Here is a 72,089-nt window from a genome sequence, read left to right as displayed (position 1 = left end):
AGGATTCCATTTGCAGCTTAGTGCTCTCGCCCTCAAGAGAGAGAAGGATGCGCTCAACGGGCAGTTCCAGCTCCCTGCTGCCATTCATTTCCTGAGATACCTGGTTTGCAGCATCCTCGGTTTCTGATGTTGGTGCTAATTCATCCTTTCCATCTGATAACTTCAGAGAAGCATTCCCAATTCCAGTATCATACTGCTCCTTGTAAACATGTTTCTCATAATCTCTTGCCTCAATTAATTTGTTGCTCTTTTCAGCTTGCAATTCAGGAGTACCAGCATTATCATTACGGCTAATACTCGACAAGGATGCATCATCGGAACTATCAAGATATCGATGCTTTCGTGGATCTTGATAGCGTCTTGGCATGTACGGCTGTAGTCTGAAATCACGATGGAGGAACCGACAAGATGCTCCACGAAAACATCTGCCACGATTGAAGTTCAAACATTCAGGAAGCTGGTCTCGACCGCGCCTTGCAGACATATTAGTCCTGAATGATGGGGGAGACTTGCTTCTCCCTCTTTTGGGGGACCAGCTGAAAAAGGCATGCAAACGGCTTATTATAGTAATTAACACACCTATCATTAACTATCTCCCAATCCAAAAGTGAGTTTATAGCAACAAAAGATAAAAACTTCAGCGAGTAATAAAATAATATATATTGAAGGCGACTATAAAATAAACATCAGTTAACCTGTGCGAATGACTTCGCGTATCTCTTCTCCTTAGACTGCGGCTCCTATGCTTCCTCCTACCACCCTGTGGTGACCTGCTGAGGCTCCGACTCCTACTCCTACCTCTTTTAATGTGCTTCTTACTATATTGACTCTCATCAGAGTCACTACCACTCACACCTTTTCTTATCAAACGCCCAAATTCGTCTACATCATGTGAAGCCTGCTTCTCCATTAAACTCTCTTTTGAATGAAACTCCAAAGTTTCCTGATCAGCATCCATTTTTCTTCCTTCCAATGCATCATATTCAGGAGAAGGCCTGGATGTTTCTCTTCCATCGTTAGACAAATTTTCAACTGGATGATTATCAGGATCTATGGTTTTGCTCATTGTATCAAAGTGGCTGATGCTGTTCGATGGTGATGATTTGTCTGGAGATCTACCAGCTCCTTGTGGTATTGAAGGCAAAAGCTCACACAAAGTAGTGTTGTCTACAGATTCAATTGCAACTGCAGCAGAACCTTGACCACCAAAATTTGAACATAACTCAGATAGCCTGTCTTGCTGCAAACTTGAAGTGCCTGTTGTAGGGGCTAGAGAAGGACTAATAGGGTTGAAGTCTTCATCATTATCACTTCTAACATTTTCATCACTTTCATCTGAAGCATAATCCTGTATCAAACGGAAAGGGCTTCCATATTTAAGAAACATCCCTGACGTCTCCTGAGATTTAACATCTTCAGTATTCAACAGAACCTTCCCTTCAATTGAATCTTCAGTAGGGAACCTGCTTGATGCGTGTGTTCTGTCATCTAGGCCAGCAATATCAGGCGAGCCCCTCTCTGGACTAACATCTTCAAAAACTGAGGACTCTTTCTCATCTGAAAATACTTCTCGTTAGTTGTTGAGATAAAAAAAAAAGGTTAAATAGTTTCTTCTGCTCTGGTAAGAGAGCATAAATGTCTAAAACCGATGCACATTTTACAAGTCAGATATATGAGAAAACCAATATAATCACAAAGGTTCAAAGCATATGACAGTTGCATATAAAAGGATACGCAAATTTGGCATAACCACCTAGTAAATATCAACGTACACTTAACACGAATCTTCATTAGCCATATCACAACTTTTTTGGGTGTTTATATGCTAGCTTTGAAATATATTCTTTATAGATGACATAATTATAATTAAAGAGACATGCATTAAAATAAATGAAAAATTAGAACAATAGATGAAATGTTTAGAAGATAAAGGCCTAAAAATTACTAAAATAAAACTAAGTAAATTAGATGAAAACTTGGAGTGGCATCTATGTAAGATAAGGACTGAGAACAGATTTGGGTAGTTTGGATTTGTATAATGAAGGGAAAAAATGCGCCCACCAGACGAGCTGAAAAAAATAACATTAGAGGATTATGACTAATGAAAGTGGTAGGGCCTATTAATACAAGGATATCTCTTAAGAAAAAGTTTTTTATTGGAAGAGATTTAAAAGACATGTTGGTAAAGTGGTAGAAAATTATAAAGCATTCATGTGGGTTATATGTTTGGAGCGACTAATGAAAGTAATAGGGCCATATTAGATTTTGAACAAGCTTATATTTTTATAATTGCAAATATCTTATTTAAGAAAAGAGAGAGTATTTCATCACTTATAAGAATAAACATGATAAAACTCAGATTGATTATTTTATTATAAGAAAAACTATCATTTATATTGCAAAAACTATAAAATTATTTCAAATGAAAGATTATGTATCCAACATCACTTATTAATTTTGGACTTCAATATGAAAGGGTGAAATATAAAAAAATAAAATAAAATATTATTTCTGGAATTAGATGGGGGCATTTACAAAAAATGATAATTAAATATTTTTAGAATAAGATTCAAGTTCTCAACATTTGGGTTATTCATGAGGAAGCTAATGTTATATGGGAAAAAAAAACGAGTGATATTAAAAATGTTGAAAAGTAAGTAATTTGAAAATAAATAAGAAAAGCTCCAAACAACAAATCTAATTGATGGTGAAATCAAAATGTGCTAGAAAAGATAAAAAAATAAAAAGCTTTGTTATAAAATTTGATTTAGATGTAAAAGCTCAAAAAATCGGGAAATATATAAAGGTGCATGTAGGAAGTCTAAAAAAGTCATTTGCGATGCAAAAAATTTAGCTTTTAGTGATTTATATAATATATTAGATACTTGGAAGAATGAAAGATGTATGTATAAATTTGTCAAACAAATATATAAGATAAGTAAAGATCTAGTGCATAAAAATGAAGATAAAAAGTACTTTTCTTAGAAAAGGATATTCAACATAGGTGATGAGATATTTAGATAAGTTTTTCAATGAAGATTGTGAGATTATGATTGACTTTAGTGATCTCAGCACCTTAAATAAAAATAGAGATTTTTATTTTTATAGTCGTTTTAATAAAACCGAAGTTGGAGAGGCTTGGAAGAAGATGATGTGTGAAAAAGTAGTGGGCCCTGATGATATTCCAATAAAGATGAGCAAATGCTCAGGATATCAAGGAATTTCTAGGCTTACTAAACTTTTTAATATTCTTTTGACGACTAAAAAGAAGCCAAATGAGTGGAGTGTGTTAATTCCTATTTTTAAGAATAAAAGTAACTCGTAAGAGTGTGCAAATTATAGAGGAATTAAGTTAGTGTGACATACATTAAAATTGTGGGAGAGAGTAATTAGGCATAGGTTACGATGTGATACTAATGTTTCTCAAAATCAAAATGGATTTATGTTAGGTAGGTCTACTATGGAAGTTATACATTTGTTGAGTAATTTGACGGAGAAGTATAGAGAGAGTAAGGAGGATCTACATATAATATTTATTGATTTAGAGAAAGCATATGATAAAATTTCAAGAGAAGTGTTTTGGAGAGTTCTAGAAATTAAAAGAGTTAATAATGCATATATTTAAATCATTGAGGATATGTATATAGGAATTATTATTTGTGTTCAAACATAAGTTGGTTTGACCAAGTATTTTCCTATTTCACTTGAATTACATCAAGGATCAGCTTTAAGAACGTATCTTTTTTCTTTGGTCATGGATGTTCTTACAAGATAATTTGCAAGAGTTTATGATAATAATTTTCTTATTGATAAGACTAGAGAGGGAGTTGAAGGAAAACTTGAATTATAAAGGCCAATGTTAGAGTTTAAAGGTTTTAATTTGAGTAGATTTAAAACTGAATACATAGAGTATAATTTTAATAATAATAAATCTAGTGATGGGAAAAATTTATAAAAAGATGGTGAAACCTGCAATGCTTTATGGTGCAAAATATTGACTATTAAAAGAGAAGCATAAAATTAAATTAAGAGTTGCGGAGATGAGAATGCTCAGGTGGATGAGTGGCTTTACACTTATGGATAGAATGTTAAACAAGTAAATACGTAAAAAGGCGGAGAATCTCCACTAGCACATAATTTTAAAGAGAGTCGTCTTAGATGGTTTGGTCACATAAAATGTCGGCCTTTCAATGACCCAATCAAGAGAGTAAATATATTAGATCCTGTTTATGTTAAGAAAGGTAGAGATAGATCTAAAAAGAGTTGGTTAGAATGTATTCAAAATGACCTTTTTCTTATTAGATTTAGGCGAGAATTTGACTCCTAATAGAACACCATGGATAAAAAAATTCATGTAACCAATCCCATATAGTGGAATAAAGGTTTGATTTTGTTTTTTTTTGTTTGTATAGGAGAATCCCTGGTCTCTGCATAAACAGCAGGATCTAACACAAAAGTAGCAAGTCTTTAGAATATACGGAACTATATTGTATATTTTATTTCTTTACATAACAACTACTTTCCAACATGGATAATATTAAACCATTCAAATATTTAAGGACCTAAAAACAGACCTACTAGAAAAAAGAAAATAATAACCTAACCGATATACGAAACACAATTGTAGACTCATCTTATAGTTATAGAAAAGTTTTTAAATGGTACCTTCAGCATCCATAAGAGATAAAGTAGGAGAAGATGCCCCACTGGCCACTGGAATCATAGCATGGATTTGCTTTTCTACATTCTCAGATGCATAAGAACCCTCATGAGTAGAAACAGCAGATTCTTCATTCGTATTGCTGATACCTTTACCTATGTCAGCTAGAGTAATGTCATCTAGCCAAAGTAAATGGAAAAAGTAGAAGGTTTAGTTGTTCTCATGGTCAAAAGTACATGGAGATAAGTTTATTTGAAATCAAAAGCTATAATACGTGAATTTTGATGGATTAAACATCCAAACAATATAGGGGGATTCACACACAACACTTAAATATATTTATTTCACATATTTACCACATAAACTTTACTATTTACTCATATAACACTTAAAACTTCAAACAACAATATGAATACCAACAACCCTAACTTCCATAAACATCGTCGTTGTATCTCCCGTCAATTAACAGAACAATGGATAATTCATACCCCATAGAATCCCATTCAAATCAGACCCACAATGCATGCTTCCTTCATATACTCTGCATCATTGCATCATCTACTCTCTAAGACAACTAAGATTGATTGAATTTGAAAAAAAATTGCCAAAATGACAGTCACACCCAATGCTAGAGTTGACCTTGGGCTCGCCCGATCCCCTTTCTTTTCTCCCTTCAAGAAGACATCTCCCAATCAAAACCCCTTTCTTCCAAGAAAAGCACATAGAGCGAAACCTGGCCTTGACGATGATGGAAGTTAGGATATGCAGCATTTTTTGCATTAAAGCATTATGTGAGTAAATAACAAATTTGGGTGTTAAATATGCAAAATAAATAATTTTATGCGTCATGTAAGTAAATCCCCCAAAACCATATATGCATATAAATATATGTTAAATGAATAATCTTCAAAGCATATATGAAAAAAAAATGACTTTGCATGTCTCTGCATAACACTTTTTCCTACATTACAATTCATTTTTCAGATGCCAGATTACCTTGACAGCAACAATTTAACAAATGCTAATGAATAAGAAAATTAATAACAATTTATTATGGAAAAGAAACTCCGATGATAACTCTCTATCCTTTTAACTCAATGATATGTGGTTATAGTGATTGGATGCTCCTAATCAATGTTAAATCTTATGTGTCTACGGTAAAGGATAGAATCTATCCATTAACTTACATGAAAACATAAGGGCACATAAAATGACTAAGAACAAAATAGAACAACAAAAGCAAAACCTTGTTTGTTTTAAAAAGAGTAATTAAACGGAAGTAAACACTGATATAGACCCACGTAGTAATGAAAAGCAAAGAATGGTTCAGAAATCCTATAACAGAAAGTCAAGATAAGATAGAACGTGCACAGATAGTCGATATAAGATTGAAGGTCATCAAGATAAACATACTCATTGGCATCAAAATGTTTAAAACCATGTGTTTTTACAAAAACAATATCTAATGAGAAATTATTAGTTATAGACAGTAATAGTAGATGGAATACTCACCAAAGAATTCTTGCCTGAGAAGCCTTCCAAATACCACAAGAAAATTAAAAGCAAAAAAAGTATATATATATATATATATATATATACATATATTTATTTATTTATTTATTTATTTTCTCATATGTACCTTGTGCAGATTTTCAAGAGGACCTACAAATACTAAAATAAGTACCTCAAATCAACACAAGAAACTATGCCTCCCAATTCTGGTAGGCTGTGCAACAGCACAACGCTAGAACAGTAAAAAAGTTTAGATTGTACTATTTTTTTATAACAAAAATAGCACAAACCATAGGATTCAAAGCTGGGTTCTATAAAAAATACAAACTTAGTGGTTCACAATTTAGGCGTACCAAGCACCATGTTCCTCACAACATCAGCAAAAAATTGGCATCTTATTGGACTGCAGGCTAAGGGCTGAAAGTTGATGGCTTAACGTAGTGACATAGGCTTTTTGCGGAGGCTTTCTTACTACTTATTTAAGCACTTTTTTAGTACAAAAGTTAATTTTTTTTTACTAAAAAACTGCTTTAAGAATCAATCAAAAAGCTGTCCCAAACGAAACCATAGTTGCACTGTGTGGACAGAGACTTGAGAAAAGCAAGTGTACAAGTGCGTGCAACCAGTATCAACTTGGCATGTATAACATGGCGTGGGTGGGGGTTATTGTGGTGTTGTATACTGAATGTTGGGAGATTCACCAAAACTAGAAAAAGCAAGAGATCAGAGAACTTTACTCACCCTCCATCTCCATGTCTGATGTCGCAGGTGAATGTACCCCATCAACACAATCCAAGTTTCCAGATTGGGAAGAATCATCAGCGGTCAAAGTACTTATAGGTAAAACCTTGGGCTTGAGACCCTTAGGAGACTCCATTACCGCAAGATATTTCTTTTTCACCCACTGAAAATATTCATGCCCGATGGCAGCTGCACTGCCAGGTTCACCACCGAACAAGAAGGTAAAATGTGGATTTCCAGCCTCCTTTGATCGAGCAATGTTCTCAAAATCAGGCCCAACCTTCGCAATGAACTGACACAAGACCTCGATGCTTCGAACGACACCTTCATCTGGCCTAGGTGGAGGCAATGCAAGATTCTCAGAAGCTTCTCCATCAACCAAAGGACCCTTGTTCCCTTCTCTAGAACCTTCACTAACATCAGCAAGATGAACTGGAGCATTATCAAGCTCAAGTGCACTTGAATCAGCCTTAGAATTTGTAGCAAGAACTTGCAGGGAATCATTCTGAAAGACATCTAATGCAGGGATTGGGGCAGGAGGTGACGGTGGAAGTGGTGGAGGAGATGATGGTGGTGGGGGAGGTGGAGGTGGTGGCGGGGGTGGAATTGCAGGTGGATGGGCATCTATTACAGAATTCTTCCCTGTGAAAGGTGTGGGGATTGTCAATTCAAAATTAGGATGTGGAGGAGGTGGGTTTGGCGCATTAGTAGGCCATGGAGGCTGGGTAGAAGCATTAACAATCCCGGGAAGGGGTGGATGAAGGGTGTGGTAAAACACTTGTCCTTGGGGCTGCGAGTTAGGCACTGATGTGGGCTGCAGCATCCTAGGAGGCGGTGGTAATGGCATGGGTAGAGGGAGCCCAGCCAGTGGATAAGGAGGGACTCCAGGTGTACTTCCATTTGCATGAGTTTGGAGTGGTGGTGGCGGCGGTGGTGGTGGTAACGGCGGTGGTGGTGGCAGCTGCATATAAGTCTGTGTGGAACTCACAGGAGGAGGGTGGGGGAATTGGGCAGGCTGTGCCTGAGAAGCCACCACTCGGTTAAAATACGTGGGTGCTTGAGGAACTGGTTGAAGTATAGGGCCAGGAGGAGCTTGCAGGAAAGGGAGAGCTGGACCAGAATAAGCTTGCTGGTAACTCGGAGGAGGTTGCGGTGGTGGTGGCGGCGGCGGCAAAGGCTGCCTGAACTGTGGAGCATAGTTCCCTTGCCCACCATACATCTTTCAGTAACTCCTTCCTGCTATAAAACAATCTCCTAAACATCAAATTGAGTTAACCCTCGGCCTGAAAAAAATACATAGCAGATCAAGTCAATCAAACATCAAATACCTCGTTTTTAATCTTCAATCAAATCCACCCAAAATTATTCCGTCTGCACCAATTAGATTACGCCTGTGTTAACCCGCATAATCAGAAAAAAGATGAATTTTATCCAAATTCAGAACCATTACTCTACGCAAAGTTAAAACATTGTATCCCAATGGGAGTTACCAAATTCAAGATTTACTTGCGTGTTGCCGCGGAGGAAGAAGAGTAATCCGATTGAGCTAACTTCTCTCCACCACTGCACCACAAGTAAGGGGCTAAACCCTAACCCTAACCCTAGGAGCAAAATTGAGGATGCTGAGAATAAGTGCTCAGAAGGATTGGAATGCGAAAGAGACGGTTAGCGGGATGAACCCTAGACGAGCTTTTTCTGTTTCGTTTTTAACGTTTTATGCATCGATTCAGTTTTATCGCCCGAAATAAATGTAGATTTTTTTTTTTAATTGACTGGTTTTAGTTATTTCTTTTCTTTTCATATAAAATTCTGAGTATAAATTCTGATGGAGAAATTAATGTATAAATGTATTTATTATTTTTAATTAAATTTTATATATAATAGTGTTTTTTAATTGAATAATTTTTAAGAAAATTTATAATAATTTACTAAGTAATATTTTGATTATTTATGAGTAATAAAATTAAAATGTTAATGTACTATTATAATTGTTTGTTAAATATTTTTATTATTGAATATTATTTTTTAAATATATTTTAAACCTATTCTAGGAATTTTCAAAATAAAAAAAATTTATACCAGGGGAGTTAAAATGGGTTAATGGGTTGAGTTTAGATTTGATTCGAAATTGATTTGTCATGAATCTAATTAAGTTGAATCTGATCTGTTCAATAAATGGGTCAAAAAAATAGACTTAAACCCAATCTACTACTAACCTGAATGATTTGAACACGACCTAATAATAAGTTTTGAGAAAAAAAAAAGACTTATGAAACTATAAAGTTTAATTTAATTGATGAAAATAAGAAGATCAAACCACCAAACAAAAGAATTTTAGAAAAATATATTAAAATAGCAACTTTTTGGGTCAAAAGTATCTATTTAATAAACGTGTCAAAATTTTAGACCTTAATTCGGCCTGTTTATTAAATGGGTCAACTCAAATTTAAATTTCTTTTATTCAGGTCCAAATTGGATATGAAGGTAGGATGATTTTTTAACACCGTAATTTAATCATATAATATTTGTTTAATATTGTATTACCATAGATGAATAAAAATTTAATTTTTATATGTTGATTTATCATTTGCTTAATAATTTTATTTTTTCTCAAAACATATAAATAATTTTTAAATGCGCCAATTATAAATAATTTATATGATAATATTTAATAAGTTATTATAAATATCTAAATAATTATTAACTTTATATTTTATTTAACCACTAATAAGTAACTTGTAAAAAATTAGTATATTCATAAATTTAAATAAAATAGATGATTTAATATTTACTTTTTATTTATATATAATTTAAATAAATTTATTAAAATATAAAAAAACTATTCAAATTTGGAAATAAATAAATATAAATGAGCTAATATAAAATTATTTATCAAATTTACTCAAAGCTTTATACTTTATGCACTTTTTTTTTATCAGCATAGCCAGAAGAATATATATTTTATTATATAAAATTATATAAAAATATTTGATATATATCAAAACAATTTAATTCAATCAGACTCAAAATTATTGAATATGCTTTAAAATTAATATAATATAAAAATATTTAATATTCATACTTTTTAAAATAAATTTAAGAAATTAAATTATATCGTGATAATAATTTGCAGGTTGAGTGATGTCCACCGTCGGATGAGGATCATGCGGTCATCACTGATTTTAAGTAGACAGAATAAAGATGAGAAGGCATCATCCGCTTTGGTGGTTAGTGCAGCACTACTCTGTATGATTCTTTTTAATATGAAAACAATTAGCTTGGTAAAGGAAGAAGGTATCTTTCAAGAAAAAAAAAAGCAGCTCATAATATTCTCATATAATATTTTATTAGAATTAATAGACATTAAAATAAAAATATTTTCCATCAAAATTATAGGAAAAATAATATCTCGATGAGATGAACCGTCAATGTTAAAAGTTATTTGATATGAATTCAAATATATCAAAATCAAGTATTTTGAGCAAAAAATTTTGAGATATTTAATAAGAGAAACGGCATGCTGTATTTTCTTTAGGATATATTTGTAATTATTATATGGCTTCTCTGTCCTATCTCTCTATATATACCATCTTGTACACATTACTTTAATATACACAGAACTATATTTTTCTATTATAAGCTCTGGTCCGTATTCTCCTCATTCTTCTTCTTTACTGTCATGGTATCAGAGCCAAGTTGGCTCCATGGCTGATCAAGAATCAGCTCTTTCTCCCGCCTCCGCCCCTGGTTCTCACTCCAGCGACACCTCCGACTACGCCGCACCGGCGCCCTTGAAGTTTTTGATCTCCAACCTCAAAACTCTCGTTCCCAATTCTTTGTCATCAGAGAACTATCATATATGGCGTATCCAGATCTTACAGCACTTTTCGGCGAATGGGTTCGCTGGCTTTCTTACAGGAGCGACTTCTTGTCCCTCTGACCAATCCAGCGAAGCATTCTTCAAATGGAGCTTGATCGACCGAAACCTGATCTCGGCGCTCTTCTCTACCATTTCTCACGCCATTCTCCCATATATTCTGACCGCCTCCACTGCCCACGATGTCTGGCAGATTCTTGAAAGGCTAATGCAGCCTAACATTCGTTCCCGAGTCATACAACTCAAGAACGAACTACATAACATCAAGATGAAAAATTCCACTATGCAGCAATATCTAATGCAGATCAAGAACCTGGTAGATAATATTGTTGTATCTGGCTCTCAAATTGACACCGAAGACATCCTCATCTACATCCTGAATGGACTTCCCTCCTCCTATAACTCCTTCAAAACCTCTATTCGCACATCCCTGCATCCTATAGATCTCGACACTCTCTACTCGTTGCTATGTAGCGAATAAATTGCAATGCAAAGAGAACATCAGAAAGAAGTTGGAGCAAATCTTGACAATCCAGCCTTCCACACGTCTCGAACAGGCTCAAACAGAGGAACTGGTGCAAATCGCAGCTTCAAGAATCGGAAATACGACAGTCGTTCAACTTCTGATTACTCCTCTTCCTCCCAACCGAACCAGCCCACATCCAAGACAGGCCGCCCCACATGTCAAATCTGTGGCAAACTAGGCCACATCGCGCTGAATTGTTGCCACAGAAACAATCCTAAATACGCTCCTACCACTTCATCCAATTAGCGGGCTCTTCTTTCTCAGCAAACTCCGGTCTCTACAAAGGATTGGATTCTTGATTCCGGTGCATCAAGCCACTTGACACTGGATTTTAGCAATTTCCATCACAGATCTAGCTACCAAGGTCCGGACACCATCTCCACTGCGAACGGAGCTTCTCTTCCTATTCAGCATTCCGGTCAAGGCCTTCTTCCCCTCCCCGACTCGGCTCGTAAGCTTTACTTACGCAACTTACTTCACGTTCCTGCGCTTACTCATAATATTATCACTATTTCAAAACTAACCAAAGACAATAAAGTCTCAATTTCTTTTGACAAAAATGGCTTTGTCATTAAGGATGGTCAGGATCACCGCCCGCTTCTTCTTGGACAAGTACATAATGGCCTATACTACCTACGGAACATCCCTCCGGCTCGTCCCACTGCACTTCTTGCTCGGCAGTCATCTACTCGTCTCTGGCACGCAAGACTTGGTCACCCCCACACCGGAGCACTCACGCGGCTTCATCATCTGATTCTGTCTCTAGAACTTGATACTACTAAGTTTTATTGTAACTCTTGTAGCATGGCTAAATGCCATAAACTTCCTTTTAATAAACGGACCACTAACTCATCGCATGTTTTTCAATTGATTCACTCGAACGTTTGGGGTCCGGCTCTTATACAATCGTTAAACGGATTTAATTACTATGTCATTTTTGTTGATGACTTCTCCAAGTTTACATGGCTATATCTGATGCACTCCAAGTGTGAAACATTTTCCAAATTTACTCATTTTTGTGCCCTTGTTAAAAACATTTTTAATACTACACCTAAAGTGTTCAGATCCGATGGCGGAGGAGAATTTTGCAGTACTCAGTTTAAAACATTCCTCTCCTCACACGGCATTCTTCATCAAACCAGCTGTCCGCACACTCCAGAATAGAATGCACTCACTGAATGGAAACTTCGCCATCTTCTGGAACTCACGCGTACTCTCTTGCACGACGCCTACCTGCCCAAACAATTTTGGTCTGAAGCTGTCACCACGGCAACCTATTTAATCAATATGCTACCGTCAAAAGCCATCTCAAACCAAATTCCCTATCAAATTATCCATGGCACTGCACCGACCTACGATCACCTTCGTATCTTCGGTTTCCTTTGCTATCCGTGGCTTAGACCGTATGCCACAGACAAACTATCACCCCGTTCTCAACCGTGCGTCTTCCTCGGCTACTCGTCACACCAAAAAGGCTATAAGTGTTTTAATACAAGCACTAACAAAAATCAGATTTCCCGTCATGTAACATTTCAGGAACACATTTTTCCTTATTTGCAGTCTACCTCTAATCCCATTTCCCCTTTGGAAGCTCCGCCTCAGTTTATTTCACCGCTTCTTACAACACCTGCGTCTGTCTTTCACACCACTGACCAGGATGATCCAAGGCCAATCCAGCCAACCTGTCAAGCTCCCGTATATACTCCAGACGCTAACACTAATACTCGGACCACAGAGGCTGATTCCCCGTTGCCTGATCCACCGCCTGCCCAATCACATCCAATGCAGACACGAGCCAAATCGGGAATTTACAAGCCCAAACAGATATATGATCTACTGGCCACAACTTCTACACCGTCTAATCCTACCACTTACACTCAGGCGTCCAAAATCCCGCATTGGCAGTCAGCTATGGAAGAGGAATTCTCAGCTCTGCAGCGTCAAGGTACGTGGACTCTTGTTCCACCAACTGCTCAAGATCCGATCCTCGGGTGCAAATGGATATTCAAAACAAAACTTCTACCAAATGGAAAGATCGATCGCTACAATGCTCGCTTAGTCGCCCAGGGCTTCAATCAAACACTCGGCGTCAACTATACAGAAACCTTCAGTGATGTCGCCAAGATGCTAACCATCCGGGTTCTCCTAACTCTTGCACTTCACCGGCAATGGTCCATACTTCAACTTGACATCTCAAATGCATTTCTCCATGGCGATCTCACGGACACAGTGTACATGCGTCAACCCGCCGGGTTCATTGACGAAAAGCATCCGCATTATGTGTGTCAACTTCATAAATCTCTCTACGGCCTTAAACAGGCACCGAGACAGTGGTTTCACAAACTCACGTCTCTCCTCTTACAGTTTGGATTCAGGTTTAGTCGTTCCAATCTATCACTCCTCATTTTTCACCTTAACGATATTCAATTATACTTTTTTAATCTATATTGATGACATTCTCTTAACAGGAAACGATCACTCCAAAATTCAAACTCTTCTTCAATTTCTCCGGTCTCACTTTCCTCTAAAACAACTAGGCAACGTTTCCTTGTTCCTAGGCATTCAAATTCTCAAAACATCCGTCGGATACATGCTGAATCAACGGCACTATGCTCTCAAGATTCTTCAAGATGCTGGACTACAAGACTGCAGCATCACTCCCACTCCGATCACGCCTTCTCGCTCTAATCCCGATCCAGACGACAAACCATTTGTCGACCCACACCTATACCGCAAGATAGCCGGGTCTTTACAATACCTTTCCATTACTCGCCCGGATATCGCATTTGCTGCCAACTGCATATGTCAACATATACATGCCCCCACCGACCGACACTTTCAGATGCTCAAGAGATTGCTCCGATACATTAAAGGATCACTCAACTCCGGTCTACCGATCTCACCAGGCACTTTGACTCTTCGTACATACGTCGATGCCGACTGGGCATCCGACAGCTCCGATCGAAAATCTGTCTCAGGATTTTGCACCTATCTTGGCAACACCCTTATTTCCTGGCAGCACCCTTATTTCCTGGTCTGTCAAGAAGCAAGTAACTGTCGCAAAGTCGTCGACTGAGGCAGAGTACCAATCTCTTTCCGCTGCCGCCTCCGATGTTATATGGCTCCGACGGTTAGTAGAGGAACTACTTCTGCCTCAAGAAGCTCCTACTACTATCTACTGCGATAACACTTCCGCCATAGCACTCGCAAGGAATCATGTCTTCCACGCTCTCACCAAGCACATCGAACTCGACTACCATTTTCTTCGTCAACACATTGACAACGGTATAATCCACCTAGAACACATCAGCTCCGTCGATCAGATTGCCGACATCTTCACGAAGCCTCTGGCCATTACCAGATTTCAAATTCTCCGTGACAAACTGATCCTTCCAGTACCGAGTGCTCAGTTTGCGGGGGGATAATTAGAGAAACGACATGCTGTACTTTCTTTAGGATATATTTGTAATTATTATCTGGCTTCTCTGTCCTATCTCTCTATATATACCATCTTGTACATATTACTTTAATATACACAGAACTATATTTTTCTATTATAAGCTCTGGTCCGTATTCTCCTCCTTCTTCTTCTTTACTGTCAATATTAATTGAAAAATTAAATGATCTATAAATATTGCATAGTTATAATCAAATAAAGCGTTTTTATAAAATAAATTAAATAACCCCCTGAGTTTAGTGAATTATAACATCATTAAGATACTTATACTTAAGGCTGAAAGAACGATTTATGATTATGAGAATTAACAAAAGCTGTTTTATTGCAACTTTTGAATTTTAATTATATTTATGAATAATGTCACCATCAAAAAATATGAAGGAGGCTTTGAATGGGAGATTGGGGAGAGCTAAGAGGTTTGAAGAATTTCAAAGCTCTACTTAAGTATCACTATATTAATGCCATTATCAGATAATTGATGCCCAACCACTATCATCAAATAACCATTATTTGATCACTATTATCATCAGGTTGTTGCCACTAGACTATCATTGTTAGACCTCAATTTGACACATGACCATCATTGTAAGACTATAATCTCCATACCAACATTGCAATAAAACATTATCATCAAAATGTTAATGCTTGACCTCCATTATTGAACTATCGATGTCTGACCACTATTTTCGGACTAACATTCCTTGACTTTTATTGTTAGACTATTATTGTCAGATCACCACAATCAAATATGCATTGGTCGACCAATATTATTGAACTATCATCATTTGATATCTATTATTCAACCACAGTCGTCTAAACGCCTCTCATCCCTTACCACATGAATAGTATTGTTCACCACTCTCACATGAGGACAAGCAAGCAACTCAACTCTTGTATTATTGCCTTCTCTACTTTGGGAATGGTTAATTTTTTTAACAAATGATTACTTAATGGACTAATTCAACTAGGCAAATCCTCTGACTTTTTCCCTTCTTGATTTTTCACAAAAAATATTATGGTGTCGTATATTTTTTCTTATTTTTTGGTATGTGTGTATGATAGATTTTCGTATAAAACTAAGATATTGAAATTTCTCTCTACAACTTTGAGTGCCCTAGCTCGCAATAGTTTGATGTTTGTGTACCATTCTAAGCTTTATGAACATTTTCAATGGACAAAAGGTGTAATGCACACAACAGTCTGATAATACCACTGCCCTTTTCTTCTTCTCCTCCTCTTTCTTCTTCGTCGAATGCAAGCGAACTCTCTTATCTGCCTTTGGCTTCGTTGCACGAGAGAAAACACAATCAAAATAGGAATTAATTGCATGAGGAGTCGCAATTTGTGCTAGTTCTCTTGTCCCTAATTTTGCCCTAATTGCCTAATCGTTGTAACAAGATCGATTCGACTCATATGGTCCAGTTCAAGCGGCTATTACATAATGAGCCAAGATCAAATACTTGAAGCATAGATCAAGCTCTATAAGACCACCACCGTTAAATCATTATCATTGGGCCACAACCATCAAAACCCCTAAAAAGCTACTTAGATAACAAAGTTTGTAGGTTTTGTTGTCAAATTGACTTAGAAAATTACACCATGGTTTCTTAATGATTTTAATAATTTGATCAAGCGAAAGAGGATTTGTTGTGATGATCTAATAATTTTGATGATGTGTACATTTTTTTCCTTTTTAAACTTTGTGAATATATGCTTTATAATGAATTTTAAAGATTTTAGATAATTAGAAAAAAAATCACATATTAATTTTTGCACATATATGATTTAACTATGAGTTTTTTAAAGCTATTTGCACATATTTTAAAATTTTAGGGCTTTTATAATTAAATTGTTATCTAGATAAATGAAATATTTCAACAAAAATATCATAATATAATTAATCTTAAAATATCTGAAAAAAAAAATATTAATTTTGATATTATATAGTAACAGAAAAAAAATATTAACTATGCTAATTTTTATTTTTATTATTTTTCATTTTCACGAGGACACAAATTTAGAATAGTATCACCAATCTTCATCTTTTTTGTCAAAATTACTTAAGAATAAACTATTAGCTCTTCATATTAACTTAATTTATAAACAATTTAATTGCAAAAATTAAATTAAAATCAAATATAAAATGAATTGCAAATTTTTTAGTAATTCCAAAAACAACAACAACAACATCAAGCCTTTATCCCACTACGTGGCTACATGAATCCTTTTTCTCCATTGTGTCCTATTAAAAGTCAAATTCTCATTTAAATCTAATAAAGAAAGGTCATTCCTAATATTTTCGAACCAAGTCTTTTTAGGTCTACCCCTACCTTTCTTAACATAAGTAAAATCTAATACATCTACTCTCCTAACCGTAATCCAGGACTTGGGACCTGACAACGGCAGTGTTAAATTATGTTTGCTCTATTTTAAATTAAAATGACAAAATATCTCTATCAAAGCTCAAAATTAGAAGAAATAAGAACCACTTTCTCACATGAAAAATCAGTAAATACTTATAATTACTAACTAATGATTTCTTTGAGAATCCTATAATTTTTTTATATAGATAGTGTAAAGCTGTTGTAGAAAGCAGATTCATAACACAAAAAATTATTGAAAATAGTAAAGATATAACAATCAAATAAAAATCATATCACGATCCGAAAATACAAAACAATAAGAAATATGTCCCCAACAAAAACCTATAGGGAAAAATTTAAAAATAGTTATGATTAAAAACTTTATAATGTAAAATAAAATTTAAAAATAACCATAATCGCTCCAATTAACCATGATCTTTCTTGTTTTCTCCAAAGATTCAATATTTGAATTCTTCTTCTAATCTGCGTTCTTCATCAATACGGCCATCTCCGCTTCTTCTTCCAGGAGTTGCTGAAAGAGGAGAGTGAAAGAGAGCTTAAAAGGCTTTAATTTGATTCTTCTAAGGTGAAGAGAAAAGTTGGGTTAAGTGATTTATTAGACTGTGAGGATCGAAGCCGTTTATTTATAGAGCTTCGCTGCTGAATCAATATTCTAAATTTTTTTTTAAAAAAAAATAAATTTTGATTATTCTTCTCCTCTACAACCGTCTCGCTCTTCCTCTCTGCAATCTTCAGCTTCTCTTAATTAGCTTTCGGCGGTTGCATTTACAGATCAAGAGCCGGAAAATAGGTCAGTTTTTCTCAAAATTTAAGCAAAAAAATTTTGAGAACGAAGCTAATTGATGCAGTGCAGGTTAACTAAACCAAGCAGGGCGGCCCATCCTATCGCTATAACGGTTGCTGATGGTTCCACTACCTAGTATTGCCTTTTTGCTTTTATCTGACAGCACTTTATAGTTTTATTTTTCAACTTTATGGTAATTAGAAAAATAGTATAGCCAAGGGATACATATAGGAGAAACAGGGGAAGGTAAGACAGCTTTTTGTTATCATCTTATCAGTTATTCTCAGGAAGAATACAGAATATACAGAGGTATTCCTATACCTTTTCCCTGTGTTATTTTGCTTTTGTTTGTGTATTTCTTCCAGGTATCTACCGATCCTGTACAAGGCTATCAGTTGGTATCAGAGCTAAAGCTGGAAGAAGATGACGGACCGAGGCAAAGAACCGGTGAGGGAAGAAACTCGCACCATTGATATGCTATGGGCTAGTCAAGAAAAAGTCAATCAACGGATCGACGAGCTGGAGACAGACATTCAGAGACTGGCTGTCGAGGTTCGCCGTGGGTTCAATCCCAATACGGCGAGAGTTCCGCTGAACTTCCATCGGGAAGAAAGACCTGCAAATAGGCTTCCTCCAAGGAGGCGAAATGCCATCGGCAATCATGGGAGACACATTCAGAGAAATCAAGCGGAACCAGTTGATTCGGAGGAGGAAACGCCTCCTCGTCGTGGGCTTCTGAATCCCGTTTGGTCCAGCGACGGGGAAACAGATGAAGGATGGATGCCTAACGACCAGAGGCGTCGAAGGATGCCCCAGTTCCAACATCCGGCAGGAGATTTTAAGGTTAAGCTGGACATTCCATTCTTTGATGGACATCTGCACATCGAAGATTACCTGGATTGGGAAAGTGCGGTCAAAAATTTCTTCGACTATATGGACATTCCCCCTGAAAAGCAAGTAAAATATGTGGCCTGTAGATTGAAGTGTGGAGCGAGCGCCTGGTGGGAGCAGATTTTACAATCCAGAAAGAGGGAAGGTCGCGGCCGCATAAGCGACTGGGGAAGAATGAAGCAACTGTTAAGAGCTCAATTCCTGCCTACTGATTTTGAACAGATTTTATACATGAGATTCCAACACTGTGTGCAAGGGCCATGCACAGTGAGCGAATATACCGAAGAGTTCAATAGATTGAGCGCCATGAATGATCTACAGGAGTCGGGCACTCAATTGGTTGCTCGATATATTGGAGGCCTCAAAGATAGCATCCAAGATAAATTAGAATTGAATACTGTGTGGACCATGCCGCAGGCAGTGAATTTAGCAATGAAGGTCGAAGTACAACAAAACCGGCACTCAAAAACGACCTTCAACCGGAGGCATTGGCAAGAAGCAAGTTCCGGGAGTGTTAAGGGTAGCGCTCCCGCAGCAGTAAGAAACCATCCAATTGCCACTTCGACGACGCCAGCCAACTCCTCTGCTAGTGCGGGAAATGAAGGCAAAGGCCCCAATAAGCCAAAAACAGCTCCCCAAGCCAACCCGTATGCACGGCCTTCAACGCTGAAGTGCTTCCGTTGTTTTCAACCGGGACACAAGTCTAATGAGTGTCCCCAACGTCAGCAATTGCAATTTGCAGAAGTCGACGAAGGAGAGAATATAGGGGACATTGAGGCAGACCCTGAGGCAGACGTCGAAGAGATACAGGCGGATGAGGGGGAACCTTTTCTAGGAGTGATGGAAAAGTTGTTGTTGGCTCCAAGGAAGTCCAACCCATCTCAGCGGCACGCAATCTTCAAGACCAGGTGTACTATAAATGAGAAAGTATGTGATCTTCTCATTGATAGCGGGTGCACCGAGAATATAGTCTCCCGATCAGTTGTCCAAGGGCTGCAGTTGAAGACGACAAAACACCCGCAACCGTATAAGATAGGATAGGTCAAGAAGGGCATGGAGATCATTGTTTCCGAATCTTGCCGCGTCTCGTTCTCTATAGGCAAACATTACGCATGCAATGTCCTGTGCGACGTCCTAGACATGGACGTGTGCCATCTAATTCTGGGAAGGCCATGGCAATTCGATGTGGATGCTCATTATGAAGGTAGAGCCAATGCGTACTCATTTGAGTGGAAGGGAAGGAAGCTGCGATTACTCCCTGGAACTGGCGAACTCCCCACACCCGCCAACATTACAGTCAAACAAGTTGCAGCTAATCTGGTCTCAGGACCCGTTCTTTTACAGTGTTGGCGAGAACCCTCTCCTATGTTCGGCATACTGATTGCCGAAGTGAATCACACTCCCGACTCCCAAGTCTTAGCTGCCGACATCGCTGCAATTCTTGAGAATTACTCGGAAATTATTCCAGAAGAATTGCCAGCTGAGCTTCCGCCTTTGAGGAGCGTCCAGCATCAGATAGATTTATTACCAGGTGCTACACTGCCTAATTTGGCTCACTATCGCCTCAATCCGAAGGAACAGTCTATTTTAGCTGGAATTGTGGACGAATTGCTAGAGAAGCAGCTGATACAAGTCAGTCTCAGTCCCTGTGCGGTGCTCGCACTCCTGGTACCAAAGAAAGATGGCAAGTGGCAAATGTGCGTAGATAGCAGGGCGATAAACAAAATTACGATCAATTATAGGTTTCCAATGCCCAGGATTGACGAATTATTGGATTCACTTACGGGCTCCTCTATTTTCTCCAAATTGGACTTGCGAAGCGGCTATCATCAGATCCGCATTCGCCTCGATGACGAGTGGAAGACGGCCTTCAAGACACCGCATGGATTGTTTGAATGGAAGGTGATGCCCTTCGGGTTGTGCAACGCGCCGTCTACCTTCATGCGTATGATGAATGAGATCTTAAAACTGTTCCTCAGACGGTTTTGTATTGTTTACTTTAACGACATCTTGGTTTATAGCATCAACCGGGAACAACATTTACAACATTTACAGTCCCTGTTTAAAGTTTTAAGAGCAAATCAGCTGTACTTGAACCGTCCGAAGTTTGAATTTGCTACAAACACAGTCCTATTTCTGGGCTTTATAGTGTCCGCGGATGGTATACATGTGGATCCACTCAAAATCTCTGCAATACAAGATTGGCCGACTCCATCCTCCTCCTTTGACATTCGCAGTTTCCATGGGCTAGCCAATTTCTATAGGCGCTTCATTAAAAATGTCGGCATTCTAATGGCTTCGATCACCGATTGTTTGAAGTCCAAATCCTTCCATTGGGGAGCCGAACAGCAGCAGAGTTTTCAAGACATTAAAACTGCCCTTACCTCGGTGCCCGTCCTGGTCCTTCCTAATTTCGAGCAATTATTCACCGTGGACACGGATGCATCATCGATTGGCATTGGAACAGTTCTATCACAAGGAGGCAAACCAGTTGCGTTTTTTAGTGAGAAATTGGCTCCGGCACGGCAAAATTGGACGGCTTACGAACAAGAGCTATATGCCATTGTTCGTGCTTTAAAACAATGGGAGTCTTACTTGCTCCGCCAAGAGTTTATTTTGTTCAGCGACAATAAGGCCTTACAATATATCAACAACCAAAAAAATGTTAACCGAATGCATGTTCGTTGGCTCTTGTTCTTACAACGCTTCTCCTTTTCCATCAAACACAAGCCAGGAATTGACAACAAGGTCGCCGATGCACTTAGCCGAAAATCGATGCTGCTTACGCAGCTCCAAACCGATCTAGTGGGAATAGAGCATTTGAAGGAACTGTATGCCCATGACGCCGATTTTAGCAAGATCTGGGAACACTGCAATGAAGACACAATTTTCGAAGATTTTTCCCTTCGACGCGGCTTCCTTTTTAAACAAAATCTGCTGTGCATTCCACAATCATCATGGAGACAACACCTTATACGGGAAGTTCATAGTGGCGGGTTGGCTGCACATCTCGGTAAGGATAACACCTTACAACAACTACAAACAAAATTCTACTAGCCGCGGCTACGACGAGATACATTCCGCATTGTGGAGAGTTGTCCAGTATGTTAAGCTTACAAAGGGGGGGCTCAAAACACAGGTTTAAACACACCACTACTAGTTCCTGACTCCATATGGGAAGATTTGAGCATGGACTTTGTCCTTGGGCTGCCGCGGACGAGAAGGGGCAACGACTCGATCATGGTGGTCGTCGACAATTTTCAAAGATGGGCCACTTCATTTCTTGTAAGAAAACTTCCAATGCACTACATATTGCTAACCTTTTCTTTATCGAAGTTGTCCGTTTGCATGGACTACCACGAAGCATCACCTCCGATCGCGATGTCAAGTTTTTAAGCCATTTTTGGCGTGAACTATGGAAACGGCTCGGCACTGAGCTGCGATTTAGCTCGGCTTATCACCCCCAGTCGGACGGCCAAATCGAAGTTGTCAACAGAACATTGGGTAACATGCTTCGATGCTTGGTTCAGGAGCACCCTAAGCAATGGGAGGATGTGCTTAGTAAAGCTGAATTTGCTTATAACGCTATGCCAAATCGTTCCACCGGTAAGGCTCCCTTCACAGTTGTTTATACTAAAGCTCCTAACACTACTGTAGATATCATAGTGATGCCCAAATGCAAGTCCACTGCGGCCACTTCTTTCACAGAGGACTACTCCCAACTCCTCTCTGATGTGCGACAACAACTCATCAACTCGAATCAGCGCTATAAGAGCTAAGCTAACACACACCGCCGGCAGCAACTTTTTCAAGTCGGAGACCTGGTCATGGTTCGTCTTCGCCGCGAACGTTTTGCACCTGGGGAGTATTCCAAGCTAGCTCGCCGCAAAATTGGTCCCGTTCCTATCATTGCTAAGTTCAACGACAATGCATATCGTGTGGAGTTACCACCATGATGCAATACCTCTCCCACCTTCAATGTCTCCGACATATGGCCGTACCATTCTACAGATAAGGCTCCAATACTACTCAGCTCGTCGGAGTCGAGCTCTTCTGAAGCCGGGGAGGATTGATGCAGTGCAGGTTAACTAAACCAAGCAGGGCGGCCCATCCTATCGCTATAACGGTTGCTGATGGTTCCACTACCTAGTATTGCCTTTTTGCTTTTATCTGACAGCACTTTATAGTTTTATTTTGCAACTTTATGGTAATTAGAAAAATAGTATAGCCAAGGGATACATATAGGAGAAACAGGGGAAGGTAAGACAACTTTTTGTTATCATCTTATCAGTTATTCTCAGGAAGAATACAGAATATACAGAGATATTCCTATACCTTTTCCCTGTGTTGTTTTGCTTTTGTTTGTGTATTCAGGTATCTACCGATCCTGTACAAGGCTATCACTAATTCTTCCAAAATGAAAAAAAAGTTTATTTCGGACAATTTTTTTGGTGACTTATTTTTTATACAACAATTGTAATTTTATTTGGTTATAACTTTCTTGTTGTTTTCTAAGTGTTTTTTTTTTTAATTTATATAATGGAAAATAGTTTTTTGCAATTAAAATAGTTAAGTTATTTTTCTCATATAATTTTCCTATCATCTTTAAAAAATGTTGTGGTCATCTCAAACAAGAGAGATTATTATGTGCGGAGTCCAGACCCAGAGAACCGTTTAGTCGTTTTTGTGAACAATAAAAGCACAGCGTAGAAATGAATAGTAAAAGCACAGTGATGAACAATAACTATGCTTTCAGTGCTCACAGTCATAAAAATTGAACGGTTCTCTGAGTCCGGACTCCGCACGCTATAATCTCCCCTCAAACTGACCATATTTGTGTGTTGGTGATGTGGAATTGGCATATTAGGAAATTATGTTTTCTGGGAATTCTTAAGCGGAGACTGCTTTATCTAATGTTAGGGAACTTAATTGGCTAAAACAACTAATTTGAGACGTGAGAACATTCAACATCTTTATTGTTTTAGTTGAGACTCCCTTTATAATGTTAGAGAACTTAACTAATGCCCATATTCATCAATTTAATTGCCTTAAACAATTAAGTTGAGCAATTCAATTGCCTTGGTTAAAATACATGGGTGCTTGAGGAACTGGTTGAAATATAGGGCCAGGAGGAGTTTGCAGGAAAGCAGGAATTGGACCAGAATGAGCTTGCTGGTAACTCGGAGGAGGTTGTGGTGGTGGTGGTGGTGGTGATGGTGGCAAAGGCTGCCTGAAATGTGGAGCATAGTTCTTTTGCCTACCATACATCTTTCAGTAACTCCTTCCTGCTATAAAACAATCTCATAAACATCACAACCTCCTCCTGAAAGATGTATGGTGGGCAAAAGAATTATGCTCCACATTTCAGGCAGCCTTTGCCGCCGCCGCCACCACCACCACCACCACAACCTCCTCCGAGTTACCAGCAAGCTTATTCTGGTCCAACTCCTTTCCTGCAAACTCCTGTGAGTTCCACACAGCCTTATATGCAGCTTCCACCGCCGCCGCCGCTACCACCGCCGCCCCCGCCACCGCCACCGCCACTCCAAACTCATGCAAATGGAAGTACACCTGGAGTCCCTCCTTATCCACTGGCTGGTCTCCCTCTACCCATGCCATTACCACCGCCTCCTAGGATGCTTTAGCCCACATCAATGCCTAACTCGCAGCCCCAAGGACAAGTATTTTACCACACCCTTCATCCACCCCGTCCCGGGATTGTTAATGCTTCTACCCAACCTCCATGGCCTACTAATGCGCCAAATCCACCTCCTCCACATCCTAATTTTGAATTGGCAATCCCCACACCTTTTACAGGGAAGAGTTCTATAATAGATGCCCATCCACCTGCAATTCCACCCCCGTCGCCACCTCCACCTCCACCACCACCATCATTTCCTCCACCGCTTCCACCGTCGCCTCCTGCCCCAATCCCTGCATTAGATGTCTTTCCGAGTGATTCCCTGCAAGTTCTTGCTACATATTCTAAGGCTGATTCAACTGCTCTAGAGCTTGATAATGCTCCAGGTGAAGGTTCTAGAGAAGGGAATAAGGGTCCTCTGGTTGATGGAGAAGCTTCTGAGAATCTTGCATTGCCTCCACCGAGGCCAGATGAAGGTGTTGTTCGAAGCATCGAGGTCTTGTGTCAGTTCATTGCAAAGGTTGGGCCTGATTTTGAGAACATTGCTCGATCAAAGGAGGCTGGAAATCCACATTTTACCTTCTTCTTCGGTGGTGAATCTGGAAGTTCACTGCTGCGATTGTGTAAACTTGGATTATGGGGTACATTCACCTGCGACATCAGACTTGGAGATGGAGGGTGAGTAAAGTTCGCTGCTGAATCAGTATTCTAGCCGATTAGTTCGGGACGGTTAAGGCTAATCCCTTTAAAAAAAAAATTTAAATTTTGATTATTCTCTCAGCTTTCGGCGGTAGCATTTACAGATCAAGTGCCGGAAAATAAACCTCCAGCGGGTCCGGGTGACGTGGCCTCCGGACGAATGCAGAGCTGGAAGTAATATTTTTCTCCCATATTGGGCAAATTATTAGGTCCGGTCACCGGACCTAAAAATTGGTTCGGCCATTCAATTAAAACTTGCCACGTGGACTACACTTTGATTGTGTTTTTTGACTGCTCTTTGAATGCACTTTAGGGCATTTTAAATGCGCTTTGACTATGCTTTATCTGCACTTTACCTGCTCTTTTGACACGTTTGACTTAAAATTATGCGGACACGTGTACATTCCACATATCAGTATTTTATTAGTGTCCGGAGCTATGTCTAAGTCTGGCGACCAGGCCTAATAATTTGCCCCTGCGTTGGCATTGTCAGTTTTTCTCAAAATTTAAGCAAAAAAATAAAATAAAATAAAAATAAAATAAAAAATAAAAAATAAAGAGAGAGAGAGAGAGAGAGAGAGAGAGAGAGAGAGAGAGATGGAAGCTAATTCTTCCAAAATGAAAAAAAGATTATGAATTTATTTAGGACAATTTTTTTGGTGACTTATTTTTCAACTAATAATTATAATTTTATTTGGCTATTATTTTCTTGTTGTTTTCTATGTTTTTTTTTTTCAAAAATTTAGATAATGGAAAATGGCTTTTTGTAATTAAAATAGTTATGTTATTTTTCTCTTACAATTTTACAATCATCTTTATAAAATGTTGTATTCATCTCAAACATGAGAGATTATTACGTGAGAAGTCTAGATCTGGAGAACCGTTCGATTTTGCTACTTTGAATAGTAAAAGCACAACATTGAACAGTAAAAGCGTAGTGACGAACTATAACTGTGCTTTTACTATTCACAGTCACAAAAATCGAACGGTTCTCTACGTCTAGACTCCGCACGTAATAATCTCTCCTCAAATGAACCTTATTTGTGGCTGGGGATGTGAAATTGGCATATTAGGAAACTATGTTTGATGGGGATTGTTAGGACACTAAAGTGGAGACTGCTTTATCTAATGTTAGGGAACTTAATTGTCTTAAACAACTAATTTGAGAAGTGAGAACATTCAACAACTTTATTGTTTTAATTGAACCCCCTTTATAATGTTGGGAACTTAACTGATGCCCATATCATTTCTTCAGTATTTAAGAGTTTTAATGATGTTGAAATAAAGTTATCTTTGGCTAGTTTGATTCATCTCATCAGGCTACTCGATTCTACTATAGACATACTAAAATTGGAGATCATTTGATCCTTGAATTTTGGTTCTCAAGTTTCCAATTACATTTTTGAAACCTTTCCTTGATTTGAGCTCATTTAGGTTATGATTGAACCACTTTCGATTTTGTTAGAATTGTCCCGTCGAGACATTCAATTTGACAATAAATTTCTTAAAATTAAAGTTCACATGATCTCAAATTTAATTTAAATTTTTTTTCAAATCAAACATGCATAGAAATTCATGCCTAATCACAGAATTTTTTTATGATGCATTAATGTTTTTTTTTTCTATTTATATTTGTACATTTTGTTTTATCCCTAACATAAAATCATCGAAAACCTCCCTCCATCGTTTAATTGACAGTTTTGCCATGCCAAGTAACTAACCCGAGCTTATATCCATCAATTTAGACTTCATTTAAGACAATTTTCTTAATGCTTTCTAAAACATCTTGTTAATACAAAATTTCTCAAACTAAAAAGTTTTGCACTTGAAAACAGAGCCCTGCATTGGGTGCCCATACCCACACCCACCCAAGTACCCACCCATACCCAATGGGCATGGGTGGGTATGGGTACGCCCAGGACCTCGTGGTTGGGTATGGGTGGGTACTCAACATCAGAGGACAAACTAATATGATGCATTAATGTTTTTTTTTTCTATTTATATTTGTACATTTTGTTTTATCCCTAACATAAAATCATCGAAAACCTCCCTCCATCGTTTAATTAACAGTTTTGCCATGCCAAGTAACTAACCCGAGCTTATATCCATCAATTTAAACTTCATTTAAGACAATTTTCTTAATGCTTTCTAAAACATCTTGTTAATACAAAATTTCTCAAACTGAAAAGGTTTGCACTTGAAAACTGATTAAGAAATCAACAAAAAAAGCTGTCGCAAAAGATGTGAAGCCAAATTCATTTATTCCACCATTTTGTACATAATTCATCTTATAATCTAAATACACATCCGCCTCTGCCCATTTTCAACAAAAAGATACAAAAATGTAAACCCTAAGCCCATCAGTCTCTCTTGCAACAGCTCCTAACACCACAACACCTCCTTCCTACTACAGAAAAATGTAAGGTTTGATCCTCCTGATTGTGATGCTTATAAGCCACTTGACTACATCTTGATCTTGCTGAAGACCAGGACAAGCACAAGCTCTCTATTGCTTCAGTCGAGAATCCATTCTTGCTTAGATCAAGCAATTGAAGCTGCTTTGCTGCATCTATCCCAACCGATAGCTCCTGAATCAGAGGAAAGCATATCGAAGGATTTTGCTTGCCAGCACCATCCTTTGAAGCCTCCTCGTCTTCGCTGTCGGCAACTTCAAGCTCCCTGTTAGTATTGCAGACGGTCTTTGATGTTGCAGGTGTGTCTGTCTTAGGTTGGTACTCTAAAGCTCTCTCAATGGCAATATCGACGTTTTCGACAAGATGGAGTTCTTCCAAAGATTCATTTCCTGTAAATTACGATTAAGGAAGCGTTAAAAGATAAGATTTGAATGATTTTGAATTTGGAAGAAACCTGTATTTTCTTTGTTTACGACCCAAATCTTGTTATTTCTTAAGGTGTATGCGTTGGACTAGGAAAGAAAAGCAGCGACGGCCGATGCATTTCTGCTTCGACTGATTTTAAATTCAACAATGGGAAAACCAAAGCAGATTGAAAAAAAATTTATTCGGATCTTCTCCAAACGAGGGAAAACATAATTTAAAACTAATCTTCCTCTCCCTAACTCTGGAACTCTTGAGAAATTATTTTGTGCGGACACCGGACCTTCTGGAGGCAAATCAGAGCGGGCCACGTCGCCTGATACACAGTCACGGTATACAACAAAGAGGTGACATGACGCGCTCTGATTGACCTCCGGACGGGATTTGTATCTGCACAGAATAATTTCACTTAACTCTCACCCTTCCAAGCCCAGGCCTGTATAATATTGATCCAAGTTCCAAAAAAATTGATATTCTGGCAGACTTCTAATATCAGCCAAATTCCCATTGCATCTAACCGTAAACGCAACATGCATTAGCACTCATTCATCAATGCTTTTGTGCACAATTGCACAAAACAAAAACATACGTGAATACAAGATAGCCGAGCTTAAGCTGGCTTGGTTTGAGCTTGAGAGAATAATGGTTTGGTCGACCACCATTGCATGGCCCATGCACATGTGGAATCAATTCCTAGCTCACTACTAATACATTGATAAAGTTCACATAATAAAATAATTTATTACTTCCTAAGGTTTCAAATTACCATGATTCATAGAAATTAAAATATTAATATGATGCGCCTTAGAATTCACTTATTTTGTTGCATTAATGCTCTCTTATATTTTTCTGGCATTTTTTGGCAAAATATTTTTCTTTGCTTTTGACAATATTATTGCTCTAATACCCACACTTTCCCCAACAATTGAAATCAAAGCCAAAGGTTTGCCTAAGATCAAGTGGTTCATGTGATTTTTGCTTAATGTTTAAGAGTGCTAACTCTCATGAAGAATCAAATTGAGTCAAAAGAACTAAAATTTTGAGATTTTTTTAATAACTTTCTACTTAAAATCCAAGAATTCAAATGAATTTTAAGTGTATTTTATAAAAAAATTGTTTACATGACTTAGCTTACAAGCCGACAAGGTTGAATTAAGCTAGCTTAAACTTAACTTGTTAACTCATCTTATTCAAGTCACGAGCTATTTATTGAGTCAAATTATAATTAGCTCATAAGTCATCTTGACTTAGTTATACCCCTAAGTTAATCTAATATTTAATAGTTAAAAAATATATGTTGGCGTAGAAGTATCAAGTGCTTGACCCTCACCCATAGACTAAAGTTTTAAGGTTAAAAGGGAATTGACTATTGATATATAACTTCAATCACCATTTGTTCATCCTCTCCAAAAGAAGTGTATTCCTTACCCATCATTTGCCTCACCAAAAGTACCAAACTACCATCCATCCAAACAACAATAAATATCTTATCCTAGGAAAAAGATATGGTCATTCTAAAATCCGCTCTATCTCTGCAAAAGGCTCAGCAAGTTCATTAACACCCATTTCTAAGCTTTTGAACATGATCACTAACTTGAATAGAGTATTGGCGTGTCATCCCAAAAAATTACTCAGAACTGAGTCAACTATGTCTTTAAATGTGTATTGAAGAAGCAAGTAAATTATATATACGACATACCAAAAAAAACTCTTTTGATTTTAGATTATTTTTAGCACACAACGAATACCAAAAAGATATAGCACGCTGCAAACCTTAGATGTTAATACAATAATATAGCCAACACATGAGAAACATATGCTATGATCATCCAAAAAATAAAATTCAATGAGACACTATTGTATTTGTTATTATTCTTTCATGAAAATGGACCTAAGTTGATTTAATAAGTTTTACTAATCTCAAATAAGCAGGTAAAGTAATTGATATCCAGCATTTTATTATCTTAATAAGAGAGCAATGTCTGATTTTGTATTATTCCTTCATGTTCTTGGATAATGAAAGGTTGTGTGTTCTACAGACCTGCTAAAGCAACAATAATTCGAAGTATTCCACCAAGCCCAAGATGGCATCTGTCCAGAATAAGAGATTTGACACTGCATTGTGGATCAGAAAGCATGCATTCCAACGCATAGCAACCCTGTGATACATTTTAACCTCAAAATAAGTATCTGATTAGTTTTAGATGTAATAGAGGAAACAAAATCAGCCTTTGAAATGAGAAAGAGAAAACCTCATCACCAATGGAATTTCCTCCAAGATTCAGCTCTACAATACCATTAATCTGAACAATATGTTCACAAATTTTGCCAATAAAATCAGAGGTAATGCCACAGACAGACAGATCCAACTTCTCCAACTCTTGTGGTCCACAACTTAATGCCTCAGTTAACCTCATTGCCCCGTCCTACATTAACAGAAAAAATATATTTATGTATTTTGATGGCAGAAGTTCCTGAATATGAAGGGCTTGAAAAAGGAAATTCACCCACAGCTCCCATACAGGTTCCTCCAAGAAACAATGCAGAAAAACTGGATGACTTGGCAAGATGGCAAAGCCCGTCTACTACAGGCTTGTTTAACCTTATACCAGTAAGACTTAGTTCTGAGAAACTGCAAAACCAAATAAGTATTTAAGAGTCCCACGTTGTATTAAATGAAAATATGCACCATTATCTATAACGGTCTTTTAGATATATACCATTTCAAAGATGAAAGTTTGGAGAGCAGATTAACCATCGTATTTGCAGATATAGGATTATTCTTTCCTGCAAGACTCGTAGATTGAGGAATAATAATTAGATGAAATGAATTGAAAACAAAAAATACATATATTTCTCAAGAGCAAATTTTAAGGTGCACCTATCGAAAGATGTGAAAGCACAGATCCACCATGCAAGCAGTCTGCGAGCTTCTGAATTGTTCTAGACGTTAAAGAGCATTGTTCTATTTTCAAGTTGTAGAGTGCTACAAAATAATACATGAAACTAATATAAGAAGATATTTTACGGGAAAGATTTTTATGTCAAATGGTTTGCTACAAATCTGATCGAATTTTTAAAAAAGCATTCACAATAATATGATTCATTCGGAGATATAATTTTATTTGGTCTAAATACATTGGTATTCATCTATTAAATACCAGAACTAGCAAAAGTAATCACCATCCGAAAAGATAAAATTGTCAACCACGTTGTCAAAAATTGACATATGAAACCAAACAAACTTGACATATTAGTACGTTGAATGCAAATCAACTTGCACATAATTGAATATTTCAGATCATTTAGAAAGTAAGATTTTATGATGAATGTGAAGAATCACAACACAGTAATATAATGCAGTCTAAATAATGATATATGATATCAATTCCCTAATCCAGATGACAATATCCTGACTTTCTTCAATTTCTTAGTTTTATCATGCAATAAACATTTGAGAAAGAAAGTTCAGCTATTGAAAGTTTACTAGCCAATTATAAGAATCAACATACCTTGCAACCACCAAATTTCATAATAGATTGGCCATTTCAATATAAATCCAAAATTGTTAAAACAAACAACAGCTTGAAAAAATATATTTTTTGAAACCTTGGCAATTTTCAAGGATGGTAGAAAGGTATGAACTGCAAGCATCTGTGAGACGATTCTGAGATAGATTAAGCACTTCAAGACGTTTGAACATGACTGGGCATTCACATATCTGTTCATAAAGACAAATACTTGTCAAGAAAAGGAAAAACAATTTTGAGTTCAAGTAACATAAATTTTAACCTTAGTTGCAGATTTGTTGTGAAAAAGGTATAAAATAAAATAAAATAAAAATTTGACAGCTTATTTAACTTTTTAAAGTTTTTATTTATGAAAACAGCATATATATCGGCATCAGAACATGATAAAATGAATACAACTGTTGAAGCTGGTAACATAAAAACCTGGAATAAAGCAGTTGGACCAAACCGATTGCAATGCAAATCCAGAGTTAGACCACCATATTTTTGGTTTGAAGAGGTAAAAATTTGTTGGATTTTTTCCATTGTCTCGTTTCCTGTAAGGCAACAAAATAATGAACTGTGGCAGCGCAACTTCATAATAAAGATCATGTGCAGTAACATTGTACAAAACCAGTTATGAAATTGTCTACACTAGCAAAGCTATATTAGAGAACATACCTAAGGAATTATGAGAAATGTCTAATAGTGCAACTGTTTTGTGGACCTCAAGTGCATGTAAGAAAGACAGTATTGATCTATCCTGTAAGGCACAATCTGATACAATGACTTCATCTTCTGAAACCTAATGCAAGCTTAAAAAGATAAGCGATCCACCTCATTTGTCATAGTTGTATCAATTAATTCAAAACAAATGTAAAAAACTTAAAAATATTCTTACCAAAGTACTTACCTCCAAATTATACAATTTTTTCAGCAACTTATGACTAGGTGCTTCAGTCGACTTATCACAGAAATCCATATACAACTTCATAAGGCGTTTTGGCACCCATTCTATAAAAGCAAAAGTGAGCATTATCCAAACCGGAAAGCAGATGCTAAGAAAGAATTAAATTATGTAGAATTGCTCCAAAAGGAACATAATGCCTCACAAATGTTCCATATTATTTTTTATTTTTGAAAGACCAACAATTCATATATCCACTGTATAACCCAAAAATATGAAATGTGTTTAAAGAGGTAAATGTTGTAAAAAATTTGAATTTCTGTTTGAACTGGAGCAATGCGGCGCTGTGTTTTGGAGTGTTGCGGTGCTAGGTTTGAGAGCATAATAGTACTAGAAAATGCAATAGCGGCGATTGGATATCTGTTCTACAATAATTCTAAATTTAACATGCAGCATTGCGGCGTTGCGGCTTGTTATAATATAGAAAAGGTGGCAGAATATCTACCTAATAACAACAATTGAACAAATTTGAAAAATATGTATCTTAAAATATCAAATAAAGACAAAAAATCATAAGTATTTATAAAATGAATTCCAAATTTAAGATACCAGATACATGGCATAGATCAATAGATTAAGCGGCGTATCAAAATATAATCTTAGTTAAGTCAAGGATAAAAAATATAGCTATAATAAAACCAATCAAACAGATCACCAAAGACATATTAACTACCTCCATATATATGCCAAGGATCAAGTTAATCTGATGTGAATCTAATAGGAGTTACGTGCGAAATTAAAGGAACAATCGAAGAAAACTTTGCTAATGAAAAATTATTGCTTGCACATAAAAGAAAACAAAGAATCTAAAGTATTCAATTTGCTTAGGCCAAAGAAGTGCAATTGTGATTAACAAAACAATTCAATCAAAGTTCAAGACAAGAGTAAATGTTAAGTACACATAACATAATCCAACATTTAACAACGAGAGGTTCGCCTCGAGGACCTTCTCACTCAATCACTTGTAGGCTTTAGCGGAGAAAGATGAACCACACGAAGAAAAATATCACTAGGAAGACGGCGCCGATGACCTTCGTTGACGGAGCAGTAGCCGGCTGTGGAGGAGGTGGTGGGTGGCCGACGATTACCCAACGGCCTGGTGGAAGATGCTCTTCAATTGACACAGTTGGTACAAGACTCGGTTGATGTAGCCTTCGACCGTTTCGTCGTTGCCTTCGATCGTTTCGTCGTTGCTGAAGAAAACATCAAAGAACGGAGATCCAAGTATGTTCGTCCTCCCTTGATCGTCGAATACAAATCTGTGGTTGATTTCAGGATTGGTCATGCACCAATGACGAGGTGGGGAGGAGATGTTGTCTTCTTCTCTTGGTTTCAAGTGTCATGAGCCAATCACAGTTCCCAAGAGGGCGCAAGGAGGGGGCGGCCAAAGGAGAAAGAGGGGGCGGGTGTTTTAGATGAAGGAGCTTAGGTTAGGTTAGGATGAGGGGGTGGTTTAATCCAAATCTGAAAAATAATTTCAGATTTTGAGTAAATTTGATGGGAACTAATTTGAAATTCGATTTCAAATTAATTAGCAATTAGGGCGTTAATTGAGTATTAATGGGGAGAAGCCCATGAAGGGGCCGGCGGTATGAAGAGAGAGGGGGGAGGGGATTTTGGGGGAATTAAGCTTTTTCCAAACAAGTTTGGACAATTAGGAGGAAAAATAATGAGTCCTTTCTAAATTAAATTCAGATTTGATTCAAAATTGAAAACTTTCCTTATTTAGATTTCACAAATAAGGAAAGTTTTTGAATTTCAAATTTTGAATTTCAATTTTTTCTAATTCCTTCCTTACATGCTAGAGCTAAATTAGGGAGTCATTATGATGATTGAAATCATCATAATGCTTGGATAATGAAGGAGGGGACCGGCAATCAAAGGAGGGGGATTTGGCGTCGGGTTGAGGTGACCAAGGCTAGTCCGGCGGATGGGTTTTTGGAAGAAGAAATAGGTGGTATCAAAGTGAAGGTGTTTTGGTTGTGGGTTGAAGGCGGAAGAGTGAAGAGAGGCCGATTGGTGATAACGAAGATAAACTAGAGAATGTAGAAGAAAACCACGAGCCACGGACTCTTCCGGTGACTGGTAGGTAATGCGCTTGCCCACACGTTGGGCTCTCCCTTTTCTCATGTGCACTCACAAGAAGAAGAAGAAGAAGATCAAGAAAACATCATATCATTCATAAAAAAAAAAATGCAACATATGAGACCCCTATATATAGGTCTCCAATCATGAAAAGGAAAAGTATAACATTGCCCTCTGGGCTACAATAACAAGACAACTCCCCAAAGGGGTAAATGCGGAAAACAATAAATAACTAAATAATCATAACATGGAAAATGTATCAAAAGTAGAGGCGCTGAATCGTAGCCGTAGATCTACGATTCCTTCGTCGATAAACATATCGGTAGCATCTGTCGATGTCCTCGTCATAATCATAACCATTATCATTATTGACGTATATAAATTAATTGGATCCATATGTCAAGGAATAAGTTCATCATCATCATCTTCAATACCATCATAATTAGCCTTAGCCTAACTAGTTAGATGCCTAAGAACAATTTAAAGAATAAAAAAGTAAAAAAAGAAAATCAGAATATTTTAGCTTTATCAAAATAGCATAAAGGTTTAAAGTTCTACTTATTAGATTTTAAAGATAAATGAAGTATTCGATCTCATATTTTATCAAGAGGTGTGTGAAACATGCACCTAATTCAAGTTAAGGAAAAGATGGATTTGAGAAAAAAGATCAAAATGATACTTGGACTATATCTATGAGGTCATTTTAATCCAAAATTACAAATGTGATCAATTTAATCCTTTTACTATTCAAATATGATCTAAAATAATACCTCTGTTGTATAGATTTGAGAGGTCAATGGAATATGTTGGATCAGATTTGAGGAGCCAAGGGAAAAATTGGGCATTTTAGATGGTCTAAGGTTAAAATGGCCTCCCATAAATAACCCAAAGAATAGTTCAATTTTTTTCTCAATGGTCCCTAAACTTAAAGAAGCATAGGCTCTGATTGTTGGGAGCAGGCTGAGAAGCACAAGCATCAACATTAAAAGCATGAAGTTCAAATGCATCTACATCTATCATACAAAGCTGGAAGAGAAAGTGAATATCTGATCTTTCCTAATTAACGCTTCAAACGCATCATAAAACAAGCTTTATCCTATTTGCTTAATGGTTTTTTACTTCAAATACCGAAGTGGAAAGAAGTTTCTTTAATTACCTAGGAGCATTTTAAGTGGCTGTAAACAGCAGAAAATGGTTTAGGGAAAACAAGTGAACTTTTTTGCTTTTTCCTTTTTGTAGTTCTGTCGGGAGAAGTGAAGATTTGAGGGAGAGCGTAACGAGTAAATGTAGGAAGTATCAATATGCAAATGATTAGTTAATGTTATAAATTCTCACCACTTATAACAACTTCAATGCAAACCTTTTGCGAAAGTAGGTTTTTCATATCTTCGGTTGTTTCCTGAGAGCGTAGATCTTTCCCACAGCAGACTAGCTGGTGAATCACAGGAACAAGACCTAAATATTACAGTTCAATTAGTGAAATAAAATAACGTTCTTACAACACCTGAACATTGAAAAAAAATGATAAAACATAAGCTTGAACTCTGAATTCAAAATTTAATTCAATAGAATGAACTTCAACGGAATAATCTGGGAATTAAATATGACATATTCTTCCTACTCCAATTTTCAAATACTCATTCTTTTTCGTGTATTCATTACCTTTAATTCCAGGAATAAAAAAAATGAAATCATAACCTTATATTATATATATATATGACAATCTAAGTTTGCATAATCCCCAATAGCTACGTCTATAAGTTATGAGCAATAGAAAGCACTTTGTTGATTTTACATGTACTTGAAAGATCATTAAGTCCTTTGTTAGGCAAATTTTGCTTTACATGTTGATTTTGGGTTTTCGGGTTAACCCGACCCGATTTTAGAAATGGGTCAGAAAATGAAACCCAAACACGACCCATCTAGCAAGCGGGTCGACATGAACACAATTTTCTAGGTCGGGTTTCAGGTCAGGTCAAATATTAACACCCATAGCTCTAGTGGTAAATAAAACTAGCGAGAGTTGCCTTAGATAGTTTGTTCACATAAAACGTTGACCTTTTGATGACCATGTTAGGAGAGTAGATGTATTAGATCCTGCATATATTAAGAAAGGTAGATGTAGACATAAAAAGACTTGGTTAGAAAGTATTAAAAATTATATTTTTTTATTAAATTTAAATGAGAATTTAACTCTTAATTAGACATAATGGAGAAAAAGGATTAATGTACCCAACCCTACTTAATGGGATAAAGGCTTGTAATTATTGTTGTTGTAGACCTAGAAGGTTTATCGAGCTCGAACAGGCGTTGGACTCGACTCGTCGACTCAACGAGCCGCTTGACTGCGCGGGATTCGTGGGAACGAGCTTGGGAAGACGACGGACGGATGTGCTTGGGACGCGGACGGACGTGTTCGGGACGACACATCTCGACAGCGGCGGAGCGGATCTTGACAGCGAGCCTTGGACGACGACAATTATTGCATCAGCCAAAACATTTCGACGGTGGCGAAGCGGATCTCGACTGCTAAGCTCGGAACAGACACGACAACGACGGACTGTGCTTGACCATGACGAACCTCGGGATGAAAGATAACGCGACCCCAACAGACCTCAGGACGACGAATCACGAGTGTGAGTAAGTAAAAAGTAGGTATGGCAAAATGTGATGAGTCAAGAGCAGCCACAATAAAGTAAGGCACAATAGAGAAAGCCAAAATGCAGGTGTTGTGGGCATAAAGGGAAAGTTAAAGAGGTTTGTAGTCACAGAAAGCATGATGAAGAAAGCTTGTGTCATCATTATCGAGTGGGATAAAGCATGCGAATAGGTAAATTAGCATGCATGAGTTAGTGTATTAGCAGCAAGGGCAAGAAAGATCGACAGTAGGGTTGAGGGTCAAAATGAAGGGCGAGGTCTTATACCATGCAAGAACAAAGAATTATTTATGCATCTTATTCACTAGAGAAACTCCCTATGTATAATAGGAATATGGGGATAACAAGTCAAGATACAATGAAATAAACCTACACTACTCACTATATATGAAGAACCTTCTTAATATGCAAAACTCTACACTAACAATAACAAAGTATTAGATCATTAGCTTCAAATCTTTCCATTATTTAATTTATTTGAGGTCAATAACAAGGTAAGGTTTGCAAAACAGCATTTCATCAAATTTTTAGATTATTCATTCCCTATTAAGATATCTCAGTTCAAATATTTGTATTCTAAAAAGGAGGGGGAAAATGGAACAGATATTTGAGTTTGAAATTCTTCTAACAGCAAGTGCAACATCTCAGACTAACAAGGTAACCGTAATTATTTTCAATCTTTATAGGTCATTACAAGGCCTAAATTTCTAAATCTGTCATTCACTTACAACATGGGAAATGATACCATTTAGGTTGAGAAGATAACGTTTTATTATGCATTAGGTGCTTCCAGCTTATGCTACAGCAATCCCAATCTAAGTAACCTCAGAAAATTAGGTCTACAAATTATACTGATTGGACAAAAAGATTAAAAGAGTGACGAATAATACCTTCAGATCGCTTCTCTTCAAAGAGCCCAAGAAAGAAGGCACAAGCCACCTCAACTTTAAGATGATCAATGTTTAATATGTTCCCCGTCAAGCAACAATTCATATCCACATAAATCGAGTCACGACCAACTTTAAACAGTACAGGCCACTACACAATAACAAATAGTGAGGAATTGATGTAATTCAACAAAATCTCCTAACTTCAACAAACAATTTTTATGGACGAATATAAATAACTACGGAAAAGCAGCAGCAGCATAGGTTTCCATCTGAAAAAGAAAAAAGGCATAAAAGTAGTTTAAGTATTCATGCTACAAAGTATTTTAAAACAAACCATTAACATCATCATCATCAATCTTATCCAAATAACTTATGATCAACTTCAAGAATCCTTATTCCATTCATTCCAAGTTAGAACTAAATGCAGTGGTAATTTAAAAAAAAAAAACTAAAAGCAGTGGTAACTATTTTATGTAACTTCTAGTCATGACACTTTGGTATATCTATTTCACCTTATTAAACCTTTCACATTAAATTTACTTACCTATCTTTTTGGTGCATCCTTTACCTCCATTGTATCTACACAAATCACTAAAATCTATTTTCTATTACCTTATATGTTTAATAGGTGTTATCCCTACCATCTCACTAGTATAATAATTTTCAATTATCTTGCTAATTTTACAAATCCATTTAAATATTCTTATTTCAATCACACTTATTTTGACTATCAGTCATAGCATAGCCAACAATCATATCCTTATAGAATGGACAATCTAATAACAATTTTATAAAATTTTCCTCTAAATCTCTATCATATTTCTCTTATAGAGAGTCTCATGTCCCTTATCGACTCTAATCATCTAATTTTAACCCTAGAATTTATAACATCATAATATCTCAAGGCATTATCATACGCAAATCAAACCAACTAGAATAGAAATAAAATCAAGCAAAGCAACTAAATTTGGCCTACTTTCAACTCGATATTTTCTTTAAGGACAGAACCCATGTAATATAATTGATTTGATTTGGTTCAAATATATTTCATTTTATTAAGACTTGGTTTGGAACTGTTGGGCTTATACACGTCCTAGATGGATGAATAAGGTACATTGGGGCTAATAGAAAATGGCTCAAAATTGATATATACAAGCTTGATTCAATTTTGATCTAGCTTAAACCAAGTTACAAACAGTGAACAGAAATGAATTTTAATAAGTTGGTACTGAACCAAACAACAAAAAAGACCAAACCAAACTAATATGTTTTTCAGTTTAGTTCAGTTTTTACTTTAAACAGTTTTCCCGCACACAACAAAAATCAGTGAATAAGTTGATCGGTAACAGAGTATTTAAGAAAAAACTAATCAAAGAATAAGAAAAGGAACATTGTCAATATATGTTACTTACACCATGATCATCTACTGGGAGAGTACAACCAGCACCACTATTGACCTCTAGACAAGCACTGGGGGTCTGACAAACATGCAGTTTTGATCCACAAGCCGTAGACTTGGATGCATTGGATATTTCCACATTACTAGCAGATCCGAATTCTGTGGCATTATCAGCAATTGATTTGGAGCTTTTTGATTTGAAAGAACAGGCACTCTCTTCAACCTGAGTTGGAGTAGAGGCATCTAATTTATATTTCAAAACATTAAAATTTACTAAACCCTGCTGAAGTTGCATGATATATAATGGAATTATTTCCAACAGGATAAAGAACGTAAAATGGAAAAATGAGAAAAACTGGAACATTCTAATGGACAGTGAAAGTTCAAATAAAAATATGCACTTATCTAGTAATAATACATATACAAAAGGAGACAGAGAGAGAGAATATAAATAAGGCACCGATACTTAAAAATAATTCAAGCACCAATGTTTGTGAATAAAATCACCTGCCCAACACTAAAACCACCTATTTCATCCAGCTTGATATCTGTGAATAACGAGCAAAAAAGGACTATATTATTGGACAGATAAAAGAAGGGAATAAAAACAAACTCCAATGGTAAAATGGTACATTAAAACAAAAGATTCATGAAAGAGCTAAAAAAAAACTCCTTTTTCAACATAAAAACTCAAATAGAAACTGTTTAAGGTAAACCTCCACAAGAAGTAGCCACATCCTCAATAGGTTTCCCATGGTTCATTTTTCTTGGTTGTTGCACCAGCCCAGGTTCTTCATCTTCCCCGTCGGAAATAACCACACGAACACGCTTGCGACCAAGAGACTGGTGGTTGGTTAAATTTCCAGATGAACCCTCACCCAAACTATTTGCTGATTTGGCTTTTGTGTTTAATGAAGACATCTCCATCTTGGATGATTTTTTGCATTTCTGAGCAATCATTCTCAAAGGAACATCATCATCAAGTTCATCATCAGTGACAGCACTTAGCTTAACTTCAAAAGCTGCAGGATTATTAATATCCCAGGAATCACATTCAATAGGTGTAGGATCAGATGCAACAACGCCCTCTGTTTCAGTTTCAGAGCAATAATCCTGATCCACTCTCATCAGTAAATCACCTCCATTCAGTAAACGCCTCACATTTTGAATCTCAATCTGTAATTTCCTGTAAAAGCACAACTCAATATGAGGTTTAGGTAAACAACAGTCTCTTAAGTGCACACAAGAACTTGCACAAACCCATCCACTTAAAGGAGTTCCAAAATATAAGGGCTAATTTCTGAAGTTCTAAACGTCAACAAGCATACCTGGCTTCTTCAACATTGTCAAATCTGATCATATGACTATAATGCATGTTATCAAGTGCTGATAATTGTACAGAAAGTAAGTTCCCTTTGACTGATATTCTGCATGCAGATAAAGTCAACAAAAGCGTCATTTACCATTCAAAAGAAGAATAAACAACATTTTACATTATTCAAGTTATACGCTGCCAATTAAAAAAGTTTTGCACAAATTCCACTAACACAGATATATCACCTATAACCTTCCTCAAATGCCTCCAGTGCTCCAACCCAGTCACCCGAAGAATCCAAAACCTCACCAACATTAATCTTGGCTAACGCTTGCCCCTGAAGTTCTCATAATCATAAAATACGATGCCAGTAAATGAAAAAATCCTGCAAATTATTAGAATAGAAATATTGAAAGATACATGTAGTGCACGATACCATAAAAATGAGCCTTCCAGATTTATGACCACTAAAAGATTGAAACGAGCTTCACAACAAAGAAAAATTCCAAAGGACAATGGTACAGTTACAATAATCCTAAACAATATAGAAGCCAGAGAGGGGCTGATTGGTTAATGTTATTTAGATTGCAGTGTTACAGTGTTAATCAGATAAAAAAGTTGTATGTTTGGTTCAACTAACTCAAAATAATGTAATTATATCTTTAGATGATCAATAAGATCTTTATTTTTTTACCATTTATTTTAACCATTATATTATTTGATATTTAGATGTCAACAAACTTAACCGACACTATAAATAATCAAAATAAAGTTTAAATGCCATTTTTCATAATTACCATTTAAAAGTGTCATCAAACCAAATATTGGCATCGACTACTAATACAACATTAAATTGCAGAGGTAAGCAAGCAAAAGAACAACTTAATGGAAAAATTTAGCCAATAAATATAACATATTATGTTAAGAACTTGATCCACCGGCTACTACGTGGTTCAGGAATGCAAAAGAAATCATAAATGACAAACCTCGAGGTTACCAATAGACCTGTAGACATTCCAACTTTTCATATACCATTTGCGTGCTTTGCCAAAGTTTCTGAGTTTCTGGTAAGACTCTCCTATAACCAGAAAAGAATCACTGAGTTTTTCCTTGTCACACAGCTCAGTTGCTACTCTTTTCTTCCTTTTTGCAAATTCTTGATGCTGATAGTTAAGATAAAAAAAAGAAATTATTTGGAAGAACAAATTGGATAATTGTGGGCACAAGTCACAAAATCAAATTTGGGAGTGTTCTTCAAAGAGATCGCCGGTTCAATTCACACAGAACTATTTATTAATCTTGTATTTTTTAACAAGGTCAAGCTTGAAGAAATAGTTAGATTGTCTCCATTTATTACGTGGAGGTCATTAATTAGATTCACTGAAATAAAATCTCTAAATTGTAGGAGTAGCGTTGTGTATATCAGTCCCTCACCATCCATCCTATATAGAAGGGAATCTCATGCATTGGCTATGCCCTTTTCTTTAAAGATAATGGCATTTTCAATAGTGATTAAATGGTTTCCCTAACTTTCCATGACTACAAATACTTTTATCTAAAAAACTAAATCATAGTACAGCTGGAAGTTTCCAAGGAATCACAGTACGAACATCCAGTTTAATGAATACTAGTGTCTTCGGCTCAATGAAACAAAACTAGGTGTATACTCATTATGACTATGGCAATAAACTCACATATATTTGAATTCATAATACGAAAGAATTCAACTAAGTATTTTCCCTAAAGAAGAATTTGATCATAACCAAGATCAAGAGGTAAATCACCAAAAGAATATGGACTATGGTAACTAACAATATACTTGAATTTCCATCCTCGGACATATACGGGACACAATATAGACAGAGACAACTTCAGATTTTATTTAGCACTTATATTGATCTTATAAGATCGAGACACTTACAGTTCATGCAAAAATATCATAAAACACAACCTGAAGCCTACCATCCGCTGAGGTTCCTTCGAAGTTCAAATTAATTGAGTTTTCTCTTAGAATAGTTTAATCACGGAGCTAGAAAATGATATTAATTGTTTTACTGGTGGTTGATAACATCACTTATTCGTCTCAGAGAAATGTAAGAGTCATTATTTCCACCAAGAGTGGTTCTCGCAATCTTATTAAGGAATAAATAATGACTGTTTGACCATTCCTGGAGAAAAACAATCACAGACAGAAAAGATGAAATGCAAGATAGACATGCCATACAAACCTTTGGCCATGCAAAAATCATGCTGGATTTTTCAATCAGACTATCCAAACAAACGTTTTGCTCTAGCAGGCACTTTCTTTCATTTGCTGTTCCACGAGCATCACTTGTGGCCCTCATCAGTCTTCTGAGTTTTTGCTCATCTTTTTTCAATGACTCGAACACCTTAGATGCTTCTTTTACAGTATTAACATTCTGAGAAATATGATCGACTAAGGAATCCTCATCCTCCATGCTTTTTGCAATATCCATTGCCTTCTGATAGCAAAGAATAGCTTCATCATACTTTTGTACTCGATAATGCAGTTCACCAAGATTGATGAACCCCTTTGCTTCACCTTGGGGATGTCCAATCTGTTTACAAATTAATATGTCTTTCTCTATGTGGTTCCTTGCCTTATTCCATTCCCGCAGTTCCAAATAGACACTTCCAAGATTATGATGAAGCCTGCTGCGCCCATCATCATCTTCATTGACTTCTTCTTCATCACATATCATTAAACCCTCAAGAAGCGTTTTCTTGGCTTCTTCCAGATTGTCCAGGTCCATTTCAAGCATACCAATATTATTGTGTGCATCGATATATTCTTTCATAAAGAAACAATTTGTTTTGGAGGGAGGATTTTCCTTGAGAGACCGTGCCAGTTTCATAGCCAACTTGAAGTATTTCTTGGCACTTCTTACTGCATGGTGATCGCTTTCTGATTTTAAAAACATTTCGTGGTAAGTTCGGCCTAGTTGTGTGCTTGCTCTCTGTTGTTCAATAACGTCATCAGAATCATTGGCAAGCTCCAGATGCTTTTTCTGCAATCCAAGGGAATTATAGCATGAAAATTCATGTTTGAAAGTAATAGGATAAGCCAGAAGCTGGATTAGGAATTTCCCTGAAACCTATGAGATGAATGTATTTAAAAAGACAATATTTTGCAATATAAATGGAACACATAAGAAGGCTAGGCTTCTATTAGGTAACAAGTGCAGAAATTTTTGGCTGAAATTGAAATTTCAGCAATATAAAACCAGAGATAGAGAAGAATCTTGTGGCAAAACACTTAAATAGCGTTTAGACTGAAGAAATACAAAAGAAGACAAACAAGATACAATGGATCTTCTATTGGAGAAGAAGATCCGGCTCTCCCAAATCTCTAGACGCCGCTAGAACCCAAGCAAGAACTAAGAACAAGAAAAAAATCAGCAAAAATAGAGATAAAAAACTAAATCTAGCCACCAAAACATACTTAAGCATACAATAATTAGGTAAATCCTAAAATAGCCCATTCTATTTGAATTTTTCCTCCTAAATCCCCCCTCCCCTTCAAAAGTCCCCCTAATTAAGTCTGTGAACCCCACTAGGATTGAGGTGACAATGATGGGGGCAGAACTCCCCTGTTTCGCCTCCTGTACACATGGATCGTTCATGGTGGATCGGCTGGACCGATCCAGGGATTAGTCAATCAATACTCTCCTCCCAAATAGTCACATTGTCCTCAAGGTGGAAGGAGGAAAAGTGATGTTTTACCTTCTCATATGACTCCCATTTGGCATCATAATCAGGTTGTTCTTCCACTTAATAAACACTTCCTTGGGCTCTCCCTCTACTTGTCGTACCCCTTAAAGCTCTAGTAGTTCTAAAATCACCTCTAGATCCTCTGTCAACGGCCCTGGTAATTATGAACTAGTTTTATGATCCCCACAACTCTCATCAATTGTGATACATGGAACACAGGGTGTATGGAAGCAGTCGAGGGTAACTTTAAGAGATAGGCCACTGCTCAAATCCTCTCCAACACCTCATAAGGGCCAAAGTACCTCGGGGCTAGCTTTTCAATCATTATGTTGGCTACTGTCCTATGTCTGTAGGGTCGAAACTTTAAGAATACTCTATCCCCAATGGAAAACTGGATGTCCTTCATGTGCCCACCCACCTGCTTCATCATAATTTGTTAAGCTCTCAGCATATGTCTTTTTAACTCCTCCAGCACTCTATCATTTTCATTCAGGTACTGCTCTATTAAAGATATTGGTCTGCGGCTCTACCCAAAATGTAGCAAATGTGGAGGGTATCTCCCGTATTGCACATTGAAAGGAGTCATCTGGGAGGTCGAGTGGTAGAAGTGTTGTACCAATATTTTGCTCATGCCAGCCACTTTACCAATGCCCTAGGTGTTTCTGAAGCAAAACACCGCAAGTATGTCACCAAGCTCTTGTTCCCTACTGTCTACCAATATATCTGGGGGTGGTAAGCGGTGCTCATCTTCAGCATTGTCTTATAGGCTAAACAACTCCCTTCAAAAATGACTAAGGAACACCTTATCTATGTTAGATAATATAGACTATGGTATCCCATGTAGCTTGACCACCTCCCTGATGAATGTGGCTGCTACTATAATTGTCGTTTAAGGATTTCATAGGGGGATGAAGTGAGCGTACTTGCTCAATCTGTCAACTATCACAATAATCACAGTAAACCCTTCCGATCGAGGTAACCCATCAATAAAGTCCATGGTGACCTCCTCCCACACCCTATCAGGTAGAGCTATAGGTTGAAGTAACCCCCTACGAGCCACAGTCATGTACTTATTCCGGTGGCACACCTCATATCTAGCTACCATCTCTTCCACATCCTAGTGCATCACCCTCCAATACAGCTCCATTGTCAGTCTCTTGTATGCATTTTGTACACCAGATTGACCTCCAACAATGCTCCCGTGAAACTCTTGTAGCAACTGTGGAATATGAACTGAGGTCCTAAACATCACAAACCTCCCATGATACAATAATCTCTCCCCATCTAGAGAGTAGGTGGGTAACGGTTGTCATCCTTTAAAAGATCTACTCTAATTTTTCCCAACTCCTCATCCAGCACACTCTCCTCCTTTATAGCCCCTAGTCCAACATTAGTGGTATTGACATAACCAACTCCTGGAGCTCCCTCATGCATCTGGACAAGGCATCTGCCGCCTTGTTCTCTAATCCTGACCTATAATGAATCTCAAAATCATAGCCTAATAGCTTTGACAATCATCTCCAATGCTCCTCAACCACCATCCTCTACTCCAACAGGAACTTTAAGCTCATCTGGTTCTCCCTGTCAATAAAATGCTGACCCAACAAGTATGATCGCCACTTCTGAATGGCTAACACAATAGCCATCAATTCCCTCTCATAGACTAACTTCAACCTAGCTCGGGTTGTCAACATTTGTCTTAAGTAGGCTATGGGTCTGTGATTCTGCATAAGCACGACCCCCAACCCATATCCTGATGCATCCGTCTCTACCACAAAAATATGATTGAAATCTGATAGGGCCAAAATCGGTATTGTGGTCATGACTTTCTTCAATCTCTTAAAGGACTATATAGTCGTCTCTCCCCACAAGAATCTATCCTTATTTAGTTGCTCAGTTAATGGACATCTTATAGTGTTGTATCCTCTCACAAATCTCTTGTAGTATCCTGTCAAACTTAGGAAACCCATCAGCTCTCTCAGATTCCTAAGTAGAAGCCATTTCAGCATTGCCTCAATATTAGCCTGATTGGCAGACACCCCCTCCTGAGAGATCACATGCCCCAAGTATTCCACAGTCTTCTGCAAAGCAACACTTCTTCAGGTTGGCCCATAGCAGATGTTCCTGTAATACTTCCAAAACCACCCTCACATGCTCCAAGTGCTCCCCCATCGACCTATTGTAAACTAGTATGTCATCAAAGAAAACCAATACGAACTTCTGGAGATATGGTTTGTACACAGTTCATGAGCTACTAGAAAGTGGCAAGGGCGTTCGTGAATCCAAACGACATCACCAGGAACTCGTAATACCCCTCATATGCCCTGAAAGCAGTTTTCGAGACATCCTCCTCCCTCATCCTGATTTGATAGTATCCTAAATTCAAACCCACCTTGGTGAACACCACTGCTCCACACAGTTCATCTAGTAGCTCATCGATCATCGGTATAGGAAAACTGTCCAGCACTGTCTCTTTATTCAAAGCATGGTAATCAATGAAGAAATTCCAGCTCTGATACTTCTTCTTAACCAGCAAGACTGGGCTAGAAAATGGACTCACACTCAATCTGATGATCCCGCCTCCAGCATCTCTCAGATCTGCTTCTCAATCTCGTCCTTCTAAATTTGAGGGTAATGGTATAGTCGGACACTAATCAGCAACACCACCTCCCTTAAGGTGATGACATGCTCTTGCTCCTTCAATGGTGAAAAGCCTTGAGGTGGCTGAAAGACCTCACTAAACTACTAGATGAGATGTTGTACTGAAAGAAGATTGCCCCCTCTTCCTCTAATATGATCCCTTCTAAGCTCTGCAATTTCACCATAAATCCTCCTCCCACCTTCTATATGGTCCTGACCATAGCATTGAGGGATACCAAGGCCTTGGACAACCCTGCATCTCCCCAGATCATCACTCTTCTTCCTTCCAACACCAGCTTTATCGTTAATATCCCCCAATTGACATTGGTATCTCTTAAGATATATTGTCATTTCATCCCCAAGATGACATTAATGCCCCTTAACTCTAATGGGAGAAAATCCTCTCTCACCTGAACCCCCTGAATAGTCAGCACCACTCCCCTACACACTCCTCTATCCATCTCCACTTTCCAAGTGCTCATAATCACCTCATAGCCCCCGATGTCCACCAATTTCATCCCCAATTAGTCAACAACCTGATTGGAGATAAAGTTGTGAGTAGCCCCACTGTCGATCAGCACCATCAATTCTCTGTCAAATATTTCTCCTATCACATTTATAGTGTGATTCGGGGTGAACCTCGCCACTGAGTTTAAGAAGACTTCGGTCATATCAAGATGCAACTCTTCCTCCTCTTCCACCACTGCCACACTCTCACACCCCTCCTCAACTTCCTCGTCATTACAAATGGTGAGAACTTAAAGAGTTTGGTTCTTACACATATGCCCCGGCGTGTACCTCTCATCACATCTGAAGTACATCCCTTTGCCTGTTTCTAAACTTGAGGGTTTTTCTTCCTAGCTTGAGATCTACCATCTTCCTCTACTTAATTCTTCCTCTAGTCTTCTATCTATTTCATCTCTCCACGGTTTCCCTTCCAATTGTATCATTCTTCTCCAAATATAGCAAGTGTGGTGTGTTGTTTGGTCAGTTTATTGGTATTTGTCGGAGGAGTGTCGATCGGTGTTGAATCAAGATTTCTGTGGCGAACCTCTGGTTTGAATTTTTCCTTGAAACACCAATACCTAATTTTCATATTTGCATGTGAGGTGACCTTTTTGTAAGGTTGTTCTGAGGACAGTTTATTTTATATATTAGTTTATTTTTGCTAAGTTTCCTAGAAGTTCTATTACATCTGTTTCTATTAAGTTTTCTTTCTGTTGTTGTTGGTTTTTGTTTACTAAAAGTGGTGTCCTGTTTATCCTAATATTCTCCTATTTGGTTCTGGAATTTAAGTTACACCAGAGACCAAACATAAAACAAAGCTTAAATCCTACCAAATTGAATCAAGGACTGATATGAGTATGTATAAGGTGGTGTGGTGTTTTGCATAAACCCCTTGTACATGTGATAAGTGGAACATCTTTCAACAAATTTGTAGATGTCACGATGGAGTTTTAACTAGAGGAAATGATTTGCAGTAATATTAGGGTCTTATCCTGGCCAGTATGAGCGTTGAGTTCACCTCCATGGAGCTTTCTAATTAAATGTCATTGGAGTGACATGCCGGCATGTGCAACTAATTTTCCTTGAAGATAAATCTTTTAAGTATGGAGTAGTCTTTATTAAGAAAATGATTGATGCATTTCTACCATGGTAAAAAATTATTTTCTTCTGCATAGATGCTAGTCTAAAGATGTTGCAACGTCTCCATTTTAATGATGCTAGTCTAAAGAGTAACCAGGAGACAAGCATGGTCGCTGAGCAACGCCTATCCATATGATTTCTCCTATTTTATGTTTAAAAACAAAGTTGATTTTATGGAGGAATAAACCATGCATGCATCCGGCTTTAGATTGTGTTGTCTTCAGGAATTGTAGGGACTAATGATAGCTAAAGAGAATAAAAATTCTAATATAGAAGAAAACGCTCTAAATGTTCCAAGGGCTGAACTATCATACACAACTCACGTTTGTACATTGACCACCTTCAACGAGCCGCACATAATTTTTCATTAAAAATTATATAGACTTGCCCTTCTGTGATAACACAACCTCGATACCGATTGTCAAAGCATCTATTTCAACTTAAAATGGGATCTCAAAATCATGAGTTGCAAGCACCGGAGCTTCACATAGTTTGTATTTGATGACTTCAAAACTCAATTGCTAATCAAGATCACAGGAAAATAAACCTTGCTTCAGGCAATTGGTTGTATGTCCCATCATGGAGCTAAAGTGTCATATAAAACAACTACAGAAAATAGCAAGGCAATGGACTTCAACGATTGAGGCATAGGCCACAACGTGATTGCATCAATTTTTGTGTGGGGCAGCTTGTACCCCTTGAGCATTAATGACGAAACCCAAAAATGGACAGGAGCAGCAGCAAAATCACATTTGGTGAGTTTAAGATATAACTTGTTCTCTCATAATAAGGTTAGCACCAGACTCAAATACTTTAAGTAGTTCAACAATGAATGACTAAAAACAAGGACATCTTCAAGTATAGATGTCAATCGCACAAAATAGCAAGCGTTGCATAGTACAGCGCGGCGCACCTATAACGTTATTTCCTCAAGACGGAGCACTAATTCAAAATAGCACATGATATTTATGTCATTCCCAAGAGTCTTGCTACCGTCGGCCATGGATCAATACCCTGATACCAAAGTGGCGCAGAACACGCAATAGATAATGAAAAAGGATAAAAAAATATTAAAATTTCTCTGTAAAAAATCTATAGCAGAACTAATTCAACCCCTTCGTTTCTTGCAATCACCGCCTAAGTATTCACTCGACTAAAACAACGATACAACCAGCCAACCAAAATAAGCAAAAGAAATGAAACAGAAAAAGAAGAAATACTCCAATACAATTAAATGCTAATAGCGGTGTTATAGAATAAGGATATGGTGATATAGTGCAGTGACTGTATCACCGTGTAAAGGATTCTAAACAATACTTGCAACCATTCAAATAGATTGAGCAAATTAAACTTTAAACAATTATGACCTGATAGTGGAGTGCTTCTTTGAAGCGCTGTAGCCGGAGGTAGACCTCGCCAAGCGACTGGCATGTCGCAAGAAGCTGCTTCTGGGGAAGATACTTCGCCGATACCTCGTAATCGATTCGGAGCCACCTCAGAGCCTCAACGTACTCCCCCCTCCTCTTGAGGAGGTCGCCGATCACGTTCGCCCACCGCGCTTCTTCCTCGTGGTTCCCATCCCGAACCGCCTCTTTGTACCCCAGCTTCGCTACTCTGATCTCCTCGTCTTCTCTTCCCATTCTTTTTTCTGAGACGATGAGAAAGCTATCGACCTCTATATCTGCCCTCGCGGGTTTTCGGCTTCTTAGGGTTTCCCGCCTTTTTATTATAAATTTATAATATTGGTAATTTAAATATAAGAGAATTATAATATGGTTTACATATATAAAAAATATATATTTTAAATTTTCTTTTTAATATTTCATTTAATTAAAGAGTGTCATATATATTACTACCGAAATTTATTCTATTTATAAAATTATAATTCATCTAAAATTATATATTTGTGAGTGAGATCAAAAAATTTTTTGAATTTAATAATGGTGAAAAAAAATTGTTGAATACCTATAACAAATTTTAATTTGTAGAATAACTTTATAAATGAAAGTAAATAAATGATAATTTATTTATAAATGATTTTATTTTTATATATTTTGAATATAAAAAAAATGAAACCATCACTTTTGATGGTTTTAAAGATGTTAACAAAATGTAGATTCATTGATTTCTAAGTACTGTAAGCCAAAGGTAAACAGTTTTTAGCTGATTTGAATTAATATTTCATTTGTGATGACTTTCTTATTGCTTCTTAAAGCAGTTTTTTGGTACAAAAATTAAAATTTTTATACTTAAAAGCTGCTTTAAGAGAAATTCTATTATGTGCGGCCACCGAAAGGTGTTCATAGGTCAATGAGAACCTGCCACATCATTTTTTTGTTGTGCACAGCTCGGTATCGGGTGATGCGGCACTATCTGATTCGCCTCTAACCCGTTCAATGACTGCACTGAATAATTTCTCACTTTAAAAAACAATAAGAAAAAAACGCCCCAAACAAAACCTAAATGTACAAGTATGAATATATGGTACACTGATACATATCCTTGATTGGTTCAATGCTTGTTTGTTTGTGTTCAAGATCAGCTCCACTATACATTACATGATTACATACACAACATGCTGTGCTACAAAAGGCTTTATCAACTTTATTATATCTTATTCATATTTTCTTTGAGTTGATTCTTCCCTATGCTGGAAGATATAGAATATATAAAAACCCTGCAGGCAGAAGATGAAAAGACTAACATATTTCGAAGGTTTGAAGCAATAATCACATCCATCCTGGAAGGAAGCCGTTGACATTGTGAGAAGAAGATCCGGTGTTCAATTGTTGTTCTATACAGACTGGACTGTATCTGTAAAGAAGAGCAAAGATGAGTCTAAATCTTGGACATCCTCAAAAAGTGAAGCAGAATAAGTAACTGTATTATTGCTATCCTAACGGCATCTCCAATCGAAAATCTCATTTTTCACTCCAAAATACTGTGAAACTTAAAAATGTAGTGATTCATTTCCGATCAAACTCCATTTTGCGGGCTTCTGCGAAGGTAACTGTCTTTGGCGTGTTTCTTCGACTGATCCGGTTGAGACAAAAAAATCGCGTTGGTGAACAGTGTGACGCCAATATTGGCGTCGCACTGTTCACCCGCAAGCGGAAGATTTGGCGTTCGGCTGGAGCGACTGAACGACGCCATACGCAAGTTTGGCGTTCGGTGGAAGATGCTCTAAGGTCTCATTTGGTTGCTTCTATGTGGAAAATATATTTTTAAAATTGTTTATAACCACAGCCAAATGATGGAATTAGCAGCTTTTATCATGCAAAAATTATTTTCCAGCTTGAAGCAACCAAATGGGGGCATAAGAAGAATGTAAATTTCAGTGATACTGAAATTAGAAGCAGAACAAGGGGGGCCAGATTCAATTAGTAGAGGAAGCCGGGAAAAATTGGTAGGATTGAAAGTTACCCAATTTGCAGAGAAGGATCACAAGGCAAGGGCTGAAAAAATACATCTGATTGAGGTTGACGATCACAATGTCCACCACCGTTTCCGCCACTGCAGCCACCTGGCCAAGATAGCTGGAGGGGAATTTCTGGCTCATCTTCATGCAACTGTGACATTTAAATGCTATAATAAGAGAAAATTCAAAAGTGATAAGGAAAGGTGATGGCATGGCAGTGCCATTTTCCTGAGTGTTAATTGTTTAGAACTGTTCATTAACATAACTTTTCATTTGAACTTTTAACGTCTTTTGAAGAGGAGAAATTATTACGTCCAGATATCCGGACCGTCCGGATTGTGATGTACACAGTGTACAAACAGTGTGTACAATCCGGATTGTGATGTACACACTGTGTACAAACAGTATTTGTGTGTACACAGTGTGTACATTACAATCAGGACGTCCGGACTCCGCACATAATAATCTCTCCTTTTGAAGAGCATTTCAAAGTTTCTTTGTCATTAAAAATGATCATGTGTGAATTCAGACAAAGACTCGATACTTATTTGAACTAGCTATAGTATAAGAAACCATTGACACCTGCACAATATATGATGCCTATAGATGAGAAACACTTACAAACAATCAAACAATATAACAATATATGGTCACCATACCTTCATTCTCAGAGCTCTGTTAGCTTCCTGCAGCATTTGCTCCTAAATTGGAGAAAATGTTAATTTCAAATAAAGTTAGCCTTACTAAAGAATTCAATCAGAGTTTAAGGTAAAGATGATGAGAATATATTGAAATGACATTATGAAAATACCTTTCTTTTGAGATCACACAGTTGATCAAGCATAAATTGGCTCTGAAATAATAATACAAAGGTACATTAGTTCAGATCAGAAGAAAATAAAATGCATACTGCACAGAACTTGAAATAATGAAGATGCCTCCAATATACTTTCTTCATGTCATCATTTTTAAGTAACATGTTGGATTATTTGCACTTCCATTTTCTTTTATCTTATGCAGATAGTGTTTGAAGGGCAAGTAGTGTACTTGCTTTAACAGCAATTGACATAATAATTTTACATAAGCTATGGATCTTACCACCACAAGAAGTAAGGATTGATAAGATTTTTGTATGTTCCGAGCCATTGTTTAAGTTTTCTTTTATCTTTCCGCAAGAAAAACTTAAGCAATTCCGAAGGTATATATAAATGGAGAAAGTAATAACATTAAAAAACAATCATACAGTTCTGACGATAAAGATATACTTTTCAGCTTTTCCATTGTTGAGTACGAGCAGTTAAGATATGGTAAATTTCCTTTCTTTGATGCTTTTAAAACCCCAACCGGCAACAAAAACAAACAAGACAGCATCGGTAGTGGTAGTAGCTTCAAAGGAATTGGTAGTATTTGTTGCATAGGAAAGCGCTGAACTGCAACTATACGAGGGTTAATGATCAACTCTTTGTCGGATACTAATTTTCACTACTTTAGGAAAGTTACCCGACAACTAGGATAGCTTGCGGTATATATTCCTAAAAAGCAAAAACAATTCATTTTATTTCAATGATCAAAACAGTTTATTTTACGGTCTTTAATTTTTCTAGTTTTTAGGGGTGAATGGGTGATTGCAAATTTTCTTTTTATTTTTCTGAAAAAAAAAATGAAGTATTGGATTCTAAGTGAAAATAAATGTACATTTCTTCCTTCCATAGAATTAAAGCAAGAGCATCGAAATTCCACTAAAGTAGAGTCCGTAAAACCCATTATTAAATTGTTGAAATGATGTCTTTAGGTTCCAAGGAGAAGCTAGCTACAACGATGGTGTCTACTTCGATTTTAATTTTAGATAGATATTGAGTCATGATTTGATCTTTCATGAAGAATTTATGAAGTCCATTTTTTAGTTGAATGATGTGACAATAATTTATGGAGTTAAGGGTGAGATCATAGGATAGGACATGAGCTAAAATGGAGTGGAATGCGATGGAAAGTTTTAGTGGTATGAGATGTGAGTGGAATGTAGGAAATATGGATGAACCATATTTTGGAGTGGAATGCAACGATTTTAATAGTTTTGCAAGTTTCTAATTAATAAGCATCTATGTGTGATATTTTGGGATTAGAGATGAATGAACCATCATCGTAAGTAGCGAGTTTGACAAGTCATGGGATATACATATCCAAATATCCCTTAAATCCATTTTGGATAGTTCTCAAGAATGAGACAAGTGATTTTGATGTTTAGCATACAAAAATTGAGTTGAAAAGAAATATAGATGTCTCCCATAATGAGGGGGTCACTTTGTGCATTGATGGAGTTGTTGGTCATGGATGTTGGTGAGGGATACATGTTTCAGCTAAAGAAGTGGGAAGGGAGGCAGTTGTTAGAGGTATGAGCAAACGAAGGAGATGTCATTAGCCATTGGTCTCTAATACCATGAAAACTAAGCTAAAGAAGGTTTGAAGTTTCTGATCAATCAGCATCCATGTGTGATATTTTGGGATTAGAATGATTGAACTATGATCGTAAATAGCATGCTTGACGACAATACATAGGGTGGTATAATTGTCCAAATATCCCTTAAATCCATTTTGGATAGTTCTTTACCTTGAGATAAGTTTTTTTTTTTTATGTTTGAAATTAAAAATTTTTAGCTAAGAAGAAATATAGATGTCTCCCATATTTAAGGGGAAGCTTTGTGTATTGATGGATTTGTTGGTCGTGGATATTGGTAAGGGATGCATGATTTAGCTAAAGAAGTAGAAAGGAAAATTGTTGCAGGAGGTATGAGCAAATGATAGAGATGTCATTAGTCATTTGTTTTTAATATCATGAAAACTAAGCTGAAAAAGGTTTGAAGTTTTCGATCAATAAGCATCAATGTGTGATATTTTGGGATTAGAATGATTGAACAATCATTGTAAATAGTGGATTGACAATGCATGGGTATAATTGTTCGGATCTCCCTTAAATCCATTTTGTTTGACTCTCTAGAGTGAGAAAAGTGTTTGTACGTTATGCTTCACATTAAAAATTGAGCCAAGAAGAAATATGGATGTCTACCATATATATTTGGGGGGGGAGGGGGGGGAAGGGGGGTTTGGCTTTGTGCATTGATGGAGTTTCTGGTCATGAATACTGGTGAGGGATACATGTTTTAGCCAAAAGAAGTGGAAAGGAAGGTGTTCATTGGAGGTGCGAGGAAACGAAGAAGATGTCATTAGTCGTTGGTCGGTTGAAATAAATATACAAGGGGGATATAAGGCGATGCCAATACGCCTATTTGCTTCGCTTCATTTCATTCAATGCAAAATCTATATTAGCATCGTTTTATATAAGGCAATATTATGAGTATGACTAAAAGTTACTAAGTTTGTTTTTAATAGAGGTTTTTGATTGGTTTGGTGATCATGATGGTTGTTGTGCATGATAGTGTTGTATCTTTTGATAGCTTTATTTATTGCCTTTTATAATTATCAACATTAGCTTGATAAACATATATTTGAACTAGTTTATTTATCATATTTATTAATTTGGTGATTGATCTCTCACCTAGGCAATTAATTTAATAGAAGCCACAAGGAGATATTTTCCTTTATTTATTTATGTAATCCATAAAAAACAAAAAGATCTATTATAACTATTAATACATTGTTTATAAAACTGAGGTCATTAACATATGAAACCAACTCATCTAATATGCATGAGCAATATAAACTTTTCAATATGTTTGTATGTTGAGGTTTTGAAGGACCTCCCCAATTACATGAATGGTGCATTGCCCTCATTTGGTTCATGAAATCTATTTTAATAGCTTGAAGAGATTCCATTTTTGTCTCAAATGTAAATATTAAGGTCTTCTAAAAGTGGCCCAACTTTCTAAAAATCCTTTAACTTCACGTACGAACACTCACTAGCAAATATAGTTTAACGGTAAAACTAAGCAACAATAAAAAAAGAATGATTGTAGTATGATGTACTGAATCATACCGGTAACAAGTTAATGCAAAGCTATTATTGAATACCTTTGTTGATCTGATCTGTTTGAGAGATATTTCTAGTTGGTGTTCTAGTTGCTCTAGTTCCTTTGTGGTCAGTTGGCCTAGGTCCTCTCCTAGAAGATTCCTGTAGAGGCTTACATTTTAAAATATATCATGCTGACAAAATAATCCATAATTAGGAAGGACAAATTTAATTAAGAGAAATAAAGTGTCTGAGTAACCTCTGTGACCGTTGTAGATATTCAACTCTTGCTTTTAGTTTTAAATATTCTTGATAATTGTTCTGCTTTGATATAAAGAAACAAAATATAAGTTAAACTCATAGATTGAAAAAAATTGCAAAATCAATTTAATATATATAATGCCAAAAAAACTTAGTTGCATGTAAAAAAATATATTTGTTAACCAAACAAATATAAATAGTGGCTTAAATTATCATTCAGAACAATAATCTCAATATTACTAAAAAATTTAACATATAATTAATATGCTAATGAGTGGTCACTAATAAATAAACTTAATCAATAAAATTAATCCATTTGATGAAACCCTTAAGATGTGATCTAGGAATGATTTTGCCCGTAAATATCAACATGTAATTAACATAAACGGATGACAAATATAATTCATGACCAATTTTATATCATCACAAATAGGTTGGTTGATATTTAAACATTTAGTAGTTGGGTGTTTGTCATGGTTTTGAAAATCGGACCGGACCGGCCGGTTCAACCGGTTCAACCGTGAACCAATTCTAAGGCCGGTTCGGCCCTCCTAACACTGTTTGTAGTCATTGTATAAGGTGACAACAAAATTCTTAAGCTAAATTGGGGATTAATAGGGTTGGATACTATTCGATATGATATTAATTCATAAAAGAACATGCTAAAAAGATTTTAGTTGGTCACCAGTACTATATACTAGGACAAGGGAAATTTTGGAGCTACTTGGCACAATCTGCCCTAGATTTCCAAGAGTTCTTCCTATAAGAAAAAACTTAGAATTTTAAGATAAATTCAATAAATCTAGAAATTTTCTTTTTTTAAAGCATGATTTACTCTCATGTCAGAAGCATTCTACGTTCTTTAGGCTTTGTTGCCCTCGAGCATATAAGACTCTATTCCTTAAATGATTTTTTATGATGAATAGATTAGACTAGATAGGAACATGACAGAATTCCCCTCTCGGAGTATATACTTCACTTTAAACTATTGCCCTCGAGTGTGACTTTTCCTAGTACCTTCTCCAAATATTCATAAAAAAAATAGGTCCAACACTTCATAAGTTCAAAAAATCTGATTAACTACCAATTGTGAGTAGACATGAAAGTTTAGTTTTTTCAATCTTGTTTGAGATGCTAGCCTACTTTTGCTAAGCACAACTTCAAACTCTACCTAATTGCAGGTAATAGAAAATCTTACAGGCTTGAGAGCACTACATCCACTCTATTATTATTTTTCATGAGGTCCCGTAAGCCAACAAGCTCTAGCCTCCATCAATAAACAAGTTCTAAGATCCCTTCACTCCAAATTCAAATTTGGAGTTGTTACTCCATGTAGATTCAATAGGAAAATTCTCCAATTTTTTAGCTTTAGCAACAAACTGAAGTACTTGATGTTGCACTCATTGAGTTTGATTGACCACTTTGTAAGTCATCCCAGTAGCTCTAGAATCTATCACTCCCTAATAAATGGGTCAGTTAGTCAAGACCTTTGTTAAATATTTTTCAAAATATGGGCTCAATTTCTAAATGAAAAATTGTAATGCTAACACCAACTTGTCTATCACAGGGTATCTTTGCATCCGATTGGTGAGGGTGTTAACAGAATATATAAGCAATCTTTACTGCCATTTTTTTTGTCTAATTAGAGGCTTTGGGGGAATGAAGATGGTGTTAAGAGTTGCTTGAGGTTGGCGAATGCCATCTCACTATCGGTCATCCACTTCATGACTTTCACTATTTCAAAGTCATGTACTGGTGGACTTTTCATGTAACTAGGTAAGAAATCATCTTTATATTTGCATTTATCGACACATTATTAAATTGTTATGAAATCAATTATTTACTTCAAAACATTAAACAACAAAAGATCCCATTTTGAACTGAACTTCTTCCAAAATTAAAAATATTTTAAACATGATACATATAAATTACATTAAGCAAATAGTAGAGAAAACTCCATTATGATTGCTAGATTATTTCAGTGGTTAAGATTTCACAATTTCAAAGTCATATACGTCCAAACTTTCCACTTAATAACAGGGGCGGATCCACCTTAAGCACCTTAAGCCCAACAGGGGTAATTGCCCCCCTAAAAAAAAAATCTTTATTATATGATTCTTTAGGTAATTTATCCCCCTCTTTTTTTTTTTTTTTTTGTCTTTATTACAAAAAAACTCAATTTTAAAATTAATTTTTAATTAATTATTTGTAATATTTTTTAATAGAGGTTTTAATTTAAAAGCTAACACCATAGCTCAAAGCCGTTTATAAAAGTATATTTGAAATTGATTTTGAGCACAAGATGGAGCTCAAAATTGGCTCAAATCAGTTTTAGTTAAATTAAATTATAATCGAGTTTTGATTATTATTTTTAAAAACCATAGCTCAACATTCTCAATTATATCATATTTCTAACTTTATAAATTAAAAATATGTTTAGAAGTCTTAAATAGAGTTATCTTGAAAAAGTAAACTTTGAGTTGACTCAAATTGATCCTAAGCTAGGTTGGCTCGCCTTAAATGAATTTTGATTTTGATTTGAGCAGGAATCTAACTTAACTAATTTTAAGCCAAAAAAGCTTGCACAAAACTATCTTGGCATTGGCCCTAATCAAATCATAACTTTTCAAATATATCTAATATAGTCTATATAATATGTAATTTTTTTGTTAATACTATCTTTTGATTAACAAAAAAACCAAATCAGAAAGAATTATTATCTTCTTAAAAAATTATAATCCACAATTCTATGGGGGTTATTTTCCTGCATTTAACAAGTGGATCGGAATAGCAGAAATAGGAACCTGCGTCTCCTTGGATGGAATCACGGTCTCTGATGAATTATAGCTGCACTTTTGGTATCTCTCAAGTGTCTTCATCATGCTGCACAACAAGCTAAAATAAATAAATATCCATGACTTATAGTTACAAAATACATCAACTCTTCAAATCCTTAAATCATAAAACCTAGTATTGAAAATGCATTAGAAGTATTACTCGAATTTGACACTTACAAAGAAAACTTTATAAAACTAGAATAAAGCTGGGTGTGCTTTATGAATTTATGCTTCGTTTGAAACAGCTTTCTTACTATTTTATAAAGCTGCTTTCAAGTATATATATATTTTTTTTGAATTGAAAATCTTTGTACTAAAAAGTTACTTTGAAAAGCATTAACAAAAATGTCTCAAACAAAGCATTAGTATTGGTAATAAAGGAGCCATATATAGTCAGCTCTAGCGTGACCACCCAATATTGAGGCTTCGTTTGGGAAGGTTTTTTCATTGCTTCTTAAATCAGCTTTCTAGTATTAAAAATAAATTTTTTTTATTAAAAAACTGTTTTAAGAAACAGTAAAAAAATAATCCCAAAGGAAAGCTGAATGTTCCTAAAATACCATTTCTTCAAACGATTAGAAGATCTCCAAATACACTAATCACGTGATTGTAGGCATTAAGTGCTGCTGGTAAATCAGTCTTGGTACACGTGCTTTCCTCCATCTCAAGATTGATCTTGCCTATGGATCTGACTTCTTCGTTCGCGTACAAAGTAGGAGGTATTGGACAGCTATAAGTAAGTGATGTTCAGTTAGAATTTCCTCAAGCAAATGCGATAATTGGAGGCTTCCACCGCCATGCCCTCTCGTCCGCTAGAATGTTGTTAAAGGATATTGGAGATTCCATTGGCGCAATTTTGAAAAGGATTTTATATGAGAATTTTTTTGTTATGAGTTAGGCTGTAAATGAACCGAGTGTTTGACGACCTACTCGTGGCTCGGCTTGATAAGAGCTCGTTCATATTTTGATAAGATAAACAAATGAGCTTGAACATTTTTATAAATAAATGAGCTTGAACATTCAATAACTAAATAGAGTTTGAACAACTTGACATTTGGTTCATTTATGTTTATAAACAATATCATTTAACGCTCATAAACAAACTCGTTAAGAAGCTCGACAATGAAGCTTTATTAGAACTATATTAGAGTCTTAAAAAAATATATTGTTTAATTTAATATTTAATAATTTTTTTTACTTATCCCGTCTAAAATCATTTAATAATTTATTTTTACTTCCCACATCCACCTAAAATTGCAAACAATTCGCTCTCTGAACAAATATACAATGAATCATAGATCGTTTGTTCATGAACGAGCTCATTGAGTAGCTCAAAAATACTAATTAGATATGTTTATGAACGGGCTTATTTGATAGCTCAAGAATGCTCATTAGATATGTTCGTGAACGAGCTTGTCTGATAGTTTAAAAAACTTTGCAATATATGTTCACGAACATGCTCGATGTAATTGTGTGTTAGAAGACTCGATAAGGCTCGTTTGTTAAGTTGATGTACATCAAGAAATAGAGCTCTCTTATAGCCCGATAAGGCTCGTTTGTTTAAAGCTTGATAAGAAATAAATGAACCGAACATAAACAAAGCATAAACACCCATTAATTTAAATGAACTAAGCTTAAACACAAATAAAGAAGCTCGAATCAAACTCAAACCGAACTTAAACAATCTGATCATAAACGAACTCAAATATGAACATGAACATACTCGGCTCGACTTGATTCATTTTGCAACTCTAATTATAAAATATATTATGGGATTTCTTTTTTGTTATGTGTGTGTATTTAAAAATTGTGAGAGAATCTATTAGTACTATTTTCTTAGTTTGCAGAGCGTAGTTGTTTCCTTTTTTTAATTGAATAACATCATTGATTCTCCTCTCTATTGAACAAAGCTAGGTTTGAATGTAACTTCATTATATTTTTGCATTATATTACTTTTTGTTTTATTTTATGGTATATTTTTCTCCATTCTTGATAAATCCTAAACATCTGTCACCCTCCATTCATTTGCTCACCGTCAATCTTAGCCTAGGATTTTGCTAGCCCTAGCATGGACAAGGGATCTCGAGCTAGTAGAGATGTGCTGCTTTCTATTATGCACAAATATGGATACGACACGACACGGATACAGGACACGTTAATTATTAAAAATATAGGACATAGACACAGGTTCGACACGGTATTATATATTTTATTTTTTAAAAATAATGTATAAAATTTAAATAAGTATAATTAAAAAAATAATTTAATAATAATAAGTCATTTAATTAGAATTTGTGCTTAAAATGATTAATATTAGGATGTCGAGAGTCGGACATTGATGCAGTTTATTAGTCACCGAGAGAGGAGATGACAATGTTCAGTGCAGAAAATTCAGGTATTACCGGCGGTTAGACCACCGGTATTAATCGACGGTGTTTAATAAATAGTCGTCGGAATTAGTGGCAATTTAATAATCGCGGGCTATGCCGTCAATTTAATTTTATACCGGCACCTTTACCGGCAGCCAAAGCCGTCGGTTTTAAGTAATTTTTTTTTGGCGGCGGTATAAACCGCCAGAAATTTGCCGGAAAACGTCCTAAATTTACCCATCCCAAGCCTTCCTCCTCACTTCTTCGCATTTCTCTCTCGCTGCTGCAGACGCTCACCCCCTCTCCTCTGACCTCTCATGATCCCGCCTCCGAGTACTGCGCAGGAATCCGACACTAACAACCTCCCTCAGGCCGAAGATCTTGCCCACAAGTCGAACCCATCTCCTCTCCGATCTCCTTGAGTCACACGGATCGAACTTCTACTCCAGCCGTCGGGCTCGTCTACCTCCTCTACCCTAGTCGTCGGCTCTCCTATTTGTTGTAGGTACATTCCCTAAAAATAGTGATGGTCATGTGTTTGTAGTAATGCCTATTAAGATATATTAATTGTGAGAGTAATACATTGATTATGAGAGTAATATCTATGGCATGTATTTGCAAGTTATACATTGATTGTGAGAGTAATATTTATGGCCAAAATATATTTTTTCATGATAATTATATCATTATTATTTCATTTAGAAAATATTTAAATTTAAAATTATACAATCAACTATGGCTAAGAATGAGTTATTTGACATAGGAGATTACTAGGGGCATATTTGATGGCTCCCCGACCAATGGAAAAGCAGAGTTGGTAGAGGCACACATGTGTAATGGTTTATATAAGGACCTAAAAAAATTGCTAAACAAATTTAAGGCCTCAAGCGTGGCAGGAATTGAGTAATTTTATATCATTTCGAGTTCATTTGATCATCAATAAAATTTTAAATAAGCTTCTTAAGTGTTTTTAGATCTTTGATTTGCATAAATAAATAATGCTAGATCATATAAAATGATTAGCATATTATAAAGTATCAAGAGAAGTGCTACGTAGAGTTCTAGAAAAGAAAGGGGTAAGTCATTAAGGATATGTATGCAAGAGTTATTACTTGTGTTCAAATACAAGGTAGTTTGACCAAGAATTTCCTTATTTCAATTGGATTACATCAAAGATCAGCCTTAAGCCCATATCTTTTTTGTTTTAGTCGTGAATCACTACAGGAAAAACGCTGAAAACCGGCGGTTTTTTCCGGCGGTTAGTGTAGATTTACCGGCGGTTTTTAACATTATCGGCGGTCTAACGGCGGTTTGTTAACCGCCGGTAAAAACGGCGTAGGAAATCATTTCCGACGCAGGTTTTTGCCATTTTTCCTGTAGTCAATGTTCTCACTAGACATTTAAAAAGGTTGTACCCTGGTGTATGCTTTTTGCTGATGTATTCTTCTTGTTGATAAGGCTGAGTTTTCCATTTTATCACATAAATTATTTATATTGTCATGTTGTATTTATTTGATGGTTGGTGAATGTATTTCAATTCAAGAAAAATATACTTGTTCAAAAGTAAAGCACGTACACTTGTTCACGCTGCAAATCTTATAATAATTAATTTTATAACTATGCAGGTAAATGTTTATTTTAACGTCCAAATGACTATTCAAGAAAAGAGATATTTGATGTATAATAGATTATTACTGGGTCGAAGAGGATTGACAGATGAATTTATACAGGGAGTTAAAATTTTTATTCAAGTTGCATATCAACTGCCTTACTTTAAGTTCAATGGAATATTTTGATGTTCATATTCGAAGCACAAAAATCAAGCATTTCTTAAACTCGATAATGTGAAGGTTGATTTATATCATAGGAGATTTGTTCCACATCAGTATTTTATAATCCTAGTAGAGCTGAAGAAACTGTAAGCCAGAGGGTTACAACCTTGATGAGAGAGATAGAAGAGATGAGAAATGTTCAAAATGAGATGCAGGCAAAGCTACGATCCTATAAAGATGAAAATCAAGAAAAGAAAGAGCAAGAGCAGACACATGCATCACCAGATAGTAAGGACATAGAGGGTGATTAGTACTTTTATTTATTTGATTAACTTATGGTTTAAACATTTAGTCTAATGAACTTGTTCTGTGAAAGCGAGGACATGAACATGTTATTATGGATTTATGTATTATGTTCGTTATAGACTTTATTTGGTTTGATGAGTTTATATTCATTGTTATGTTCTTATTTTGGATTTCATTTCAGTGTTATTGTAGTAGCTGGAAATTTAATAAAATTGTCAGTACATACCGGCGATTTGCCGGCTGTCGACGTCAGTACTCAACCGGCGGTACCCGATAGTTTAACCACCGGTAAAACCTACAATTTTGATGGCCAGTAAGACATCGATAAATAACCGGTGGTAAATCGATGGTGACCCGACGGTTTAGCCACCGCTAATACTGGTGGTTTTGACAGCCAAATGGCCGGTAAGCCACCGGTGATTAACCGGCGGTGACCGGCGCTACGACCGCCAGAAATTATCGGTTGTCTAGGCCGCAAAAAATTCGCCGGTACGTATAATCGTCAGAAATCATTTCTTACGCGATTTAGTCCGTCGATTTTTCAATCGCCGGAAAGCCACTAGTTTTTTATAAAACTGCCATAAATCTTTCATTAACGGCAAAAAAAAACCCTTCGATAATGCATGAATTTCCTGTAGTAGTTGTCGAGAGTCGGACATTGATGTTATGCAGTAAATATTGGGTGTTAATATTAATAGGGCGTTTGTTGTCGATGTTGAGAAGGCGTTAGACAAAGATGAGATATCAAGTTGTGGGTGTAGAAATTGCTAGTATCGAGCATCAATATAAAGACAGTGTCATACCTTGATATGAAGATCATTTTAAAATGTTGATGTTGTAATAATGTCAGACATCGATGTTGAGATGAAATCGAATATTATTGTAAAATCAAAGTTATAATCCGCCAAAGAGAAATGAAAATGAGAATATTTCATGAATGATGTATTAAGTGCAGACGATTGATTTATTATTGTGGATAGGAAATAATAAATTAGTTATTATATTTAAATAATAAAAAATTTAAATACAAAAAATATATTAAAATTTTTCATAAAATATTTAAGATAGGTGTATCGGACACGTGTGTCTAATTTGTATTTAATATATTTTTTTAATATGACACATTTTTTATGTGTCTAACACATGTCGGAGGAGTGTCGGACGTGTGTCGTGCCGGACACTGCATGCCTCTTTGAGGAGAAGTATCGGTGCATCAAGGGCTGCTTTTGATGCATGCGAAAAATTTGCAAGCAATCAACACTAAATTTAACATCATTGTAACTACTCTCCATGGCATCCTAGCAACCCCTCGTTATTCATCGTGTCCCTGTTTCCTTGAATCCATTTTATTTTGGGTTTGTATCGTCCACATTCTCATTAGATCTGATTTGGCTTCGTTAGTTCTTGCTAAATCCTTCAACCTCTCTACACCTCAGCCCAAGATTGCTAGCGTAACCAACTTCGGTCTTCTCGTCACCCAACTTCGGTCTTCTCGTCACACCTTCTTTGGTTTGGATAATCCTCAAGCCTTCTCGTCATTTATTGTCTAGAGATTTCATTGATGTCATCGCCAACATATGCTGAAATTCACCTCATCCCAACTCCCTAATGGCTTTTTTAGGGTACACTTTGGTGCTCCCCCTGCCTAATACTTCCACCATTGGCAGCCCGACTCCCTTGCTAGGTGGTTCCTTTGTCGATGATCTTTGTGGTTTCCCTTTGCCTCTATCGAGTTTAGTTCAAAGTGAGACGTATATTCTCTTTTCCTCTAGTTTGCAACATTTATGACTTCCAACTCACTAGGATGAACTTGCTCTTTTTATTCCTAATATGTGTTTATAAGACCTTCAAATCATCTGAAAATTTTATAATTAGTGGGTAAGTTTATGAATGGTAGGCCTTCTCTTCAATCAAACATATCCTCCTTTCAAGCTATACAATTTATGGAAGTTTCTCTGTATCATTACTTAATCCGAAGCATGTCATAATAAAGCTTCCTCATATTGATGATTATATAACTATCTTATTTAGGAGATTTATGCTAGTTGAAGTTTCTTTAATGAGGCTTTCAAAATGATCTCCTAACTTTTGATTATCTAATGATGAATCCATAATTATTCATACATGGTTGCATTTTCACATTTAAGAGTTCACCTACTTGACAAATCCATCATTTTCTAATTGGGTTTTTAATTTGTCAAACCTCGATCTTAGGTGGATACTTTTATTGCTTTTGTATTGTATTGATTCTTAAGTCAAAAGATATTGGAAGAAAGTAATTTTTAGGAAAAGGTCAAACTTTTGTTATCATTGTCTCTTGCCTAGGCATGGCATTCATATTTGATGAAAATCCACCAATGAGAGCATTGAACACCAAGAACCCAATACCATTATTTTTGAAGAATTTCCCCACTTAAAATGGATCTCATACCATAGGTCCAATTCAATTCAACGGCACCAATACTTTCTTCCAACAAATTGCTGATTGATTTCCTTCCATCAAGCTCTAGAATCCTAAGCAATTATCTTAAAAACATAATACAAATCTAACTATAATTTGATAGTATTTTAATAATGGTGGCTACAAATTCTAAATCTTGTGATGTTGATATTGATAATCTCACTATGAAAGTTATATACCAACATCGATACCTCTTCATTAGCAAATCTAAAAGACCTTTACCATTCCTCATGATCACTCCCTTGATGATAATTTCACTATAAAAGTTGCTCCCCTATATACCTCCCTCGACTACTTAACAAATCCAAGATGTACAACCTATCTCTCTTTTTTAGTTTGGCTATTTATGCTAATAAAAGTACCAAAATATACTCTTACATAAGCAAGCATCTTTATGTGGGCGGAAATATAATTCATCATAACATATTCAAGTCATATACACCTTTGCAACCTAGATCATCTGCTAGACTAAGGCTTCGTTTGGGATAGCTTTTTTATTGCTTCTTAAAACAAAGTTTTAGTACAAAAGTTTTAATCTTTGTATTTAAAATCTGTTTTAAGAAGCAATAAAAAAGTCATCCCAAATGAAGCCTAAATGAAGATGCTATGTTGGAGAACTCTAACTTCTACACACAAAATTCTAATAGGTATCATGAGAAAGGTTTAAGCAGTGCCCTCATTATACTAGATTTTCTTCAATATTTATTATGTTATTTGATGTAATAGAGTGGGAAGAAGAAAACAGCTAGACTAGTCCTATCTACCTTCATATTTCGTAGATTGGCCTAATGTGACCTCATATTATAATTGTGATTTTAATTAATGATAATTAATTTACTTTTAAGAAATATTAAGAATTCCAAATAATCATTAAATGGCCTAATAGCCTCCTACAGTTCTTTCGCAAAGTGGAAATGGGAATTGAAGTACAAAGGAATCATGAGCACCATCCTCTTTTAACAACTAAGAGACTTTTATTCAGCTCTTCAACTTTTTTTTTTTTATTGAAATTAAATTCATTACATTAGCTCTTCAACTTATTTATCATCTATAGTCATCATCAGGGTTATGAAAATTGGGTCACGAGTTGGGTTGGGGTCCAACCCAGAACTAACTCGACATTAGTTGACCCAACCCATTTTTGCATACAAGTAAGGTATTTCAACTTGGACCTGACCTGCGCGGGTTGTCGGTTTGACCCGACCAGACCCGCTGTCAAATTTTGATTCAGAAATGTGCGTGCAAGTATGTGACGACACAACAACGATGAGTCAGCAATCCCGGTCAGGGTGGCATGCAGGCGACTGTGGCTATGGGAGCTCGCTGCTGTCAGGTCGGCACCGACAATGGCAAGGCATGGGTCTGCATGGCATCATAACAGCATGGCACAACGACCACGGTCATGTCAGCGCCATTAATGGCAGCATCGTCATAGGCTTATCCATGGCTCCATGTACACTTCACGCGACAAGACGGGTCAGGACAGCGGTCACTCGACGTGGACAGGGTGGCCTACGTGACTCACAAATGTTTTTCAAATGGGTTAATCCGAGTTGAGTTTGGGTTTCTAGGTCAACCTGAACCCTACTTGTCTTTCCAAACATGTCACATCCGGGAACCCAAATCCAGCCTGTTTGTGAAAAGGGTTGATCCTAACTGGAAATTTTTGGTCGGATTCGAGTTAGATTTTTGGGTCATGTCAAATATTGACACCCCTAGTCATCATGTAAACAAAATTGAGGTCAAATTTAAAAAACCTATTAATATGCAACTATGAGAAGAAGTTATAAATCTAGAGCCGAAGTGTATATCTATATGTGATTTTTCTTTTGGGATTTATAGCATCCCTCACATTATTCGATCAATATTTGACTCACATCAAAAGTTTGTCAATAAACTCTAAATAGTGCCACTAATTAGACTTCATATGACTTATGCTAAGATTTTTCAAGTAGTGATTTGCCCAATTAGAAAGTCAAAATAAATAATCGATATGGTTGAAAAAAAAACTTTTAACTTAAAATTGCATGAAAATTTGCATATAAATAGATAAGTTGAGGGTTTCATATATCAAATGTGATATTGTTGTGGAAAATCTAGAAAAAAATATATCGCAAAGCCTAGTCCAATTAAATGATTTTACTAGTACAATTTGATAATTATAAAATGTGCACTTCTTCATAATTAGAGACCAAGCATTTATACAATGTAATTGGCATGATTCATGAAAACATCACCTATGGTGATGTGATGATACTTGATTTATTGGATTTGTCATCAAGCATTGATGAGTCATTGGCATGATCAAATGTCGAGTGACCAAGGAGTTATGCATAGAGCATTAGTGACTGATAGATGTCAAACATCACTTATTAGTAAGAATCAAGTGGTAATTGAGGGAGAATCATCAAAAGTTAGTGATGATGGGTAATTAACTATATAGTTCTCATAATAGGAGTGCCTAGGTGGTTGATAAGATGGTTATCCAATTTCATGCATTGGAATTGGACAACAGTCAAATGAAACTATTAGGAATCAAGTGATGATAGCTGTTTTCATTGATCATTCTTCTAGTAGGATGGGAGAGCAAATAATCGGTAAGGTATGAATTGAATGTCAACAGATAACGAACATTAGATGTTATTTATTAACAAGTATTGATGGTCGATTGTAAAGGTTAAAAATCGAGAGAATGGTGGGTATTTAACTTAGTAGTTCTCCTTATATGAAGGGAGATTGAGTAATCTAGAAGATGATTGTCAAATGTTAGTTGTTAAAAAATATTAAATTTTGATAGCTAACGACTATCAAAGATTAATTGTTGGGAAACATCATACAATAATCAACTTGGAACATCATGAGATAAGTGATATATAATAAGTGATTGGTTTAGTTTTTTTTTTCAAACAAGTGGATAGATCAAACATCTATGAAGATAGGCATTAGACATTGCTATCATACATAGAACGTCAATCATTGGTAGATGTCAATAATGATTGCTGAAGAACATCAAAAGTTGGACAATGTTTAATAGTGAATATTATAGGCCATGCGATAATGAATGATTAATTTGGTCAAAAGAGCGAGTTTAGGCAACCAAAATGATATATGTTATCAATTATTTATAGCCTTCAAATATTATTGTGGTACAAATTTCAATGGCTAATATACATATATTGTTGGTCATGTATATGTGTTAGATAATGGTCAATAAGAAACATTGAAAACCAAGTGACAATAGGGTCATCAACTTTGTCACTCACTAATAATATGTGACATTGGGAAATCGCGACAAGTCAAACACTGGTGGCTAATGGACAAAGTCACTATTAGATATTAAGCGATGATCAACATCGATTATCGCAAGTAAGGTGATATAGTTGGCGATCAACTAGATCATTCCCTTTTAAGTTATTCAAATGCCCAGTAAACGATCCATGATTAAGGGGATCAATATCGGCCATCAATTCAAACTACTCCCAACGTACCCTTGATCTCCCTCCTATTTATTAGTCATGCCATTCCTAAAAAGGTATAAATAATCCTCTCTTTCTTTATTGAAGGGACCCAAGCATGGAAGAAAAAGAAAAGAGAAAAGTTCTTTTCCCACCAAACTCCCTCCTTGACCATGGTCGATCCACTGACTGTCGTCGGACTATCGCCGCACTTCCGCCCAGCCATCGATTGACGTCGGAATTCCGCCTTGCCACCGACTGTCATCAGACTTCCGTCAGACCACCAGCTATCACCGGACTACCAAGCGGCTGCCAACTGGAGCCAAATTTTTGTTCGACTTCCGAACATCGCTGGATTTCTGTCTGATCTCCTTTCGTCGCTAGATTTAAACTAAATAGTTGACTGTTGTAATCAGATCGTCCTCAATTTCAAGGATGAACCAGTCATTTGTAATATATTCAAACACTAGTGAAATTATTTCAACTGGGTGTAGCCCCATCGTTTTTCTCTCCAGGATTTTCCACGTAAAAATTTCCCGTGAATCTTTTTTTTCTGTTTGTGTGCTAGATACTCATGCAACGCAAAGACCAAAAGTTTTTCGTACTTTACCGCCACAAGTATTCTAGCCCTCAACATTACTAAATATAAAGATTCTCTCCACCAAAACTCTGCCCCTCATTGTGATAGAAAGAAGATATATTTATAGATATTCAAAGAAGATATTTTGATCATTTCTATAAGAATCCATATTAGAAGATCGATCTTAAATAAACTCGCTTTGATCGTGTTACATTTTTTGAGCTTCTGAATGTCTCGATAATTTAAAATTGAGCAAAATTTTTAATTTTATCCCGTTCTTCCCATTAAAATATTTGTTTTGAATAAAAGCATGCGAAGTCAGGATGAAAGTGAATCCCTAAACTGCCTCGAGAAATTCAAAAAAAGATATTGTGTTCACTTGTCCTCATAATAGCTCAAAAGCCTGAACTTCTTCTCAAGCTTAGAAAAGAAGATCCTCCATTAAACCAAAGCACACTAATTAATCTTCCCAAGAATTATCTCTGCACAGCCGTTTTCACGTCCCCCTATCTCTAAACAATCATATAAACACTAAAAACCCAAAAAAATTGCCCTGCCAAACCCGTTTTAAACCCTACAGCACCAACAAATAACAAAGTGGAGATAGTCTTGTCAGAAGAATCCAATTATCCTCCACCCCTAACCTTCCAAATCTTCCAGACAAACAAAAACTGCAGAGACAGCCAAATAATCAACTTTACATAATCAAAAACCTAGATCCAGGCTACCGAGGCCCCCACCACCAAGATCTCCATCCCAAACCCACAAACCCAAAGCAATCCATGCACCACTCCCCCATGATCGCAAAGCACACGTACTTCCCTTTCCAGAACCCTAGACAAGTGAACACAGCAAGAAAAAACTTCAACACAACTATTCACCAGTCGATCGGTGGAGCTAATCGCTATTACCTGGAGCTACTGCAGAACTCGAACAGCCGGCCGCGGTTAGAGAATATGATGAGCGCAACCTCAGCATCACAGAGCACTGAAAGCTCATACGCCTTCTTCAGCAACCCATTCCTCCTCTTCGCAAACGTCACTTGTCTGTTAATCTTGTTCTCAATCATCTTCAGCTCCACTCTTCCCCTTCCCATCTCTCTCTCTCTCTCTCCTCTCCCTTCAACTTTCTTTTTCTCTCCCTTTCCTTTCACGATCACTCTGTACGTATATAGAAGAGAACAAGGGGGATTAATTGCGGGATTAGGACTTAGCTTTTCGTAATTGTTTTCCCCAATTTTGACGCGGAGCTTTACAGTTTGGAGGTGACGAGCGTCATTGCAAACCTTAAAAAGTCCGACTTTTGGCGGAGACGATACGTGTCGAGCAGACAATGGCGGATAAAAGCGGGCGTTTTGAGTTCGCTTAAATGCCACTGGGGTTTTGCCGAATTACGGAAAGCAGCATCTGCATGCTTCTGTTCCTTGAATATCCGAACCATTTTTTCGATATTGGGACAAAGGCTAGAAATGACAAAAAATTAATGGGGGTGTGAAATGGTCTTGTTTAATAAAGATATTTTATTCAGTAATAGACTATTTGAGATAATTTTTTTTCTATTTTGTATTTTAAATATTAATTATAATTTTGTTTGATAGTTGTTTAATTTCTTACTATTTATTATTATTATCTTTTAATATTTCTATAATAGAAAGTTGATTTATGAGACCATAGTAGCTAATTGCACCGTCTCAAAAGATCTTGTGAGATAATAATAATATGTTAATGATAGAGATAGGATTGTTGAATTTTTTCAATATGTCAAAATAGGAAATAAAATACTTTTTGCCCACTAATATATATATATATATATGGAT

At 36.4% G+C, this 72,089-nt stretch overlaps 3 protein-coding genes across 18 annotated transcripts in view; all 3 read right to left on the bottom strand.

Moving 5' to 3' along the window:
- LOC110097325 overlaps positions 1-8,628 on the bottom strand; it is a 12,784-nt gene extending 4,156 nt beyond the window's left edge. For 6 of the 14 annotated variants that reach the window (XR_003702144.1, XR_003702143.1, XR_003702146.1 and 3 more), the window contains exons 1-6: positions 8,404-8,628; positions 8,242-8,304; positions 6,914-8,149; positions 4,666-4,839; positions 696-1,557; positions 1-536 (exon numbers count right to left, since the gene is read on the bottom strand). The exon at positions 1-536 is cut by the window's left edge and continues 1,976 nt beyond it. Coding sequence is in view for 9 of the 14 variants with exons in the window: in XM_020823634.2 (XP_020679293.1) it covers positions 1-536; positions 696-1,557; positions 4,666-4,839; positions 6,914-8,132 (2,791 nt within the window). In the remaining 5 variants the exon portion in view is untranslated. Of the gene's footprint in view, positions 537-695; positions 1,558-4,665; positions 4,840-6,913; positions 8,168-8,241; positions 8,305-8,403 lie in introns of all 14 variants that reach the window. The other 8 variants (XM_020823622.2, XM_020823656.2, XM_020823662.2 and 5 more) reach the window with 8 other exon arrangements.
- Positions 8,629-27,402: 18,774 nt separating this feature from the next.
- LOC110097363 (protein TONSOKU) lies at positions 27,403-50,559 on the bottom strand. Of its 3 annotated transcripts, none has more exons than XM_020823707.2 (20): positions 50,218-50,559; positions 43,060-43,860; positions 41,818-41,994; positions 41,077-41,168; positions 40,845-40,943; positions 40,233-40,702; positions 40,024-40,064; positions 39,530-39,739; positions 38,118-38,265; positions 35,906-36,025; positions 32,432-32,532; positions 32,200-32,323; positions 31,963-32,075; positions 31,619-31,730; positions 30,891-30,995; positions 30,730-30,796; positions 30,521-30,641; positions 30,262-30,435; positions 30,051-30,168; positions 27,403-27,975 (listed from the first exon to the last, which is right to left on the bottom strand). In XM_020823707.2, exons 1-20 carry the CDS (start codon positions 50,488-50,490, stop codon positions 27,533-27,535), a joined length of 3,909 nt encoding a protein of 1,302 aa, XP_020679366.1. In that variant the 5' UTR covers positions 50,491-50,559; the 3' UTR covers positions 27,403-27,532. The 3 variants fall into 3 exon arrangements, with proteins under 3 accessions (XP_020679366.1, XP_028554658.1, XP_020679375.1); XM_028698825.1 differs by having other exon boundaries at positions 32,200-32,281; XM_020823716.2 differs by lacking the exons at positions 27,403-27,975; positions 30,051-30,168 and having other exon boundaries at positions 30,281-30,435; positions 30,517-30,641.
- A 763-nt stretch (positions 50,560-51,322) lies between these two features.
- LOC110097381 (MADS-box protein CMB1) lies at positions 51,323-71,510 on the bottom strand. The gene is made up of 8 exons (XM_020823738.2): positions 71,185-71,510; positions 59,298-59,376; positions 56,492-56,553; positions 56,295-56,394; positions 53,080-53,121; positions 52,928-52,969; positions 52,274-52,419; positions 51,323-51,664 (listed from the first exon to the last, which is right to left on the bottom strand). Exons 1-8 carry the CDS (start codon positions 71,367-71,369, stop codon positions 51,580-51,582), a joined length of 741 nt encoding a protein of 246 aa, XP_020679397.1. The 5' UTR covers positions 71,370-71,510; the 3' UTR covers positions 51,323-51,579.
- Between the last annotated feature and the right edge of the window lie 579 nt (positions 71,511-72,089).

This window comes from Dendrobium catenatum, unplaced genomic scaffold (genome assembly GCF_001605985.2).
Source record: "Dendrobium catenatum unplaced genomic scaffold, ASM160598v2 fragScaff_scaffold_1157, whole genome shotgun sequence".
Lineage (NCBI taxonomy): Eukaryota > Viridiplantae > Streptophyta > Magnoliopsida > Asparagales > Orchidaceae > Dendrobium > Dendrobium catenatum.
This window is presented reverse-complemented; position numbering and strand designations above follow the sequence as displayed.

What these genes read in the sequence shown, in the direction of transcription:
- LOC110097363 (XM_020823707.2), bottom strand. Translation starts at nt 50,490, where the DNA reads ATGGGAAGAGAAGACGAGGAGATCAGAGTAGCGAAGCTGGGGTACAAA. An exon ending in CATTTCTCATAATTCCTTAG is followed by an intron (nt 32,076 to 32,199) that starts GTATGTTCTCTA and finishes GTTGCCTTACAG; the next exon opens with GAAACGAGACAATGGAAAAA. An exon ending in GAGGAACCTGTATGGGAGCT is followed by an intron (nt 30,436 to 30,520) that starts GTGGGTGAATTT and finishes CTGTTAATGTAG; the next exon opens with GACGGGGCAATGAGGTTAAC.
- LOC110097381 (XM_020823738.2), bottom strand. Translation starts at nt 71,369, where the DNA reads ATGGGAAGGGGAAGAGTGGAGCTGAAGATGATTGAGAACAAGATTAAC. An exon ending in TGTGTGATCTCAAAAGAAAG is followed by an intron (nt 52,970 to 53,079) that starts GTATTTTCATAA and finishes TCTCCAATTTAG; the next exon opens with GAGCAAATGCTGCAGGAAGC. An exon ending in ACAGAGCTCTGAGAATGAAG is followed by an intron (nt 52,420 to 52,927) that starts GTATGGTGACCA and finishes TAAATGTCACAG; the next exon opens with TTGCATGAAGATGAGCCAGA.